At 39.0% G+C, this 72,089-nt stretch overlaps 4 protein-coding genes across 4 annotated transcripts; 2 read left to right on the top strand and 2 right to left on the bottom strand.

Moving 5' to 3' along the window:
* Window positions 1-12,087: 12,087 nt before the first annotated feature.
* On the top strand, window positions 12,088-17,358 carry LOC143550984 (uncharacterized). Its single transcript, XM_077041527.1, has 8 exons — window positions 12,088-12,388; window positions 13,075-13,275; window positions 13,388-13,510; window positions 13,609-13,637; window positions 13,711-13,813; window positions 13,884-15,713; window positions 15,963-16,100; window positions 17,034-17,358. Exons 1-8 carry the CDS (start codon window positions 12,311-12,313, stop codon window positions 17,274-17,276), a joined length of 2,745 nt encoding a protein of 914 aa, XP_076897642.1. The 5' UTR covers window positions 12,088-12,310; the 3' UTR covers window positions 17,277-17,358.
* A 1,163-nt stretch (window positions 17,359-18,521) lies between these two features.
* On the bottom strand, window positions 18,522-21,347 carry LOC143550963 (protein LURP-one-related 4-like). Its single transcript, XM_077041505.1, has 3 exons — window positions 21,099-21,347; window positions 20,684-20,911; window positions 18,522-18,656 (listed from the first exon to the last, which is right to left on the bottom strand). The coding sequence occupies exons 1-3, from the start codon at window positions 21,345-21,347 to the stop codon at window positions 18,522-18,524; spliced, it is 612 nt and encodes a 203-aa protein (XP_076897620.1).
* A 25,948-nt stretch (window positions 21,348-47,295) lies between these two features.
* Window positions 47,296-52,213, top strand: LOC143550991 (putative LRR receptor-like serine/threonine-protein kinase At1g63430). Its single transcript, XM_077041533.1, has 13 exons — window positions 47,296-47,480; window positions 48,164-48,296; window positions 48,388-48,459; window positions 48,547-48,690; window positions 48,772-48,921; window positions 49,010-49,126; window positions 49,409-49,473; window positions 49,567-49,821; window positions 49,902-50,107; window positions 50,187-50,319; window positions 50,819-50,976; window positions 51,062-51,277; window positions 51,886-52,213. Exons 1-13 carry the CDS (start codon window positions 47,396-47,398, stop codon window positions 52,129-52,131), a joined length of 1,980 nt encoding a protein of 659 aa, XP_076897648.1. The 5' UTR covers window positions 47,296-47,395; the 3' UTR covers window positions 52,132-52,213.
* Window positions 52,214-52,343: 130 nt separating this feature from the next.
* On the bottom strand, window positions 52,344-67,334 carry LOC143550982 (salutaridine reductase-like). Its single transcript, XM_077041525.1, has 5 exons — window positions 67,238-67,334; window positions 66,818-67,061; window positions 53,228-53,302; window positions 52,946-53,134; window positions 52,344-52,878 (listed from the first exon to the last, which is right to left on the bottom strand). The coding sequence occupies exons 1-5, from the start codon at window positions 67,282-67,284 to the stop codon at window positions 52,501-52,503; spliced, it is 933 nt and encodes a 310-aa protein (XP_076897640.1). The 5' UTR covers window positions 67,285-67,334; the 3' UTR covers window positions 52,344-52,500.
* Window positions 67,335-72,089: the final 4,755 nt, after the last annotated feature.

Raw genomic sequence — 72,089 nt, 5'->3', positions numbered from 1 at the left:
ATCTTGTTTTTTTCACAAAAAGATGTAACTTTTGTCAACATCTTGTCAAATCCGGTTTGTCTTAAATTATTCAGTGCTCGATTTATCCCGCTTATCAAATTAAACACTTCCAACAATCTTGACTCTTTTTTTGAAGATGTTCTGATAAAGCATTTGTGAGGCCTAAAATTTCGTCCAACAAGTATATATAAAACATAAATTCAAGAGTCTTAAAATATGATAAAATACATTTCGCATTAGATTTTTGTTGCACACTATCTCCATCTAATTTAATAAATTGAAGCACCTCAACAACTTCCAGGAATAATTTTAACAAACTTGTGATTGTTCTATGATGAGAACCCCATCGCGTGTCTCCGGCTCGTGCAAGGGAAACCTCTTGATCTAATCATTTTCCTGTTTTAATCTCACCAAGAAGAATTTCATTTTTTCACCCTCTCCTTTTCCTGTTTTCTTTTTTTGGTTGTAAATCAGTAAATGGGTTTTGTTGGGTTGGGTTTGGTTAATGGGTTTTTTCATTTGGGATTTGGTTTTTTATTGGGTTTAAAACATATATTGGTTGGACTTAAAATCTTAGTGGTAACGTTATTTATTTCTAACCATAACGAAACACAAAAATCGGCCAATTTTTTTTTTACACTACCCGTAAAAATTTGAGCCGTAGCGGAGGCTACGGCTGGCCTTGTGGTATGTCCGCCACTGAATACGAGCACGAATATTTGGAATAAAATGCTTATCCATAGTATGAAGTATGAATAAGACTATTATTAATAGTATTCACAAGTAAATAAAATATATATTTGTTTTATTTTTAGATACATGATATATAAGACCATGTGTAGTGGCAACGTTGCCACAACGCTTTGACCGAAAACGTGGGGGGTACACCGCCCCCCCTCCCCCCCCCCTCCCCGCGTTATGGGATATGTTATTTTGGCTGCGTTGTATACAAAACGCAAGAAATGGCACACAAATCCAAAAAAATAGTTGTTGGGGCCATTTGGAGCCGTTGGATTATATTAAAATTGATAATTACTGGGCGTCACGTGGCGCATAACCCCTGATAGTGGAGAGTTATGACTACAGCCTGTTTTTGTACAAAACCATAACTCTGACTGGGCGCCACGTGACGCATAACCCCTGGTAATGGAGCTTTATAACTACACATGGTCTAAGTGTCTAAGTAGGCTTGAGACTTGATAGTACCCCATGTGTACATGCATGAACTTTAATGAGAAGGGTACTTGTGACTCTGTCAGTTATTAACTACACACATATTTACCACAATATACGCACATAAAGTTGTATACATCATGTGTTAACACACCGTTATAACAAGGAAAAAATAATGACGTAATTAAAGTTCATTACAATACCAAATCAGTCACTAAAAAGCACAATATATTCATGTGTGTGTGGGTGATTTTCCTTTTGCGTGCATATGATAATTGAGTTGTCCCCATAACTTTAGTTGACCAGATATAATTGTATCAAACACTATGGTAATATATTTTAATACGACTATACAACCTCAAGTTTTAAAGTAAAGAGTTATATTATAACTAGAATCCGTGACAGGCACGATGATATTAAAAAAATTACACTCTTTTCACAACTTTAATATTATTCCTCTGCTTGTTGCGCAAGTTTTGGTAAATTATAATGTGTGAGAGACTTAATAACTTACTCTATGATACAATTATATTTTTTCACAACTTTTGATTATTGCGTCGGGTCGAGAAATAAGGAGTTGGGTTGTTACATCTAACTCGTTTGATAGATGGATGAAGAAACACTAACCGGACCCCAGACAGATTACTGGTAACCTGGGGGTTGGAGAGATGTTTCCCACGAGGGGTTAGACCCTTGGAAGATGGTTCTTCTGATAACCTGCAAAACAGACACCGTGAGCTCGTCACTGAGAAGGGGGGGGGGGGTTCCTCCTTGTGACCACCCTCCGGCGTGAGAATCAGACTAGATTGCTCTTTAAATATAAAAGTATATTAAGAGATTGCTAGAGCAGATATCAGGTATAATATGATGATAATGTGATAATGTAATGTTGTGTTGAGATGATCATACCATTTGGGGTATTTATAGCCGAAGGTAGGTTTCCAAGGAGGTATGGCCGGCTGCAACAGTGTTCCTGTTCATCAACAGTAGCCTACGCACGTGCCCTGCTGGTAGTTGGTGGGTAGGCAGCGGCTGATAGTGACCAGGCCTGCTGTATACTATTCCCTTTCCACCAACTGCCGGCTACGCACGTGGTATGACAGTAGTTGGTGAGTAGGCAGCGGCTAATAGTGATACAGTACAGGAGCAATGCTGCTCGCCATACTGTATCAGTGAGCTGTCGTATCTCTGATCAGATCTTTCGCCCATACCTCGTCAGGTACAGTAAAAGATCCTTCAGTATACAGACTGGCTTATTTGGGCGGGAGTATTCCCCCTCCCGCCTCTGTGCGGGATTGCTCCCGGCTTTGCTCATTCCTTCAGGTGACACTGAATGATCGAGAGCTAAGTACCTTGTGCGTGTAGCCATGCTGCGCGGGTGGCCTTCCCTCATGGCTTGTATCCGAGGCTGCGGGAACAGGCGGAGTCCTTCACCATGGGAGGCATTTCCTGCGGGAACAGCTTGCGTACTGCGCGTAAGGACGTCACGTCTCTGAGCATGGTTGGTCCTGCGGATCCAGTTGGTCTCTGCGCAGACGTCCCTGTTTAAGGTGAGTCTTGCGGGTCCAACTGGGCTCTGCTGGGACCTACCTCTTCAAGTCCCCCCAGTCCAATGTTCTTCTCATGCGTGTTTAATAAAGTGAGGTGAACTTTTGGACTTAAGCAAAGGGTTTTGAAAAGGGTTTTGTAAGGTTTTCCATGGGGATTCTTTCCGCGGAAGTCCTTGTCACTTGCAGAAATGCCCGAGTTTCCTGCTTGGTCTTTGGGTATGATGCGGGTAGGTCTGTAACCTCCTCGCAAGTCAGGAGCATTGAGTCCCAGTTGTATGGATTTTCCATGAGGTTTTGGTAGTTTTGAACATAGTGATCAATTATGTTAAGACCACCAATTCCATCCTGGAGCTTCAAACAACGTAGTTCTCGACGTTCCCGCTATGCGGGGATGTTATTTCCATTTCCGCAAGCATTGCCCAGAAGATCCTTCTTGGTTTCAATTCCCAGCGGAGCGCTAGGTATGTGAAGGGTTTTGCCTTGACACTGTACCTGCGCTCGTCTTACGGTTACTTTACTTCCAAGGTATTCCTGGCGTCAATTCCCTGCGGGTGCTAGGTATGTGAAGGGTTTTGCCTTTACACTGTACCCGCACCCGTCTTATAGTTACTTGGTTGCCGAGGAATACTTGGCTTCAATTCCCTGCGGGTGCTAGGTATGTGAAGGGTTTTCCCTTAACACTGTACCCGCGGCCGTCTTACGGGTGCTAGGTATGTGAAGAGGTAGGTCCCAGCAGAGCCCAGTTGGACCCGCAAGACTCACCTTAAATAGGGACGTCTGCGCAGAGACCAACTGGATCCGCAGGACCAACCATGCTCAGAGACGTGACGTCCTTACGCGCAGTACGCAAGCTGTTCCCGCAGGAAATGCCTCCCATGGTGAAGGACTCCGCCTGTTCCCGCAGCCTCGGATACAAGCCATGAGGGAAGGCCACCCGCGCAGCATGGCTACACGCACAAGGTACTTAGCTCTCGATCATTCAGTGTCACCTGAAGGAATGAGCAAAGCCGGGAGCAATCCCGCACAGAGGCGGGAGGGGGAATACTCCCGCCCAAATAAGCCAGTCTGTATACTGAAGGATCTTTTACTGTACCTGACGAGGTATGGGCGAAAGATCTGATCAGAGATACGACAGCTCACTGATACAGTATGGCGAGCAGCATTGCTCCTGTACTGTATCACTATTAGCCGCTGCCTACTCACCAACTACTGTCATACCACGTGCGTAGCCGGCAGTTGGTGGAAAGGGAATAGTATACAGCAGGCCTGGTCACTATCAGCCGCTGCCTACCCACCAACTACCAGCAGGGCACGTGCGTAGGCTACTGTTGATGAACAGGAACACTGTTGCAGCCGGCCATACCTCCTTGGAAACCTACCTTCGGCTATAAATACCCCAAATGGTATGATCATCTCAACACAACATTACATTATCACATTATCATCATATTATACCTGATATCTGCTCTAGCAATCTCTTAATATACTTTTATATTTAAAGAGCAATCTAGTCTGATTCTCACGCCGGAGGGTGGTCACAAGGAGAAACCCCCCCTTCTCAGTGACGAGCTCACGGTGTCTGTTTTGCAGGTTATCAGAAGAACCATCTTCCAAGGGTCTAACCCCTCGTGGGAAACATCTCTCCAACCCCCAGGTTACCAGTAATCTGTCTGGGGTCCGGTTAGTGTTTCTTCAATGGATCATGTTAGGACGTACTTAGGATTAAGTTATATAATTAAACGTGTTGTGTTGTGTCCATGTTGATATGTTAAACCAACTTTATTAAAACATGTGGGTGTAGTAGCTTGTTTAATCAAATAGATCGACTCATTTATGACTTTTTTAATCCATTATGTATAACCCACCAACCCGATTAACATGCTTACAACTTGATTACTACTCGTTAAACTCTTTGACATGTTTAGGAAAAACGAGTTAAGCAAAATGTGTTCGGTGTACACTGGTTTTAGTAGGGATGTTAATCAAACGCGTAATGTTGGGTGTGGTGAGCAAACCGATACACCACTGATCCGAAATCGTGTCACGTACATGACTTCAAACACGGCATATGTATTTGTTGGTTTATACGATCATGACACGTCTAACATGACTATATATTTAAATTCACATGTTACATTTATCTTTTTGAGCAGTTATGATTAGACTATACTAGTTTTTGAAAGTTTAAAATTTTGGCATAACAAAACTCAACTGGTATAAAACAAATTTTTAAAAACTAAAAAAAAGGGTAGGTCGGTTGATACGAACACAACTCGTATAATTAAACAAGACCACGGGTCGACTCGATTCTGGTCCTTTAGCCAATTGTGTCCATGGTTCAACCCGAAGCTGGCCAGGACCCATTTAGGCTAAATCCAAACTCGCGGTTTTCATATTAAGTTCGTATGATGCTCTCAAGTTATATCATAAATTCGCCTCCATAAGTTTTTAAGTGTGTATAGGCTAAAGCTGATATTTTAACATTAACTAAAACTTTAAGCGACTCTTCTTACAACACCTTAAAAAACCTAACACGTAATGTTGTAATATTTTTTTAACAACCAACAAATAGAGAATTGTCTAAGTACTTCATGAGTTCATACGTGGTGAATTAATAGCAAAAAAGCTACCGCTAGCTGGCCAACCCACCCGTACATATCCCTTAAGCACCTCCAAGTTATCTTCAGTTTCGTGGAAAACCCACTGATGGTAAAACTCGAACACCTTAGGATCAAACCCGAGATCACAAGAATCCTTGTCTTCCTTCATTGAGTCATTCATGCTCTTTCTAAATTGTTGTAAGTAAAGATCAAACACGAGTCTCTATTAAGAAACCTCAGCTTCCTTCATCACCCATAACATACTATTACTCTATGCAAATTTTATATTAAAAAAATATAGAATAAGGTTTAATACGGAGTATTAAAGAATAAATATTTGTCATTATTGTATTTATATGTAACCATAATTTACGTTTGTTATCTCCTCAATTATAGGAGTAAATTTTGTATTTATTCTTTATATAAAAAGATTGTAACAACCTCCTAATCATTGAGGTTGATTTTATCAAATTGTCATGGTATCAACCGCTTCTTTCTAACCCTAATCGCTTTCTTTTCTTTTTCTTGGGATCATATCCATGGCTTCATCCAGTTCTTCTTCCTCTCAAGAATCATCAATGAATACCATCCTACATATGATTAATATGAAACTATCCTCCACCAATTATCTCCTATGGAGAAACCACATGCTGCCAATTTTCACTTTCCACAAACTAAGTGGCCACATAGATGGTTCTCTTCCCAAACCTTCACCCACTGTTACTGTTGGACATAATTTCAGACTCCAAGTCACAAGTCGGTGAACTTGAGGGACCAATGTTGACAAGCTGGTCATAGTTGGTTATGTTTCCCGGTTATGATATGTTTCCTAATTGTATTGTGATTATAATAGGTATGTATTGGCTAGAAAGTTAGGTTAGTCTATATAAACATGTCATGGTTTGACATTATAGATTGTGTGTTGTGAGATGTAACCGAGTTAGGGTTCATCCAAGAGACACACACGAGATGTAACCGAGTTAGGGTTTGATAGAGTTGTAATCAGTTTTTAGAGTTATATTTTCTGATTAATATAAACGAGAGTTAGTCGTTTAATTCGTGTGTTGATTATCGATACGGGACTTGAATTGGTATCAGAGCCAAGTTCAAGAAATCGATAATCGGTCAGCGGCGAACGGTGACTTGAGGAGAAGCTATCAATCTACGCGTATCGGAACCGAGTTGGGTTTCCGAATAGTGGTCTGCTACGTATTGCGATAGAATTTAAAAAAAAAAAGAAATTGGGTTCTCGTGAAGAGAAGTAACAGCAAGCAATGAGAAAAAGAATTCTTGTTTTGATTGGCTCTTAGGTTTTGCAAAGTCAAAGGAATAAAAAGGGAAATTGTTTTGCAAAGAAAAGTAACGATTTTTTATTACGGACAAAGGAAAAGAATATTTTTGACTAATTAATTACCTTTGGAGTACAAGTTTCCAAGCGAACAAGTTTGGTTGAGCAAGTGTGGCTTGGCTGGTGTTTGTGTTTTATTTGGGTTGAACGAGTAGGTTCAATTCAGAGTTTGCTTTATACGGGTTAAACGAGTTAGGTTTTAACCAAAGTTTGAACAAGCGTGTTTGGTTCTGAAAAGAGGTTCAGGACGGATTGATTGGTTTGTTAATTGTTCCAACGAAGTGGAGCAAAGGGGGTTGTGCGAGGCAACTACGGGACATCAATCTGAGCGATTCAGATTGCGTGAAAAATTGATCACCTGTGAGAGGTGTGAAATTTACCTGAGCGATTCGGGGTGGTATAGTGTGATACCGGTGTTTACCTGAGTGACTCGGGTGGTGCGTTGTGATACCGGTGAAGAAAAAATTGTCAATCTGTGACATTAATCAGAAATTGAGTCGGTTGTGTGAAGCAATCAAGTTTGTAAGATTTTGATTTGAACGATGTGCTCGTGTGTTTGATTATGGAACAAAAGAAGATCAAGGAAGATTGTTGTTCGCTCGATTAGATGACCGGAATCATAGCCAAAGGAGTGGTTATGCGTTTTCATACGGCCGAGTGAATGGTCGGGGACAAGATCACAGAGGTAGTTGAGTTTGGGGGAACCGAATAACACACCTATGGATCAAGAAAAGTTCCGAGGAGATCAAGGGGAAGATGGTAGGTCATGGTTCGAATCAGACATGTGAAGAAGACAAGTTTGGAGACAAAGATCTGCATATTTCAAGTCAGAAATTAGGGGGTGATTGTTGGACATAATTTCAGACTCCAAGTCACAAGTCGGTGAACTTGAGAGACCAATGTTGACAAGCTGGTCATAGTTGGTTATGTTTCCCAGTTATGGTATGTTTCCTAATTGTATTGTGATTATAATAGTTATGTCTTGGCTAGAAAGTTAGATTAGTCTATATAAACATGTCATGGTTTGACAATATAGATTGTGTGTTGTGAGATGTAACCGAGTTAGGGTTCATCCAAGAGACACACACGAGATGTAACCGAGTTAGGGTTCATCTAGATGTAACCGAATTAGGGTTCATCAAGAGTCAAACCGAGTTAGGGTTTGATAGAGTTGTAATCAGTTTTTAGAGTTATATTTTCTGATTAATATAAACGAGAGTTAGTCGTTTAATTCGTGTGTTGATTATCGATACGGGACTTGAGTTACCATCAACGAAAAGGTTTTTCCAAATCCTGAAGCCGCTACTTGGGATGATAATGAACAACGTACAATCATCATCCTCAACTCATCGCTCACTGAAGAGTATGCCGCAGAGGTTCTTGGCATCACGAGTGCTCATCAAATCTGGTCCACACTCGAATCCACTTATAGCAATGCTTCGGTTGAACGTATTCATTCTTTACGTGATACGCTTCGCCAACTTACCAAAGGCTCCTCTACGGTCACTGAATTTGGCAGGCGTTTTAAGATAATCTGTGACCAACTTTCGGCCATTGGACAACCAGTTATTGATTTTGAAAGGAGTCATTGGTTTCTCTGTGGTCTCGGACCATCATTTGAGACTTTTTCCACTACCATTTGAGCCATCAAACCCGCACCTACATTCCGCGATTTACTCTCACAAGCGGAAAGCCATGAATTGTTTATTCAAACTCTTCTCCCGATTGGAATGTTGATTCAGGAGCTATAGATCACATGACTCCATCGTATGAATCTCTTGACAATGCGGCTCCTTATCAAGGTAACTCACATGTTGTTTTTGGTAATGGCAAATCTTTACCAGTTACCCAATCCACGGTCTCCAATAACATCCTCTTACTCATTCCTAATCTCACAAATATTTATTCTTTAATACGGAGTAAATAAATATGAGCTAGCTGTGTTATGTGTGGGCCCACTGAACTGTTAAGCTGTCCTTTTTATTGGTCACCAGCTTCTCGTCCTCAACCATCGTTTGATTCCTTCTATATCGCATTAACATGTGAAATGACCATTATGCCCTTCTCTTTAAACTTCACATATACTTATATAGTTATATAGTAGCATTGTAATGTCACTTTCAGATATATACGTGTGTGGTTTTCTCTTTTATTAGGCTGTCGCCTGTCTGTTGTGTAGGGCTGGCAAAGTGTGTTTTATCGTGTTTAACAGGTCACGCAATTAATGATTAATAAAAGTATTAAATATCAAAACGACTTGTTTAATACTTAGCTTTGACAGTTATAATATGTTTTATGTATCAAGAAGGTGAAAAATATAAAATTGCATAGTGCACTTTTTTTGCTAAACATGCTCATTCATGTACCAAATTGTTAGTCCTACTGTTGTGGGCTTCATGAAGGGGATCATATGGCTGATGTGGCGGGGTTTTTCCGCCCCAAACACTGCGCCGAGGCTGCATGGACGTGGGCTGCAAAATTTTAACAAGTGACAAATGCAATAATGTTGCCAAATGGCGGGCTAAATCTAAGGGGATGAGGTTTTAAGGGGATTTAAATCACAACGGGGCTTTAAGATTAAAGCTCTCACAACCTATGTGGCAGTGACGTGACACTTTAACTTCACTTTAACATTGAGCAAAATGGGTATTATTTCTATTCGACAATGCCTTTAGACAAATAAATAACATAACCTTTTATTTTTTGTCAAAACAGTTATAAATAGTTTACATGAATATTTGTTGTTAATAAAATCAGTCTCGAAGGCAATATGCCAATATTACATAACAAGAATTGTCGTCTCCAGGTATGGGAACCTCCATAAATTTTTGTATGAGTTGGCTATCATGAAAACCGAATTCGATTTTGGCTTAATTTCTGTATTAAACAGAAAAACCTGATTTTTCAAAAAAAAAATTCAGAATGTTTCAAGTTCTTTGGTTTTGATTTCAAATATGTAATTGCCTAATGCCGTTTGGTTTTAAGCCGAACTGAAAATCAATTATGTAACTCTATTCAGTTTTAAACGATTTTAATTTTGTTTAATCACTTTTTAAACCGATTATTCAAACACTTCTTCAATCTAATCTATATATATACATGAACATATGCGTAACACATTTGATAAGACATCAAACTCCCCGGAAACAAACATCGATATCACATTATTAACTAATTGGTGATTCAAAACATCTTTCTAGCCATGTTATGATTCCTTTGAAAAGCACATAATAACAAGATTTTCTCAAAGGTTGTTGAAGAGATTGAATCAACAACATTCGTATGAGTTAACAATTATGACTAACTTACCAACATTTAATAAATTTTAATTTTAATATTATCCATCTTATGGTGATGCTATAATTAAAATCAAAAGGGCCAATAGTACCAAGTCAACAATATATTTTATAACTTTTGTAAAATAAATAACATCACGTGTTATTCTGTAAATGTGTGTGGGGAGCAATGTTGTTGAAACCGGACTGGACCGGCCGGTCAAACCGGTCCGACCGGGATTCGGTCCACCGACCGGTCCGGTTCACATAGTTCGCTCGGCTGACAGGGAACCGGCCGGTCTGAACCGGTTCGGCCGGTCGGACCGGAAAACCGGACCGGTTGAACCGGTTTTTTAAGAAAAAAAATATTTTTTTTTGAAAAAAACATTTTTTTAAGCTTAATCAGTCATTTTTTGACCAAATTTGTTCGACCGGTTCGACCGGTTGAACCGGTAGGCCATCCGGTTCGATGTCCGGTTCAGTTATGAAAACATTGGTGGGGAGTAGATAGATGCCAACCTTTATATTTTATTTTATTGGTGGGTAACTAGATGCAAAGCTTTTCATTTAATTTACTGATAGCTAACATACAAACAAAAACATAAAACACACACATACAATCAAATGGGTAAAATTTTAATGCTAATTAAACTTTATATACTAAGACAGTTCGTTGTGAATTAACCGAAAGAAACTAAATTAAAGCGTCATATCACTGTCATGTAGACAATGGATTTTAACTAACACGCCCTTTAATAAACACGTTGTGATTAGATATTTAAAAAACGTGATTGTTTGAAATGAGATAAACCCGCCTTTTAAACCATCCAAGGCACCATTGTGATATCGAGTTATGTGGCTGAGATTTTATAACAAAGAACCTGATTGAAACTTGAGTCTTTTTACAATTAGAGATTTTATAAGTGAGGTATTATCTAGTTTTAATATGTCTATATACAATTTTTTTATAAAAAGTAAACATATAATACTTAAAAGCTAAATCACAAATGGATATACAATAATATAACTTTTTTTAAAAAAAATAAAAAAAAGAACTACTTGATTGTTCTTGACTTTGTTTCTTCTATCTTTAACTTGTTTACTCTTTCAATAAAATTGCACTTTAATGTTCTACATACCATTCAATGAGAATTTATTAGATTTAAATATTTAATTATACTTCAATAGAAAGAAATTAATGTTTTTTTTAATCATCTAAACCGAATTTTAGCCCATAAAATTTGACTTTTGATATTATTAATTTAACTTTAAAAAAAACTTAAAAAATTCATTAAGATTCTTGGGTATAAAAGTGTAGTCTATTTAAAAATGCAAACAATTACAAGTTACTAACTCTAAAAAAAATAAACAAACCAATTATAATTAAAGAATTACAAGTATAGCAGTAGAAGTGAGGTGACCATATGGTACCCGCGGGAACACTTTCTCGCCCATATGATACCGCTAAAATGAAAACCAATTCGATGTGTATGTCAAACAATACGCTACATGATGCAATATCTATTTATAGTTAACCAAAATAAAGTTATGGGACAAGAGAGATGAGAAAATATAACATTTTCATAATTAAAAGATAAGTTAGAGATTTAACGAGAAAAAAGAGAAAATGCTGATGTATCGTTGTGTGAAAGACGAGAACGACATGCAAAATAACATCTTACGTTAAGGTTTAAGAAAAAGTTCCAGTTACATATACAATCATTCAGTTACTTTTACTTATTATCGGCTAACAATATTAACTTTAAGACAATACTTTATCGAATATACATATTATAATCTTATATATTGAATTATTTATAAACTTTTGAATTCTATGTTATAACTTATAACTACAAAATGTAAATCATTATTTGTTATATAACAAAATATAAAAAAAACAATATGATTCTTTACATGACATAATAAAAATATAAAAGAGAAGCTTCCCTTTTTTTTCTTATTTTGTCTCCAAATGCTGCATTGGAGCAAACATTTAATAATAAACTTTTATTATTATTATTATTATTATTATTATTATTATTATTATTAATTTCCAACAAACTGTAGATGCACAATGTGTCAATGTCAATTGTCAAACACTCCAATTTATATTTATTTATTTATTAAAAATATATTTATTTATTATTTATTAATAAATAAATATATCAACCCAGAGAGAGAAACTGAAGATCTTTTATAGATCTACACCTTATGTTCTTGTGAGCTTTCAGGCTCTCATTCATAAATACATTCACAAGTTCTTCAATGTACAAATTCTCTTTCTTTAACTTAACACATAATCAAAATGTCAACTTTATATACTTAAAGAGTGATAGTGAGATATATCATATATAGAGATACAATATGTTCAAGTCTACTAGATGGAGGAGTGACAAGAACAAGATCAAAGCTGTGTTCAAGTTGCAGTTTCATGCAACTCTGGTGAGTATATGAACTTATATGGAGTATATGATTTGTCATCAAATTAGTACATATTAGTTGTGTTGATGAAATGACTAAGAGAGGAAGTTAGAGGTGTGCATAGTTCGGTTTGGGTCGGTTTTGGGTTAAAACTAAACCGAAAAGGCGAAACCGAAACTTGGGTCGGTTTCGGTTTTTCCATTTGAGTTTGAAAATTTGGACAAAAATAATGAATTTTGGCCTAAATCATTTTATTAATTAATTAATAAATAATTGATTGTTTTGCATTTGTGATAATATATTTAAGTTACACACTTGTTACTTTCTTATAAATCACTTAAATAAAAAAAATGCAAATCTGGAAATTCGGTTCGGTTTTTCTGTTTTTAGTATATGCAAAACCAAAGTTCGGTTTTTACAAAAATATGAAAAAATATAAAACCAGACCGTCGGTTTTTGTTTCGGTTCGATATAGTATGTATTAGTAGGCATTCTCCTTCTAAGAATTACTAATTTATGTATTTAATTTTTCATATTATTTCCAAAAAAAAAAAAAAATTAATATCTCTAAATGTGTTAATTTTCATATTGGTACTTTTATGAAAAATGGTCAAAATATTTAGATTTGTTATTCAGTATTGTAACATTGTATTATAAGGCTATAAGCCATAATAATGTAAATATGATTATTGTTTTTGTACATGTAGTTAGCATCAATTGGAGGTGATGCATTAACAATAGCTGTGATACCTAGTGATGTTGGAAAACCAACTGCAAGACTAGAGAAAACAAAAGTTAAAGATGGAAGTTGTTACTGGGAAAAACCACATTATGAAACTGTGAAACTCACACAAGATCACAAAACCGGAAAGATCAACGAGAAAATATATCGGTTTATTGTTGCAACGGTACAAATTATATTCATGCTTCCTAATAAAAAAAACTCTTGAATATTCTTGATTAGATATTAGTTATAATGTTATGCATTTTTTATTTTTTTATTTTTTTACATTTTTGCAGGGTACTTCGGTTTTTGGAGTTGTTGGCGAAGCGTCACTTGATTTTTCGAAGTATAGTGAGGCTGCAAAGGCTGCTTCTCTTTCTATGCCTCTCAAATATGCAAAATCCTCAAGTGTATTGCATGTGAGTTCTTTTATCATTTTGTTAATATTTGTCGGTGGATTGTTTCGTTTAGTCGTTCATGTTTAACGGATGTATATGTTTGTTTAACGTTAAACTAGGTATCGATTCAACGAGTGCAAGATCAAAGGTAAACATGGATTTTAAATTTTAAATTTTAATCATTTCATGATGTTTAACATATAACTGTAAAACTGTTGCAGTGAGGTTAACGAAAGTGAAAATGTGGATGAAGATAATAATAATAATAAGGTTCATTTAAGTAATGGTGATATAGAAGAAAGTATACAAAGTGATTCTATTGAAGTAAGTCTCATTTATACTAAATATTTATATTTAGAAAAAATATCTTATATGTGATTACATTGTTAATCAGGATCACGGGGTGTTAACCGATAACATTAGTAGAGATCATGGTGCATCGAGTGTATCCGACATCACGCTTTCAGGTTCCGATAGCAGCTCGGGACTCGACACACCGTGGGAACCCGAACGTAAGAGCACTAAACGGGATTGGTTAGACGGTTCGGTTCATGAGTTAAGTGTAGATGAAGAGGGGTCTCCAGAAGATGTCATAAAAAAACTCAAGGGCGAATTAGTCATTTTAGCTCGGCAGGCTGAGGTCTCGGAGATGGAGATTCAAACTCTTCGGAAACAGATTGTTAAAGAGGGCAAAAGAAGTCAAGATCTTTCGAAAGAGATAGTTTCACTTAAGGAAGAGAGAAATGAGTTGAAAGAAGAATGTGAAAAGATGAAAGTCAAAGTCAAAGTCAACCGTAATTTGTTGACCGAGGGAGGGGATTCGTTGGCTCTTGTGGACGAGCTTAGACAAGAACTGAAATATGAAAAGGATTTGAATTCCAATCTCCGGTTACAGCTTCAGAAAACACAAGAGTCGAACGCAGAGTTGATTCTTGCGGTTCGGGACTTAGACGAGATGCTCAAGTCAAAGTCAAAGTCAACGCCAAAGTCAAAATGTCAAGAAGTCAACGCTAAACCCGAGAGTGATGACGAAGATCAAAAGGCGTTAGAAGACATTGTTAAACAGCATAGTGGCATGAAAGATGCATATCTACAAGAGCAAAAGATAATCGATCTTTATAACGAAATAGAGTTATATAAACGAGATAAAGACGAGCTAGAAACGCAAATGGAGCATATCGCTCTCGACTACGAGATTTTGAAGCAAGAAAACCAGGATCTGTCTTATAAACTTGAACAAAGTCAACTTCAAGAACAGTTAAAGATGCAATATGAATGTTCGACGTCTTACGCCACTGTAAACGAGCTCGAATCCCGTATTGAAAACTTACACAACGAGCTCAAATCAAAATCTAGTTCAATTCAAGAAATGGAAACACAAGTCAAGAATTTGGAAGAAGAGTTAAGTAAACAAGCCGAGAGGTTTGAGGCGGACACGGAAGAGTTGATTCGTGCTAAAGTTGTACAAGAACAACGAGCCATTCAAGCGGAGGAGACTTTAAGAAAAGTCAAACTTCAAAACGCTAGTACGGCTGGCAAGCTTCAAGAAGAGTTCAGAAAGTTATCGATACAAATGACATCAGCTTTTCGTGGAAACGAAAACGCGGCTATGAAAGCGATGGACGAAGCCGTTCAACTCAGGATAGAGAAACAACACCTTGAGGAAATACTCAAGAAAGTCAAACAAGAGTTTGACCATCTCGGGCGCCAATACGAAGACAAAGTTGCTGATCTTTCAAACCAAATAGTACATCAAAAAGCGAGTTATAACACCATGATTGAGGATCTTGATGGTGAGTTAAGCGAGCGTGAAACCGAGATTCGTTTAGTGAAGGTGGAACTCGAGAGTTTGGAGAACGAGTTTCGAGATTTGAAAAAGGTTAAAACTGAGAAAGATAATGAAGTTGAGAGGCTGCAAATAGAGATAGAGAGGCTAAAGTCAAGATGTAATGACATGAAGCAGTTTTGTAAAGAAAACGAGTCAGCGAACGAAAATTTGAAAAAACAGTTATTTCAGTTAAAAAGTGATCTCAAGAAGAAAGATGAAGTTATTAGTAGTATGGAGAAAAGGGTCAAAGAGGGAAGCAAACCAATGCCAGGAAATAATAATAATAATAATAATAATAATAATAATAATAATAATAATAATAGTAATAAAACTGCTCCTGTTTATCGCAGCCCGAAAGAGGTCAACGGTTTGAAAGACAAAGTCAAACTGCTTGAGGTGCATTTTCTAACTCATGTCTCACAATCTGTATTCCATTGTTATACTAGTAGTTATAAAAGATATTATTACATGTATTAAAAATGTAGACTTTAGATAACTTTCGACCCTGTTTGACCGATTTGACCCGTACCCATTTTAGCTTTTCTTTTATTTTAAGGTAAAAGTAACTTAAAATTAACCTGTTCATAAGTAAATGAGTTGAAGTTGTGTATGTTTGTGCTAAATTTGGAATTTTGTTATAAACAGAATCAAATAAATCTCAAGGAAATTGCATTAGAACGCGCCGAAGCTTTATTCTTGGAGAAGGAAAAAGATCTTATGCGTAAAATCGAAGACTTGGAAAGGCGAGTAACGGATCTTGATCAAAACATTGAGAATCCACAGGTAACTATTTAACATAACATAGTTTATGATAGGGGTGTGCATGGGTTGGTTCGGTCTTGGGCTAAAACTGAACCAAAAAACGAAATGTCAGTTTTTGAGTTTTTGGTTTGGATTATGTTCGGTGTTCTAAAATTTTGGGCCGAAAAAAAAAGTTGTCCAATAATAATGAATTTGGGCCTAACTTTTTTTTATGTCACTCAATAACTAATTGATTATTACACATTTGGGCTAAAACATTTAGGTTAAAATATATATTAAGCTATTATAAATTACTTAAAAGAGTAAACTGCGGTTTTGGTCCTTGTGATTTGTCCAAATATGCGGTTTTAGTCCAATAGTTTTAAATTTTCGATTTTCGTCCTTGTGGTTTCATTTTACTTGCAATTAATCCCGACCCCACTAACCCCGTTAAGTCTGGTCGTTAATCCATCAACGTGGCACGTGAGGGGCAATTTTTTCCTTTTTTTTTCCTAAATGCACCCTAGCCCCTCACGTGAGGGGCTTGCGAATTAGAATTAAGGTTTATTTGGGGATAAAAGGGACAAACTGCCCCTCACGTGAGGGGCACACTGATTGGTTTAACGACTAGAGTTAACAGGGTTAGTGGGGTCGGGTTTAAATGCAAGTGAAATGAAACCACAGAGACGAAAATCGCATATATGAAACTATTGGATTAAAACTGCAGATTTGGACAAACCACAGGGACGAAAACCGCAGTTTACTCTACTTAAAATTTGAAATAAAAATAATAAAAATCTATTCGGTTCAGTCTTTACGGAAACATAAAGCCAAACCGTCAGTTTTTGTTTACACCCGTCTGGTTTTTTCAGTTTCATACTTTCATACACATCCCTAGTTTATAATAAAAAGTTCAAAATACGATTAACGGATCTTTATATGACATGCATGATTAATTATGTTTTTTAGTCACAGTTATCTTCATCTCAAAATCCAAACCCTGCCACTGGACCCGATGGAGATCAAGAAACGTTGAAGGCGTCACCAGACGTAACGGAACTATTAAATAAAAACAAGTGTATGGAAGTAGAGTTAAAGGAAATGCAAGAAAGATATTCAGAAATAAGCCTAAAGTTTGCAGAAGTAGAGGGTGAAAGACAACAACTTGTAATGAGTCTTAGAAACCTCAAGAATGCAAAGTTGATGGTACAAAGATAATCTGCATCATGCTAAATAATAATAATAATAATAATAATAATAATAATAATAATATGTAAATTGGTATAAATGGTTTTTTACCTTGTAGATTAAGATTAGCATGCTAATCTTCTCAATAATTATAAGTCACGTTTTTTGTTTTTTTTTTCCTACTTACATTAGATTGTTTAATGGGAGTGTTGTTGTACTTTATGCTTGAAAAGTGGTATGTTCTTGATTGAGTACAAGTTGTTAAAGGATTAAAAGGCATCTGAAAGTTGCAATAATACCTTGCTTGTTTGATAAGGTTGCAGTTGCAAGCTTGTAATTGTCCTTTGCTTTGTAAAGGGTATTTTAGTGATATGTGTTTGTTTTTCTTTATTATTATTATTTTTGAACTTTAGAAATTTGATGTAAAACTAGGAGTTTTTGTTTATTAATATATTAAAAACATTCCTATAGTTACAATAAAGTGGCATGTGAACGGACAACAAGTTGTGTCCTAATTAGTCAGTCACATTTTTAATAATAAAAACGATCCTACTAAAAATAAAGCTTTGGATTTTAGGGGTCAAAAATTACTATACACGACCCGCTGAACTCTGGGATATGTTATTAGTGCATGTGTTATAACTTGTGATAACTTGTTATAACTTGTTAGTAATATAATGTTAGGATGTCAACAAACAAGTTAGTGAAATATTATTATTATTATTATAATAAAATTTAGAGTATTGTTATAAACAACTATTTATCCAATAAAATATTAAATAACTTTTATTCAATAAAATAATAAATTATGGAACAAGAACACATTTAAAACAAACAACTTCATATATCCGTATAAGGGAGGTGCACCCACGTCATGCACACTTTTTTGTCTCTTAAAAAGTACTTATTATATAATCCATAATATAAAAATATAAATATAAACTTATTGCATGCAACTATTAACAATTTGAATGGATAACCGACGAACAAAATGGACTACGAATGAAACCAGAATGAGTTTCATCATTCATGTAGCAGCAAACTTTGATTTTGATATTTAAAAAAAAAATCTAGATAATACAATCAAGCCGTGTTGACAATATACGGAGAGGATAACAAATTATTAAAACAAGTATCAGATACTTTATAATACATTAAAGAATTTTTACCAGTATCACGCGACATGTTATTAGTAAGCGAGCCCTCCTTTGGTTAGTTTACACATACAAATGCATGTATTTATTTTTGTATAAACGCCAAAATTGAAACTATCATCTACATTTTGTGACAAATTAATCCAAGTATCGCTACTAAAGCCATTACGAATATATGATCTACGTGTGGCTCGATGGTCACACACAAAACGTCTTCACCTAAAGCAACACTTGAAAATGATAGTTTTCTTTGTATCTGCATCACGAAATGAAAAAAACAATCATTATTATTTATAATATAAATATAAAACATGACGCATGTTGATGTGCTCAAAACAGTCAATAAATATTAACTAAATTAAACAAGTAATAAAAATTAGACCTAAGACTCAACTAAACAAAACACCGGCAAGTGAACCGGTCAATTGTATTAAGCTAAGTAAGTCCGGAATATCGAACCCACATGACTCTATAAATTACGTTAATTAACTAATTAGACTCGACTTACGACACGACTATTTATTATTAATGTTTTAAGGGGGGTTTTAAAACTAATATTAAACTAATATTAAAATAAGAAAACAAATAAGCAAGTAAACGAGAAACAAGCAACCAAACACAAGATCAGAATCAAATAGAGAAGGAATCTACCTAGGTAAGAATCTCATGCATCAACAATCATCAAGCAATGGACAAATAACATGATTATGGAAACTGATTTCTAAACGTATTCATCTAACAAACCCTAAGGACATTTGACTGAATCAAATGAAATCCCAAAGAACAATTATTAGATTATTAAGCAATCAGTATTATTGATTTCCGCAAAGTCATCAATTAGGGTTAATTAATAGTATCTACAGCAAGCAATCTTACGAAACACTAAACCCTAGATAACTTGATAAGCTAACATGACATCATGAACATGGATCAACACAATAAGTAAGAATATTGTTACTAACTATCCTAGCATGCAATTGACCAAGACACATGAACAACTCCTCACCTTACAACTATTGGAATTTAGCAAAACATTTAAAACCCTAACCAACTATCAACAAGCTTCTATGATCTAATGGGCCCATTTAATCACAATAATCAAAACACCAAGTAATGATTTAAACATAAACCCTAAATCTAAAGAACACAATCAAAAGATAAAAGATCTATGTGAAGCAATAGTTAACAATCAATCAAGATAATAAATACTTATATGCATCATGAAAACAAAATTAAGTCTTTACTATTAAATAACGAAATCCATAATCAAACAATTATCCAAAGCAAGAATCAAGCGTCAAACATGTTCATCAAACCTAGGTAGACATGAAGTCTAGCCTAGAAACATTATTAAAAACAATCCTAAACAAGTATTAAAAACAAAGAGGAAAGCCATGACAAATAATGAATAAGGAACGAAAGTTAGAGCGATAAAACCCTTTGCGATTGATCCTTGAACACCCGGATGAAAGAACTCTTGATCCTCCTTGGTTTCTCCTCTAGAGCAGGTGTGGGATGTCTGGAAACTTGAATAATTTCGTTCATAGGATTTTAGGGTTTATATATATGTTTAAACACCTACTTCCTAATATAAAATAGGTTAAAACAAGCCCACTAGGCCCACTAGAAGACAAAATAGACATGGTAGCTGATTCTTGAACATTCTTGGCAGCCTTGGGACATGTTGGAATCTACCACATGCTTCTTGAATGGTATGACCTGGTCGAGTAGCCCGAACATGACATTTTCTGACGTTTTTCGACTTTCAGCTCGTTTGTCTTCGTTTTTGCGTACCGGCTTCATCCGATCTCCGTTTTAGCTGATTCTTTTTCCATTTGACTCGTTTTCTCGCTCTCTTCAACATGGGACCTATCACATACACAAACATGTAATTTAATGCAAGAATAACAAAATAATCGTTAACGTTTAAGCACAAAATAACATAAAAACTATTAGGAAAACATGTGTGTTTTACATCACATCAACATGAAAACAAATCGAAACGCTAAGTGGAACAATCATGTAATCATTAACGAGCAAAACGTACTTAAACTTCGCATGAAAAGATAGAAAGAATTAAGTAAAACATGCAAGACACCAAAAGAGTTAAAACACGATAAATATATAAAACTTGACTCAAAACCTAAATTAATAAAAGATAAACAAAACTCATACTTAAACGAACTTAAAACATTAAGAAAACACAACTTTACACGGGATTTGAGATGTATAAATATATGTATATCTCATGTACACTTAAAATTATAATTAATCAAGTCTCACCACGGCCATAATTTTTCCTTCACCACCATCTATCTTGAACTCAAAGTCCTGAATCGATCCTTCAATTCTATGATTCGTGCTACTTATACTTTGTGCTTCGTTAGTTCCAATCAAAACATCATAAACCGAGTCGTGATTGAAAAAACCTAGACTTTTTCCAACTTTAAACCATGGTTTGCATGAATCTTTATCATTATAGCAATCCCATAGCCCGGATCGCAATAGTTTCTACAACATGGGTTGAAAAACAAAGTCATCTGGTTTTAATATCACATAAATAAAACCCTAATTCGTATTAAATTAAAATTCTTTTTAATACATAATGAAAACAATATGTCGCAATTCTAAGTGATCATAATTCATATATAACATTTTGAAATTGAAATTAAGTTAATAATCATAAATTCGAATGTACCTTTCGAAGTATTGTGCACACGACGTTTCCACGAAGATCCATCAAATAAACTTCGCTTCTACACTTGCTATCGTAATTATCTATACGAAAAACGACTTCTCCATTGGAATCGTACACCGTATAGCCATTTGAGTTTAAAACAAGTGATTTCATCCATATGGTATATGTTTTCATCCATATGGTATATGTTTCTCTTTGGGTTGAACATGAAGAAGATGAGGAAGGTACACAAGGATGTATTTTAGCCATTTTAGGAAGAGAATTAGGTATTTCATGTAAGCATCAAGTAGCATCTATATAAATATAATTTCCAGAAACACATGGTGACGGGCTTCAACTATTAACAATATAAAATTGACAACATTTAACTTGCACTTTTTGGTTTAAAATAAAAATATAAAAGAGAATATTTAGAAAATTAAGTTTGAAATCAAACTTACTATTGTTTGATATTTTCTAGATATTTTAGTAATTAGTAGTCTAGCAGTATATCATTATATGATATGCTAAATTCAACTTTGTACTATATTTGATTTTATTTTTTTCTCACTAGAGAATAACTGAATAAAAACAATGTAACATTATTACACACGCACACACGTACATAAAGAGAAACTAACGACAAAGAAATAAAAACTTAATGTTGATTTTTGTGTATGTAATAAGAGTAAACTCCGGTTTTTGTCTAATAATTTCAAATTTCCGATTTTCGTCCATGTGGTTTTATTTCACTTGCAATTAAACCCGAATTCATTAACCCCGTTAAGTTCGGTCGTTAAAGCCCCTCACGTGAGGGGGCATGCAAATTAAGACTGGGATTTATTTGGGGAGAAAAAGGACAAAACTACCTCTCACGTGAGGGGCACATTGATGAGTTTAACGACCAGACTTAACAGGGTTAATGAATTAAGGTTTAATTGCAAGTGAAATGAAACCACAGGGACGAAAATCATAAATTTAAAACTATTGGACTAAAACCAAAGATTTAAACAAATAACAGGAACGAAAACCGCAGTTTACTCATGTAATAATGTAAAAACCAAAAGAAAAAAAAGAAAATAAATAAATAAAATTCCGAGCCCTTTACTAATTTTTTTTATTTGATTATGCAAATGCCAATATATAGCGAATAACATGCATTGCTCATTTATGTAATTAATTAGTGCATTTTGGAGATAACGACTATCTATAAGAAACAAACAAAATATATTAGTTTCGTATTTGTTTTATTTGAAGCTAGTAGTTTCTATTTGTTTTATTTGAAGCTAGTTGTTTATACATGACCATGTTTACATATTTTAATACCCTAGAGATAAAGGAGGTCTTAATCATCTATTTAATTGTGGAGAGTGAGTCTTTACATCATCTTATGTTTTAATTTATGTTAGGTGGGATGCTTATCCTTCCAAAAGGACTTGTTAGGACATGCCTAATGATATCATATTATAATTTTAATTAGTAATTTATATATCTAGGGTAAATTTACTGTACAATAATTGTTTAACGTACGATAGGTACGCGACATACTCAAAGGCAAAAAATAAAAACACTCAAAGGCAAAAATACTAAAACGCTCAAAACGCTCAGCCAAAAATCTAAAACGCTCAAAACGCTCAGCCAAAAATCTAAAACGCTCAAAAACGATTTCATGAATAAAAGTAAAAACTGATCGATTAATGATCCAAAATTGTTTATTTTGGTAAACCAATGATTAATTGGATATGTATTGATGATTTCGAGATCTTGTGATGTGATTTCGTGGATCGATTTCATGAATATAGGTATTCTTGTACCTAATGTACGTTAAGCAATTATTGTATTCTATCTTTTCTCTATATATCTAAACAATATATATCTATACATACATATCTTATATGTATTAATAAATTATTTAGTTTTATGTATAAACCTCTCAAAATTAGTTTATAACAATTATAATATGATCATTCTCAATATATTGATAATTGTACAAACGAAAGAACTAAAATTTTAAGGCCTAGTTAAAATAAATAAGATGGTATATATATAGCTTGATTTTAAATATACAAAATAAAGCATTTTTCAAAATATGCATGAATGCATCTCTCTTTAGATCGACAATATGACTTGTCATCACTTAATGTAAAGAGTAATATAATATCTAAATTTGACTATACGATTGCAAAGTTTTGGTTTCATATGTATGTACATAGAACATGAAGGACTTTTACTAGGTTTTCATGTCTTTTGATACAAGGGAACACCTCTGTTACAAGTGACCTTTCATGTAACACTTTAGCTAGGCATCAATGTTAAACAATGTCTACTGCATGGGCCATGCATGAATCATCCATCATATACACAAATAATACACTTTAGTAGTGGATATAAAAGAAAAGTTGATAGATAGCATAAGGTAAAAAAAATTTGTTGGAAAAGGTAAAATTTGCACTAAATATTTACTTCGTCAAGAAATTTGAGTAGCGTGGGCTACCCCTTAACCCTAAACTTATGTTAGATCTGTCCCTGATACACTTATTATCAAACTATGAATTACTATTTTTGTAAACTCGTTTTTATTATAACATAGATTTCATTTTTCAAACACAATGAACTCATATTGCATGGCATATAATTTCCATACCTAACCTCTTTCAATTTCTAGATGTTATATTTTGTGACATAATTCTATAAAACTTCGAAAATAATAATTCTTTTTTTAAATCCCAAGATAATCATATGTAGTGAAAGATACATGAAAATGAGTAACACATATATTATGTATACTATTTAAAGGAATAGATAAAAATATTCGTACAATTTTTTTTAAGTTCTCTTTCTAACCAAGTAAAAACACACACACATAAGAGTGGAATCTCGTACAAATACAATTTAATATGCGAAACGTAAGAAGCACTAGAATAACTATTATAATGATATAGTTTTGAACTAAAATAATTATAATTACTTTAGTTCAAAACTATAACGGAATAATTAATTACTCCAATTCTTTTTATACTTCTGACGTTAAAAGTTATTTGTATGTGATCATAACACTACATCACACACACATACATATATATATATATATACACACATACGCACACACATGATAATGAGAAGATTTAAAGATCAGCTATAGTCGGTAAGACATGCATATATCTTAAAAAAATCAAATGAAGAAAAGAACTTCATGACCTCTCTAGTTAGTAACATTTATTTATAGGAACACATGTTTTTGATGTTTTCGAGTTGTTCCAACACAAATTTTTTCAACGGCTCTCTTTGTTGGACCGAAACCAAATAATGCAGTTGACTTTCAAAAATGAATTTAATTAACATAATACTTATTATTAATATTATCATTAATATTATTGAAACTTAAAACAGTATAGACAGTGTTTTTACATACACTATAGAGAGGAGACTATTGTAATTTGTAAAACTACCATGTCTATTAAGAATGTAACTATTTAAAATTTACTTGTTTTAGGTGTGTTCCAGACTCTAAAGAACTGTAGATAACACCATATAATACATTTATGCGTAGTGCTTGATATGTATGTATATAATGATAGTTAAAAAGAAATCGTTCCATGCCCTTCACTAAGATATAAATTCCCGCCAACTGTCTAGCTCATGCAAGACGCTTGAACACTTCATATCATCTTCCACTTAATACCATCGCATCGAACCCATCTCACCGCCATAATTAAACTATTGCAAGACACATGTGTTCGAAGTCTAAGAACTTTACTAAGTTGTTTGACAATAAAGTTTCAATATGTGTATAAGAACTTGTTGAATCAAAATATACACCTAGGGATGAAGTGGTATGATGATTTTAATTAAAAATGAGATTTAATTATTTAAACATGTTAAAACCAAAGCTGGATGATTTAAACATGTTTTTAGGACTTAACCATGCTCGTACATACGCACATGATATGCAAGTATAAGATACTCAGTTTCATACCCCATCCAAAACCTGGGTATGATTTGTCAAGCCAACTAATATCCACTACCTGATTTCTTCATACCTGATCATACTCGAAATCAGGTATTGAAAAATCAGTTTTGTGCATCTCTAGATGCAAGTACTCAAATTTTTGTTCAAAAAATTTACTAATAATTAATTAACAACTTACATGTGTGGGCTTGTGGGCTTTTGTAGCTTAACTTAATGTTGCTACTTTGGACTACTGAGCCCATCTTGCTTAGGCACTCAATCTATCCATCACGATATGCGTCTGGCCGTTTGTAGAGTTGTACACTTGTTAAAAAAAACTGGTCTAGAACCGGTTAACCAAACCGGACCGCTTCATATCTAAAACCGGTTCCCAAACTAAACCGAAATGCTGGTTCATATGGCGGTTTAACCCTTTCACAAGCTAATGAACCATCACAAATTAACTGATTGGTTTTTAACGAACCAATCTAAATGGAAGAAACTTGAGTAAAACCGCACCTTCCCTTTGTCTGATTGACATGTTCTTTAAACGAGCTAGCTAGTTGAACCGATAAATTGTGAAGTTACATATTAAAAAAAAAACATTAATACGACTATGGACCTGTTGTGATCTAGATGAATCTCAAGTGATAATTGGAGCAAGTATAATTCAACGAGTTAGGTATTTTATTCATTTATTTATAACTATTTAATATTAAAAGTAATGATAATAGTATTAAGAAATTTAGTTTTTCAAGACTATAATTGGTTTTTAATATTCATAATTTAGGTATTGTGGTAATTAATTAATTAAATAAAATGTTATTAAAGTTAACCTATTGTCTAGAAAGCATATCTAACCACCGCACTCACGGGTTTCTGTCTACTATACAAAATAATATTTCTCTAAAAACTTTACAAATTACAAACTACTAAAATAAAAAATCACATTTTCATACTTGTTAATGTTATTTTTATGTCAATATTAGAAAATATAAATGAAAATCAAGATTGCATTTGAGATTTCACATGGGCATAAAATCTTATCATTTTGACTCCATCTAGTAGCAGCTTAAGTGATATTGGCGGCTTTAATGTATTTTTAACTTCATTTCAACTTAAAAGATTTTTATTTAGATGACATCACATGAAGTATGAAACTTTATGAAGATAGTTTAAGTGATATTAGCGGCTTTAATGTATTTTTTAACTTCATTTCAACTTAAAAATTTTTTATTTAGATGTGTAAGGCCCCGAACCCGGTAGCCCTACTTTAGCGTCGGATTTACTCATAAACACAGTCCTTCAAATCAGAGTTTATTAAAACTTTTTGCGGAATATAAAACATCAATCATTTGTTACAAAACATTGAATCTTTTCTTTGATATCATGACACAAAACTTTATATTTAAAACATCTTTACTTCTTTCTTCAGATGCCAGCCGTTCAATCCATGCCGTGTGTCATCCTCATGCTAACTCTGTAATCAGCTCACCTGCGTGCATACTAAAAGTCAGCTACACTGAGTGAGTTCTAGTTAATCAAGCAACTCATCATACAACCACTACATACATCATATGCGTATCCGAAGACACGTAGTCCACTATCTGACCCGCTACTGTTTAACCACTTAATTACCACTACAGCTTAGCCACTTAATTACAAAGGCACGTATAGGCTTTCCCTATCACGCACTCACGCTATGCCACTTAATAACGAAAGCACGTATAGGCTTTCCCTATCACGCACTCACGCTATGCCACTTAATAATGAAGGCACGTATAGGCTTTCCCTATCACGCACTCACACTATGCCACTTAATAACGAAGGCATGTATAGGCTTTCCCTATCACGCACTCACGCTATGCCACTTAATAACGAAGGCACGTATAGGCTTTCCCTACCACGCACTCACGCTATGCCACTTAATAACGAAGGCACGTATAGGCTTTCCCTATCACGCACTCACGCTATGCCACTAACACTCTTACTAGACTCTTGCCACTTCTAACACGCTCTACCTCTACTTGTCTACAACACGCTTCATATCATTTACATAATAAGCAAGTCACATCAACAATCATACACACATAATAACGATGGCACGTACAGGCTTTCCCTATCACGCGCTCACGTTATGCCACTAACACCCTTACTAGACTCTTGCCACTTCTAACACACTCTACCTCTACCTGCCTATATCACACTTCATATCAGTTCGGTAATTACGTAATAAACATGTTACATCATAACATTCATACACACTATCAACCACTTGGAATTTACTATCCTTGGCGATACGTGCAATATCCGAAGATCGTTCACGTACCGACAAGCATTACAAAATATATACCTCGTATAACATCTATAGCATACACTTACCACTTAAGGTAAGTGTATTCACACTTCACATCGAGTATGCACACAGCCCCGAAAACATAACAAGGAAATGGGGCTAGAAACTCACCTGAACTCTGCTTCTTTTTCTGATAGCTGTAAATCCCTTCTCTATTTGAGCTCGGCTGACTGTACAAGTTACACGTATCAATACTCGCCTGATCTAATCTGGTGGCCTAGTATTAGCTTACTTTAACTTATCGCTTTATAATTTATTTTCTAATCAAACTTGGCTTTAGGCGAAGTTAACCCTCGGGCGAACTTGGCTTCAGGCGAAGTTAAACCTTAGGCGAACTTGGCTTCAGGCGAAGTTATCCTTAGGCGAACTTGGCTTCAGGCGAAGTTATCCTTAGGCGAACTTGGCCGTAGGCGAAGTTATCCTTAGGCGAAGTTACGCTTGAAGGCGAAGTTACGCTTGAAGGCGAAGTTCATCAGGCGAACTTAATCTTGCAGGCGAAGTTATCGCGCTGCAGATCTGTTTGCCCATAACTCCTTCGTTTCTTAGCCAAATAACTCGATTTTGGTACCCACGGAATCGTATGATCGGCGCCTACAAATCCCAACCATCAAATCGACCTAAAATCGACGTTTTAGGGGTCCGATTTGGGCAGTTTGGGTTTCGGGTCCGGTTAACCCATCCAATCCTAACCATTTTCAGTAATATCAGCTTTGGAGGATTTGTTCTTACCTTACCAACTCAGATCTATCAACAAAATCTCGGGTCTCGGCTTCGAATCTTGATCGGTTAGAATGTGTGTGTATGTGTGTTAGGAGTTTTAGGGTGTAGGGTGAGAATGAAGATATTTTGGGTTTAGGGGATATTTATATCCCTTAAATCCCATTCTCATTTAACCCATCTCAAATAATCCAAGTCCACAACCCGCATCCATTACCCAACACTAGCCCGATTCATACCAACTCCTATTCTGTTATTTATTTCCTGATAACCCGAGTAAACTTTCTCTCTAATATTAAGTAATATAATTAATATTATCTTGAAATTTCGGGATGTTACAAGTCTTCCCTCCTTAAAGAGGTTTCGTCCCCGAAACCTAACTTATTCCCTATAAAAAGGAAAACTTCTTACATTTACACGCTATATTGAATCGCCTTCGTTTTCTGAGTTATCCTTCTTACTCCTGACTTGTAGTCATCGAGCGGTGATCATGTGTTTTAGCTATTACGGTAGCTTGTCCATGAAGCCCTCGATGTACCAAGTCTCGTATCGCCTTCCCGAGGAACCTTGTTTTATATAATAACGCTAACTCCTAAGGCGTCGCTTTACCATCACACAACTATTTATCATAACCAACATGCATTTAAGATAAATTCATAGATTGTTCATACAAAAGTACATGAAGTCACGAGTACTTCGTAACATAAAAGGAAATCATTTAAGTTTGCTAAACAAACGTAGGTTCAACTGTAACATAAAACACTCTTTAACTACTAAACGTAAAACAACTGTGACATGCCACTTACTTCCCTGCTACCTCCTTAGCAGTTAATAGACCATCCTTTCACGCGTTTCCTCTTCCTTCCCTCACTGCTACGGCTTCTCCACACTCCCTAGCTATGTGACCTGACTTACCACACCTGTAACACTTCTGGTCCTCGGTGCATTCTCGGGAGAGGTGCCCCTTCCTCCCACATCGGTAGCACTGGTTTGGGCCAGCCTTGCATTCCCCCAAGTGCATCTTTCCACACACCTTACATGCTCCATTCCTTGCCATCTTCTGTGTCCTTCTCCCTGCATGCTCCACGATATCCCCAGCTCTTTTAGTTCCTTTCCCTTTTTCCTCATCTTCCACTCCCACATCATCCGCCGCCAGATCATCATAGACCATCTCCGCCAACTCGACCGCAGACTCAAAGGTGACAGGTTTGCTTGTCCTGACTAACATGCGGACTCTCTGTGGTAATCCCCTCACGTAACACTTGATTCTCTTAGCCTCAGTGTTCACCATGTCAGGTACCAACCTAGACATGCGGTTGAACTCAGTAGTATACTCACGATGTGTCAAAGTCCCAGCTTTCAAGTTTAGGAACTTCATCTCCGCCCTTTCAACCTCGGCGTCAGCACAAAACTTCTTCATCACCATGTCCTTTAGGTCATTCCATCCCATTGCCTTGATCTCTTCACGGGTCTTCCTCTGCTCCACACTCTCCCACCAATACATAGCCTCATCTTCAAATGATTGAGTGGCATAACCGACAGCTTGGTCAGGACGGCACTCGCTAATGCGGATAACCTTATCCATGGCGGTTATCCACTGAAGAGTAGCGATTGCGTCTCCTAAACCAGTCAACTTAGGCGGGTCACAACCTTTGAAGGACTTATAGTTGCAACCGCCTCGGCCCCTCTTCCTATCATCGTCTTTCACAGACTTTACCTCACTCGAGTCACCCCTTTCCCTCTCGTCATCCTTTCTATTATTACCACCTGCCCCTCCAACAGTTCGTTCACGGCTTCCAGCAGATCCTTCGGGATTCAGGTTCTTCACAGCAGCAACTACAGCTTGAACAATGGCTGCTTGAACTGCAGGGCTAAGTTGAACTTCTTCGTTGTTGTTCTGGTCTCCTCCAGCGGCGCTCCCTTCATCTTCGGTGTGGGAAGCTTCTTCTACCGAGGGTTGCCGGACAAGACGAGGCCTGCCACGACGTCCAGTGCGACCCCCAGTTTCAACAAATTCTCCAGCTCCAGCCATCCGTATTCTTAAAGGGACAACACAAACATCATCACTCAAGGAACTATTTAGTACAAGGATAGCAAGGCTAACAGGTAATAACAGTGGCCAGCTGTGACTAGCTGATCACATTGCTTTCCGTGTCCTATACACTTCCCTTTATGAGTCTATTTGTGCTGGTTCTACTTAAGCAATTAGTCAAATCAACAATCAATTATTCCTATCCCTTTTGTTCACATATATTTTCTTTCTCATTAACATATATCATTTATTGATACAATTTACCTTTACTGATCTTGCTTGAGCGACACATGGCATTCTTGGACTGGCATCTTCTTTCATTTCTTACTTATATCCCATACTCTGTTCGAGTCTAAGCATGTAGGATGCTTAAATCTCTCGAACTTTGCTCTGATACCAACTTGTAAGGCCCCGAACCCGGTAGCCCTACTTTAGCGTCGGATTTACTCATAAACACAGTCCTTCAAATCAGAGTTTATTAAAACTTTTTGCGGAATATAAAACATCAATCATTTGTTACAAAACATTGAATCTTTTCTTTGATATCATGACACAAAACTTTATATTTAAAACATCTTTACTTCTTTCTTCAGATGCCAGCCGTTCAATCCATGCCGTGTGTCATCCTCATGCTAACTCTGTAATCAGCTCACCTGCGTGCATACTAAAAGTCAGCTACGCTGAGTGAGTTCTAGTTAATCAAGCAACTCATCATACAACCACTACATACATCATATGCGTATCCGAAGACACGTATTCCACTATCTGACCCGCTACTGTTTAACCACTTAATTACCCCTACAGCTTAGCCACTTAATTACAAAGGCACGTATAGGCTTTCCCTATCACGCACTCACGCTATGCCACTTAATAACGAAAGCACGTATAGGCTTTCCCTATCACGCACTCACGCTATGCCACTAACACTCTTACTAGACTCTTGACACTTCTAACACGCTCTACCTCTACTTGTCTACAACACGCTTCATATCATTTACATAATAAGCAAGTCACATCAACAATCATACACACATAATAACGATGGCACGTACAGGCTTTCCCTATCACGCGCTCACGTTATGCCACTAACACCCTTACTAGACTCTTGCCACTTCTAACACACTCTACCTCTACCTGCCTATATCACACTTCATATCAGTTCGGTAATTACGTAATAAACATGTTACATCATAACATTCATACACACTATCAACCACTTGGAATTTACTATCCTTGGCGATACGTGCAATATCCGAAGATCGTTCACGTACCGACAAGCATTACAAAATATATACCTCGTATAACATCTATAGCATACACTTACCACTTAAGGTAAGTGTATTCACACTTCACATCGAGTATGCACACAGCCCCGAAAACATAACAAGGAAATGGGGCTAGAAACTCACCTGAACTCTGCTTCTTTTTCTGATAGCTGTAAATCCCTTCTCTATTTGAGCTCGGCTGACTGTACAAGTTACACGTATCAATACTCGCCTGATCTAATCTGGTGGCCTAGTATTAGCTTACTTTATCTTATCGCTTTATAATTTATTTTCTAATAAAACTTGGCTTTAGGCGAAGTTAACCCTCGGGCGAACTTGGCTTCAGGCGAAGTTAAACCTTAGGCGAACTTGGCTTCAGGCGAAGTTAAACCTTAGGCGAACTTGGCTTCAGGCGAAGTTATCCTTAGGCGAACTTGGCTTCAGGCGAAGTTATCCTTAGGCGAACTTGGCCGTAGGCGAAGTTATCCTTAGGCGAAGTTACGCTTGAAGGCGAAGTTACGCTTGAAGGCGAAGTTCATCAGGCGAACTTAATCTTGCAGGCGAAGTTATCGCGCTGCAGATCTGTTTGCCCATAACTCCTTCGTTTCTTAGCCAAATAACTCGATTTTGGTACCCACGGAATCGTATGATCGGCGCCTACAAATCCCAACCATCAAATCGACCTAAAATCGACGTTTTAGGGGTCCGATTTGGGCAGTTTGGGTTTCGGGTCCGGTTAACCCATCCAATCCTAACCATTTTCAGTAATATCAGCTTTGGAGGATTTGTTCTTACCTTACCAACTCAGATCTATCAACAAAATCTCGGGTCTCGGCTTCGAATCTTGATCGGTTAGAATGTGTGTGTATGTGTGTGTTAGGAGTTTTAGGGTGTAGGGTGAGAATGAAGATATTTTGGGTTTAGGGGATATTTATATCCCTTAAATCCCATTCTCATTTAACCCATCTCAAATAATCCAAGTCCACAACCCGCATCCATTACCCAACACTAGCCCGATTTGTGACACCCGGTAATCTCCCAACCCCTTAAACCAAGTAATCAACCTAATTATTAGGTAATTATGTTATATGCGCCCTGCGCGAGCGCGCTATGTTAATCAGCGCGGGCATTTGTTATATGCGCCCTGCGCGAACGCGCTATGAGAATCAGCGCGGGTATTTGTTATGTGCACCCTGCGCGAGCGCGCCACGTTAAGAACCAGCATGGGCATATGTTATATGCGCCATGCGCGAGTGTTTTCTCTATGTTTTCATGTAACTTAACTTTATGATGGGTTGACCGTCCCGCATGATGCTAAGGCGGGTGCATCCCAAATTGTTTATGCACGTGCGGAAGGGGAACTAACCTCCCCGCATGGCGGGAACATTGAGAGTTAGTTTGTCTAAAGCTCCAAGATGGAATTGACTTCAACATAACTGATCACTATGTTGAAATACCAAGACCACCTGGAGAATCTACAAATGAAACTCAATGTCCCTAACTGCGAGAAGGTTACGTACCTACCCGCAGCAAAGAAATGTCCTTCACGCAGAAAGCTATGCGCACAAAGTTATACGCGCAGAACACTTAGTCTATTCTCCAGATGTAAGGAGATTATTCCCGCCCAAAAGGAAACAGTTGCGTGTTTCAGAAATTTCTACTTTTTAACTGTACACTGACAAAAGCACCTGAAAAAGCATACTGTAGCATGAAAAGTCAACTGTCAGCCACCCTACTCTCACCAACCACTGACCTGCATGTCCTGTCCAAATCAAATCAAAATCTTTTATCCACTTCTCCACTTTTAAATAAATAATAATAATTTCCATACTTTAGCATCATTACACCTAGATATGAAAAGATTACAATCCCCTAAAGCAAGGGATTGTGTTCCCTTGAGTTTGCCTATAAATATGTAACCTAAACTGTCACCCAAAACACACTTCAAACTTCTCTCTTAAAATTACAAATTGCACTAATCATCGCCCAAGCATCCGTTTGATATTAAAATCCCGTTCCTGTTACTAGGTAAGCCGAGATTATAACCTTGAGATCTACTTTCCAACCCTTATATTCTTCTATTTCTTACATACATCTTGTTATTTAATCGTATTCTAGACCTTCAATTCCGAGGCCAACACCCAGAAAACCCGAATCTCGATTAATCCCTTAACAAGAGCCACAGGTGAGTCTCACAGCCCCTATTTTCACTGTTTTCACTATTTTTAAACTGTTTTCGGGGCGAGGGACACGTACTTAAATTATGTTTTATCATGGTATACTTACAAGTAATGCAAGCGATTATGTGTTTAAATTATGTTTCATGATGAGCAAATGTGAACGGTTATCTATGGTTTTCGATGTTAGTGCACCAGATTCGAGTAAGTGATCACTTTACCATTGGAACTCTAAGGGTAGGGACTGCTGGTTTGATCCACCCACTCGTAGGGGTCGCACCTCTTTGCATGGACGAGTGCCTAGAATGGGGCAGTACTATGGGATTGAGCCCGCTCGTAGGGGTCGCGCCTCTTTGCATGGACGAGCGCCTTGTTTTCCGGCACAACGTCCGCGCGTAACCCGCGGGACGGAATTATTGATTAGCTCGTAGGGGCAGCGCCTCTTTGCATAGACGGGCACGGTTTTTCAGAAATGTCCACGCGTAACCCGCGGGACGGCATTACATTATTTAGCTCGTAGTGGCAGCGCCACTTTGCATGGACGAGCACGTTTTTCCAGAAACGTTCGCGCGTAACCCGCGGAACGGACCTATCAGAAATATGTTGTCAGATCTATGTTTTCATACGGATTATCAAGCATATGTTTAGACATGAAATCAGAAATGTGTTTCAATATGATTTTTATCAAGACTATGATGCAATGTGATTTATCAAGTTACTAAAACTTGTGAACTCACTCAGTTTATACTGATTCAAATGTTTTACGTGTCTTTCAGGAGATAACTAGGTAGCGCATGGAGTCACACTTAGAGCACCTCACGCTGAACATCTAAAACTAGCTTTTTGGAAGATTTTAGTTCTATCCCTTCGATGCGCGTGGTTGTTCCCGCCGCGCAAGGGGATATGGCGTGGAAATCTTCAACAGATTTTATACTTGGATGTTTTTATGTAATTTTTAAACAATGTAATGCATTTGTATTAAACATTTCATGCGCAATGAAAATCTTACTTTGAATGTTTGCAATGGCCCGTGCTTAATTATCAATCCCCACTCGCGCGCGCCCGGCTGTTTCCGCCGCTCAGGGCCGGGTGTGACAGATTGGTATCAGAGCACTGGTTATAGCGAACTAGGAAAAGAAGTTTTAACCTAGACTATAACCGTTGGGGAATCGCATGAAATATTTTTCAAAGAAAATATTTTCAAAAGAAACTATACACACACTTAGGAACACGGGTCACACAGTATCTAGTGAATAAAGATAAGAACATTACGTGCTCAGAGTACATGCGCTAAGTTTGTTATATTTTCTCTTTTTAAGAACGAGAATGCCTCCAACCAGAGCCAAGGGAATTACCATGATACCCGAGGAACTCGCGAAAATAATCGCGCAAGCGATCGCAACACATGAGGCCAGCAAGGCCGAATCTAGTCAGGGTCGTCAGGAGAACGAGACCCCAGAACCCGAATCAGGAGCTTTGGACAAAGGATGCTCCTACAAGACATTTATGGCCTGTAAGCCTTGGCCATTCAAGGGTACCGAAGGGGCCATTGGGCTCTACAACTGGATTGACAAGATGGAGACAGTTCTCTCCATTAGCGGATGTAGTGAGAACCAGAAGGTCCTTTACGCGACCTGCATGTTCCAAGAAGCAGCTTCGTCTTGGTGGAAGCTTCAAGTGAAGACTATGGGGCGAGAAGTTGCTCTTCACAAGACCTGGGAGGAGCTAAAGGAAATGATGATGAGAAAGTTTTGCTCTCGCGCAGAAATTCAGAGCCTGCAACAGGAATTCTGGAACCACACCATGGTAGGAACGGATATCGACGCCTACAACAACCGGTTCAATGAGCTTTGCCAGTTGGTGCCAGACATGGCAAACACGGAGGAAAAGAAGATCGAGAGGTATATCTTTGGGTTACCTCATGTTGTTAGGGTTCCGCTCAACGCCGCAGCGCCTCCAACCTTTGATGAGGCGGTAGCGCGGGCCACCACCCTTACAAGGGATACGGTCCGTGCGGGTATGTTGACTACGCGCGGAAACGAGAAGCGAACCTCTGACTCCAAGAGGAAATGGAACTCTCACCACCGAGGGTCCGACTCCAAGCAGCCACCGTTCAAGAAGCAGGAGAGCGCAAGGGTTTACGCGATCCAAGCCGCGGAACCATCAAGGAAAGGATACAGCGGGCCTCGCCCATGGTGCAACAAGTGCAAGTATCACCACGAGGGTGAATGCGTAAGAATCGAATGCGCCAAATGTGGCAGACCAGGGCACAAGGCGATGAATTGCCGTATCAGAGAAGCTGGAGCGAGCGACAACTGCTACGCATGCGGGAAGCCAGGGCATTTTAGTCGGGATTGCCCGCAAAAGGGAAACCAAGCTCGCGGGAGAGCTTTTGTGATCGGCGCAGGCGAAGCTAAAGAAGAGCCGAATGTGGTAACCGGTACGTTTTTGCTTAACGGCCATTTTGCATCTGTCTTATTTGATACTGGAGCTGACCTAAGTTTTATATCCGCTGAATTTAAAGACTCCCTAGGCTTAGCAACCAGTAGGCTAGACACACCTTATACTATAGAACTAGCCAATGGTAGGCAGTTATGCGCGAATGAAAGAACGGAACAATGTGTAATAGTCATGGGAGGTCACGGGTTCAATATTAACTTGTTGCCAATAGACTTGGGAAGTTTTGACATTGTGGTAGGTATGGATTGGTTAGTCGAGAACCACGCGGAGGTTATTTGCCATGAGAAGCAGGTTCGGATCCCACTGTTGAACGGAGAAATCTTGGTGATTCAAGGGGAAAGAAGGGGAGTTGCGACGAAACTGATTTCGTGCCTAAAGGCGCGCAAGTGCCTAAGGAAAGGGTGCTACGCCTTCCTGGCGCATGTAGTAGAGAAGAAAGAAGATGAGCGAAGAATTGAAGACTTACCAGTAGTGCGCGAATTTCCAGAAGTTTTTCCTGAAGATTTGCCCGGATTACCGCCGCCGCGACAAGTCGAATTTCGTATTGATTTAGTCCCAGGAGCTGCGTCAGTAGCTCGAGCGCCTTATCGATTAGCTCCATCTGAGATGCAAGAGCTATCCAATCAGCTACAGGAACTATTGGATAAGGGTTTCATACGCCCAAGCTTCTCACCTTGGGGAGCTCCAGTGCTGTTTGTTAAAAAGAAGGATGGTTCGTTCAGAATGTGTATTGACTACAGGGAGCTGAACAAGCTGACAGTCAAGAATCGGTACCCCTTACCAAGGATTGACGACTTATTTGACCAGTTGCAGGGATCCAGTTATTATTCGAAGATAGATCTACGGTCAGGATACCACCAACTTAGGGTCCATGAGGAAGATGTGCCGAAAACAGCCTTCCGAACTAGATACGGCCATCATGAGTTCTTAGTGATGCCTTTCGGGCTAACTAATGCGCCGGCTGTATTCATGGATCTGATGAACCGCGTGTGCAAACCGTACTTGGACAAGTTTGTGATTGTATTTATAGATGATATTCTGATTTACTCTCGGACCAAGGCCGAGCATGAGCAACACCTGAGATTGATTTTGGAATTGTTAAGGAAAGAAAAGTTGTATGCGAAGTTTTCCAAGTGTGAGTTTTGGCTTAGAGAAGTTCACTTTCTCGGTCATGTTGTAAACGAGAAAGGAATACACGTTGATCCTTCCAAAGTCAAGGCCATCGAAAACTGGGAAGCGCCAAAAACCCCAACTGAGGTGAGGCAATTCCTAGGATTAGCTGGCTACTACCGACGCTTCATTGAGAACTTCTCCAAGATAGCTCTACCTCTGACCGCGCTAACTCAGAAAGACAAGAAGTTTGTTTGGGGCGAAAATCAGGAAACGGCGTTTCAAATGTTGAAACAGAAGTTGTGTAGTGCGCCAATTTTGTCTCTGCCTGAGGGGACGGATGACATCGTCGTTTACTGCGACGCTTCACATCAGGGACTCGGATGTGTCCTTATGCAGCGAGACAAAGTCATAGCGTATGCCTCGCGCCAACTCAAGACCAATGAAAAGAACTACACAACGCATGATCTGGAACTTGGAGCGGTTGTCTTCGCGCTAAAGATTTGGCGCCATTATCTCTATGGTACGAAGTGTATAATCTTTACGGATCACAAGAGCCTTCAACATATATTTGATCAAAAGGATTTAAACATGAGGCAACGAAGATGGGTTGACTTATTGAATGATTATGATTGTGAAATTAAGTACCACCCTGGAAAGGCGAATGTGGTAGCAGACGCGCTAAGTAGGAAGGAGCGAATAAAAACGTTACGAGTCAAGGCTTTAAGGTTGACCATTCGCGCAGATCTCTCTACCCGCATCCGAGACGCTCAGCAAGAAGCCTTGAAACCAGAGTTTGTTAAAAACGAATCCCTTGGAGGTATGATTAAGAATTTGGAGATCAAGGAAAACGACACTCGATATTTCGCTAACCGCATATGGGTCCCTCTCAGGGGAGGATTGCGCGAGCAAGTATTAAACGAAGCTCACAAGACGCGGTATTCCGTACATCCTGGCGCAGACAAGATGTACCAAGATGTTAAAGCGCTGTATTGGTGGCCCAATCTTAAAGGCGCCATCGCGACGTATGACAGTAAGTGCCTAACGTGTTCGAAGGTAAAGGCTGAATACCAGAAGCCGTCGGGGTTACTTCAGCAGCCAGAAATTCCCATGTGGAAGTGGGAGCAAATCTCTATGGACTTCATCACCAAACTGCCAAGGACACCTGGGGGTTATGACACGATCTGGGTTATTGTAGATCGGCTAACTAAGTCAGCACACTTCCTGCCGATCAAGGAAACCGATAAGATGGAAAAGTTAGCCCGATTGTATATTCGAGAAGTAGTTTCAAAACATGGAGTCCCAGTGTCCATCATTTCTGATAGAGATAGTCGGTTCACCTCAAGATTTTGGAGATCGTTACAAGGGGCTTTAGGTACTCGTCTTGACATGAGTAGGGCTTATCATCCCCAAACGGATGGGCAAAGCGAGCGAACAATCCAGACATTGGAAGATATGCTGCGCGCATGCGCAATCGATTTCGGAGGTAGTTGGGATACTCATCTTCCATTGGTTGAATTTTCTTACAACAACAGTTATCACACAAGCCTCAAGGCTGCGCCGTTTGAAGCTTTGTATGGGCGCAAGTGTAGATCCCCACTATGCTGGGCTGAAGTGGGTGACAAGCAAATGACTGGTCCAGAATTGATCCAAGAAACAACAGACAAGATTTTTCAGATACGGGATCGCCTTAAGACAGCGCGTGACAGACAGAAGAGCTACGCAGATGTGCGAAGGAAACCGTTGGAGTTTCAAGTAGGGGATAAAGTACTTTTGAAAGTCTCTCCATGGAAAGGAGTCCCCCGTTTCGGCAAGCGAGGAAAGTTAAATCCGCGCTATGTTGGACCGTTTGAGATCCTGGAAAGGATCGGTCCGGTTGCTTATAAACTCTGTCTACCCGCCGAACTCAGTGGAGTTCATGATACGTTTCATGTGTCAAACCTCAAAAAGTGTTTATCTGACGAAACATTGATTTTGCCGTTGGACGAGATTCACATCGACAAACAACTGCACTTCGTAGAAGAACCTATAGCAGTAACCGATTGGAAAGAACAAAAGTTACGCAGAAGCAGAATCAAGTTAGTAAAGGTTCAATGGAACTCAAGGCGTGGGCCTGAATTCACTTGGGAAAGAGAAGACCAAATGCGCAAGAAATACCCACACCTCTTTAAGAGCATGGCTTCTGCCAGCGACGTCTCCTAAATTTCGGGACGAAATTCCTTTAACAGGGGGAAAATGTGACACCCGGTAATCTCCCAACCCCTTAAACCAAGTAATCAACCTAATTATTAGGTAATTATGTTATATGCGCCATGCGCGAGCGCGCTATGTTAATCAGCGCGGGCATTTGTTATATGCGCCCTGCGCGAACGCGCTATGAGAATCAGCGCGGGTATTTGTTATGTGCACCCTGCGCGAGCGCGCCACGTTAAGAACCAGCGTGGGCATATGTTATATGCGCCATGCGCGAGTGTTTTCTCTATGTTTTCATGTAACTTAACTTTATGATGGGTTGACCGTCCCGCATGATGCTAAGGCGGGTGCATCCCAAATTGTTTATGCGCGTGCGGAAGGGGAACTAACCTCCCCGCATGGCGGGAACATTGAGAGTTAGTTTGTCTGAAGCTCCAAGATGGAATTGACTTCAACATAACTGATCACTATGTTGAAATACCAAGACCACCTGGAGAATCTACAAATGAAACTCAATGTCCCTAACTGCGAGAAGGTTAGGTACCTACCCGCAGCAAAGAAATGTCCTTCACGCAGAAAGCTATGCGCACAAAGTTATACGCGCAGAACACTTAGTCTATTCTCCAGATGTAAGGAGATTATTCCCGCCCAAAAGGAAACAGTTGCGTGTTTCAGAAATTTCTACTTTTTAACTGTACACTGACAAAAGCACCTGAAAAAACATACTGTAGCATGAAAAGTCAACTGTCAGCCACCCTACTCTCACCAACCACAGACCTGCATGTCCTGTCCAAATCAAATCAAAATCTTTTATCCACTTCTCCACTTTTAAATAAATAATAATAATTTCCATACTTTAGCATCATTACACCTAGATATGAAAAGATTACAATCCCCTAAAGCAAGGGATTGTGTTCCCTTGAGTTTGCCTATAAATATGTAACCTAAACTGTCACCCAAAACACACTTCAAACTTCTCTCTTAAAATTACAAATTGCACTAATCATCGCCCAAGCATCCGTTTGATATTAAAATCCCGTTCCTGTTACTAGGTAAGCCGAGATTATAACATTGAGATCTACTTTCCAACCCTTATATTCTTCTATTTCTTACATACATCTTGTTATTTAATCGTATTCTAGACCTTCAATTCCGAGGCCAACACCCAGAAAACCCGAATCTCGATTAATCCCTTAACAAGAGCCACAGGTGAGTCTCACAGCCCCTATTTTCACTGTTTTCACTATTTTTAAACTGTTTTCGGGGCGAGGGACACGTACTTAAATTATGTTTTATCATGGTATACTTACAAGTAATGCAAGCGATTATGTGTTTAAATTATGTTTCATGATGAGCAAATGTGAACGGTTATCTATGGTTTTCGATGTTAGTGCACCAGATTCGAGTAAGTGATCACTTTACCATTGGAACTCTAAGGGTAGGGACTGCTGGTTTGATCCACCCACTCGTAGGGGTCGCACCTCTTTGCATGGACGAGTGCCTAGAATGGGGCAGTACTATGGGATTGAGCCCGCTCGTAGGGGTCGCGCCTCTTTGCATGGACGAGCGCCTTGTTTTCCGGCACAACGTCCGCGCGTAACCCGCGGGACGGAATTATTGATTAGCTCGTAGGGGCAGCGCCTCTTTGCATAGACGGGCACGGTTTTTCAGAAATGTCCACGCGTAACCCGCGGGACGGCATTACATTATTTAGCTCGTAGTGGCAGCGCCACTTTGCATGGACGAGCACGTTTTTCCAGAAACGTTCGCTCGTAACCCGCGGAACGGACCTATCAGAAATATGTTGTCAGATCTATGTTTTCATACGGATTATCAAGCATATGTTTAGACATGAAATCAGAAATGTGTTTCAATATGATTTTTATCAAGACTATGATGCAATGTGATTTATCAAGTTACTAAAACTTGTGAACTCACTCAGTTTATACTGATTCAAATGTTTTACGTGTCTTTCAGGAGATAACTAGGTAGCGCATGGAGTCACACTTAGAGCACCTCACGCTGAACATCTAAAACTAGCTTTTTGGAAGATTTTAGTTCTATCCCTTCGATGCGCGTGGTTGTTCCCGCCGCGCAAGGGGATATGGCGTGGAAATCTTCAACAGATTTTATACTTGGATGTTTTTATGTAATTTTTAAACAATGTAATGCATTTGTATTAAACATTTCATGCGCAATGAAAATCTTACTTTGAATGTTTGCAATGGCCCGTGCTTAATTATCAATCCCCACTCGCGCGCGCCCGGCTGTTTCCGCCGCTCAGGGCCGGGTGTGACACGATTCATACCAACTCCTATTCTGTTATTTATTTCCTGATAACCCGAGTAAACTTTCTCTCTAATATTAAGTAATATAATTAATATTATCTTGAAATTTCGGGATGTTACAAGTCTTCCCTCCTTAAAGAGGTTTCGTCCCCGAAACCTAACTTATTCCCTATAAAAAGGAAAACTTCTTACATTTACACGCTATATTGAATCGCCTTCGTTTTCTGAGTTATCCTTCTTACTCCTGACTTGTAGTCATCGAGCGGTGATCATGTGTTTTAGCTATTACGGTAGCTTGTCCATGAAGCCCTCGATGTACCAAGTCTCGTATCGCCTTCCCGAGGAACCTTGTTTTATATAATAACGCTAACTCCTAAGGCGTCGCTTTACCATCACACAACTATTTATCATAACCAACATGCATTTAAGATAAATTCATAGATTGTTCATACAAAAGTACATGAAGTCACGAGTACTTCGTAACATAAAAGGAAATCATTTAAGTTTGCTAAACAAACGTAGGTTCAACTGTAACATAAAACACTCTTTAACTACTAAACGTAAAACAACTGTGACATGCCACTTACTTCCCTGCTACCTCCTTAGCAGTTAATAGACCATCCTTTCACGCGTTTCCTCTTCCTTCCCTCACTGCTACGGCTTCTCCACACTCCCTAGCTATGTGACCTGACTTACCACACCTGTAACACTTCTGGTCCTCGGTGCATTCTCGGGAGAGGTGCCCCTTCCTCCCACATCGGTAGCACTGGTTTGGGCCAGCCTTGCATTCCCCCAAGTGCATCTTTCCACACACCTTACATGCTCCATTCCTTGCCATCTTCTGTGTCCTTCTCCCTGCATGCTCCACGATATCCCCAGCTCTTTTAGTTCCTTTCCCTTTTTCCTCATCTTCCACTCCCACATCATCCGCCGCCAGATCATCATAGACCATCTCCGCCAACTCGACCGCAGACTCAAAGGTGACAGGTTTGCTTGTCCTGACTAACATGCGGACTCTCTGTGGTAATCCCCTCACGTAACACTTGATTCTCTTAGCCTCAGTGTTCACCATGTCAGGTACCAACCTAGACATGCGGTTGAACTCAGTAGTATACTCACGATGTGTCAAAGTCCCAGCTTTCAAGTTTAGGAACTTCATCTCCGCCCTTTCAACCTCGGCGTCAGCACAAAACTTCTTCATCACCATGTCCTTTAGGTCATTCCATCCCATTGCCTTGATCTCTTCACGGGTCTTCCTCTGCTCCACACTCTCCCACCAATACATAGCCTCATCTTCAAATGATTGAGTGGCATAACCGACAGCTTGGTCAGGACGGCACTCGCTAATGCGGATAACCTTATCCATGGCGGTTATCCACTGAAGAGTAGCGATTGCGTCTCCTAAACCAGTCAACTTAGGCGGGTCACAACCTTTGAAGGACTTATAGTTGCAACCGCCTCGGCCCCTCTTCCTATCATCGTCTTTCACAGACTTTACCTCACTCGAGTCAACCCTTTCCCTCTCGTCATCCTTTCTATTATTACCACCTGCCCCTCCAACAGTTCGTTCACGGCTTCCAGCAGATCCTTCGGGATTCAGGTTCTTCACAGCAGCAACTACAGCTTGAACAATGGCTGCTTGAACTGCAGGGCTAAGTTGAACTTCTTCGTTGTTGTTCTGGTCTCCTCCAGCGGCGCTCCCTTCATCTTCGGTGTGGGAAGCTTCTTCTACCGAGGGTTGCCGGACAAGACGAGGCCTGCCACGACGTCCAGTGCGACCCCCAGTTTCAACAAATTCTCCAGCTCCAGCCATCCGTATTCTTAAAGGGACAACACAAACATCATCACTCAAGGAACTATTTAGTACAAGGATAGCAAGGCTAACAGGTAATAACAGTGGCCAGCTGTGACTAGCTGATCACATTGCTTTCCGTGTCCTATACACTTCCCTTTATGAGTCTATTTGTGCTGGTTCTACTTAAGCAATTAGTCAAATCAACAATCAATTATTCCTATCCCTTTTGTTCACATATATTTTCTTTCTCATTAACATATATCATTTATTCATACAATTTACCTTTACTGATCTTGCTTGAGCGACACATGGCATTCTTGGACTGGCATCTTCTTTCATTTCTTACTTATATCCCATACTCTGTTCGAGTCTAAGCATGTAGGATGCTTAAATCTCTCGAACTTTGCTCTGATACCAACTTGTAAGGCCCCGAACCCGGTAGCCCTACTTTAGCGTCGGATTTACTCATAAACACAGTCCTTCAAATCAGAGTTTATTAAAACTTTTTGCGGAATATAAAACATCAATCATTTGTTACAAAACATTGAATCTTTTCTTTGATATCATGACACAAAACTTTATATTTAAAACATCTTTACTTCTTTCTTCAGATGCCAGCCGTTCAATCCATGCCGTGTGTCATCCTCATGCTAACTCTGTAATCAGCTCACCTGCGTGCATACTAAAAGTCAGCTACGCTGAGTGAGTTCTAGTTAATCAAGCAACTCATCATACAACCACTACATACATCATATGCGTATCCGAAGACACGTAGTCCACTATCTGACCCGCTACTGTTTAACCACTTAATTACCCCTACAGCTTAGCCACTTAATTACAAAGGCAGGTATAGGCTTTCCCTATCACGCACTCACGCTATGCCACTTAATAACGAAAGCACGTATAGGCTTTCCCTATCACGCACTCCCGCTATGCCACTTAATAACGAAGGCACGTATAGGCTTTCCCTATCACGCACTCACGCTATGCCACTTAATAACGAAGGCACGTATAGGCTTTCCCTATCACGCACTCACGCTATGCCACTTAATAACGAAGGCACGTATAGGCTTTCCCTACCACGCACTCACGCTATGCCACTTAATAACGAAGGCACGTATAGGCTTTCCCTACCACGCACTCACGCTATGCCACTTAATAACGAAGGCACGTATAGGCTTTCCCTATCACGCACTCACGCTATGCCACTTAATAACGAAGGCACGTATAGGCTTTCCCTACCACGCACTCACGCTATGCCACTTAATAACGAAGGCACGTATAGGCTTTCCCTATCACGCACTCACGCTATGCCACTAACACTCTTACTAGACTCTTGCCACTTCTAACACGCTCTACCTCTACTTGTCTACAACACGCTTCATATCATTTACATAATAAGCAAGTCACATCAACAATCATACACACATAATAACGATGGCACGTACAGGCTTTCCCTATCACGCGCTCACGTTATGCCACTAACACCCTTACTAGACTCTTGCCACTTCTAACACACTCTACCTCTACCTGCCTATATCACACTTCATATCAGTTCGGTAATTACGTAATAAACATGTTACATCATAACATTCATACACACTATCAACCACTTGGAATTTACTATCCTTGGCGATACGTGCAATATCCGAAGATCGTTCACGTACCGATAAGCATTACAAAATATATACCTCGTATAACATCTATAGCATACACTTACCACTTAAGGTAAGTGTATTCACACTTCACATCGAGTATGCACACAGCCCCGAAAACATAACAAGGAAATGGGGCTAGAAACTCACCTGAACTCTGCTTCTTTTTCTGATAGCTGTAAATCCCTTCTCTATTTGAGCTCGGCTGACTGTACAAGTTACACGTATCAATACTCGCCTGATTTAATCTGGTGGCCTAGTATTAGCTTACTTTAACTTATCGCTTTATAATTTATTTTCTAATCAAACTTGGCTTTAGGCGAAGTTAACCCTCGGGCGAACTTGGCTTCAGGCGAAGTTAAACCTTAGGCGAACTTGGCTTCAGGCGAAGTTAAACCTTAGGCGAACTTGGCTTCAGGCGAAGTTATCCTTAGGCGAACTTGGCTTCAGGCGAAGTTATCCTTAGGCGAACTTGGCCGTAGGCGAAGTTATCCTTAGGCGAAGTTACGCTTGAAGGCGAAGTTCATCAGGCGAACTTAATCTTGCAGGCGAAGTTATCGCGCTGCAGATCTGTTTGCCCATAACTCCTTCGTTTCTTAGCCAAATAACTCGATTTTGGTACCCACGGAATCGTATGATCGGCGCCTACAAATCCCAACCATCAAATCGGCCTAAAATCGACGTTTTAGGGGTCCGATTTGGGCAGTTTGGGTTTCGGGTCCGGTTAACCCATCCAATCCTAACCATTTTCAGTAACATCAGCTTTGGAGGATTTGTTCTTACCTTACCAACTCAGATCTATCAACAAAATCTTGGGTCTCGGTTTCGAATCTTGATCGGTTAGAATGTGTGTGTATGTGTGTGTTAGGAGTTTTAGGGTGTAGGGTGAGAATGAAGATATTTTGGGTTTAGGGGATATTTATATCCCTTAAATCCCATTCTCATTTAACCCATCTCAAATAATCCAAGTCCACAACCCGCATCCATTACCCAACACTAGGCCGATTCATACCAACTCCTATTCTGTTATTTATTTCCTGATAACCCGAGTAAACTTTCTCTCTAATATTAAGTAATATAATTAATATTATCTTGAAATTTCGGGATGTTACAAGACGCATTACAAGAAGTATGAAACTTTATGATGGTATAACCTGTGTATCGATGAAATATAATGTCGTGAAGAATTTCCTAGTACTTGAGTGTGTCAATGAGCATGTAGGCAAGGTCCTTACTATTTTCACGCGTGACATGCGATTATCTACCTCGCTAGTACCAATATATTGTTGTGAGTCCATTATGAATTGAAGGTTAAAAATAATACAAAGGTGATGAAGAATGGGTTGAACGAAGAAAGAGAGAAAACCGTTTGAATTGAAAACATAAGATTAAAAATTAGTAAGTGGGTAGGGAGTTTTAGGGATGCAAGTTATGGGTGTTTAAATTCGGATATCCAAAACTTTTGGATATTTAATTTTAATATCGAAATCCATATATGAAATTCGGATACCAAAATTTCGGATACGGATATCCAAATACAAAAAACAAAGGTGTATTTCATGCTTTATATGTCCCTTTTATTTATTTATATATCCGCTTCATGTATTTATATGTTCACATCATATATTTATACCTTCATTTTAGGTATTTTTAAATAAACTTTTAGCCCTCGTTAGTTTTGCTTATTAACTGAACCAAACTAAAAATCGACAAAATTACCAAATAAATCAAACCGATTAAAATTAAACTAAAACCGATCGGCTAATAAAATAGATCAACCAATAACTTCGGTAACGACTTCGGTTTACGATAGTAACCGAACCAGACCGTGTACACCTATGTAATAGCAAACGAGCCAAACCAAGTAACAATAGCGTAGTAGGTGGGGTCCAAAGGTCAAAAGCATTTAGGCAATACGCGTGTAACTTAAATAAACAAACACGGTTAAATTAAATGGAATTTAGGTAAATTTCTCATTTCTCAATATTATTATTAATATAAATATTAATATTAATAATATTCAAAAGATCCAAAACACCGCCAATTTAATAATATCTTTTCCTTCATCAATCACAAAACAAAACAGAATTCAAACATTCCAATTTTACTGTGTTTTCAATTCTATATTCCTCTGTAACAATAATAATAATAAAAATAATAATAATTTTCTTGAAACCCTTAATCAAGTTTTGGTCAACTGGGTGTTGATTAAATTTAATCTCACTTTTCAACTATCATTTTTACATTTTTACACTGAAAGATTCTTACTTTCAGTAAATCCTCTGTTTCTTGATTCTTGGTATTTGTGGGGTTTCTTGAAAATGAAACAATTGATTCAATTTCAAGTGATTTGGGTTACTTTGGGATTGCTTCTTGCTGCCATTGATGCTATTCAACCAACTGAAGGTATGCAATTTTGGTTTAATTTTGTGTTTTTTTAAAGATTTTGAATGGGTTTTTGAGGTAATTGAAACAGGGGTTGATCTTGATTTTGTAGGGTTTAGTGAGAAATTAATAATTGTAAATAAATATTAGATATTTATATTAAAAACCCTTAAATTTAACATTTTCTTGATGCCTTTTGCGCTTTTCTTATTTATTTATTTATTTTTAAATATTGAATGGTTTTTGAAGAAGTTGAAACAGGGGATGATCTTGATTTTGTAGGGTTTAGTGAGAAATTAATAATTGTAAATAAATATTAGATATTTTTATTAAAAACCCCTTAAATTAATATTTTCTTGATGCCTTTTTATTTTGTGTATTTTAAAAATCTTGAATGGTTTATGAAGAAATTGAAACAGGGGAAGGTTTAATTATTGTAGGGTTTAGTAAGAAATTAATAATTTGTAAATAAATATTACATATTTATATTGAAACCCTTAAAAGTTATAAACTTTCTTGATATCTTTAACCTGTTAAGTTTTTTTTTTTCAAAGATATTGAATGGTTTTTGATGAATTTGAAACAAGGGATGATGTTGATTTTATAGGGTTTAGTAAGAAACTAATAATTTGTAAATAAATATTACACATTTATATTAAAACCCCTTAAAGTTAAACACTTTCTTGATATTCTTTATATTGCAGTTCATGCATTAACAGTGTTTAAAGAAGGTATCTTTGATGATCCGAAACTGGTTTTATCGAGCTGGAATGATCTGGATTCAGATCCTTGTCATTGGGTTGGTGTTTCTTGTTCTGAGGATCATGTTACAAAAATGTAAGGATTTTTGTTTTTTTTTTAATTTGAATATACGTTTAAAAATGATGTATGTAATGAAAGTAATATGGTTTTTAATCTTGTTTTGCAGTAACATTTCTGGCTGCTTGATAAAGGGATTCATTTCCGAAGAACTGTTTTCGTTATCGTTCTTACGCGAATTGTATGTTTTCGTTTTATATCATACTTTACTTTCAAGAACATAATATAAAATTAGTAGAATTTTAACATGAAATGTTCATGATTGCAGGATTTTACATGGGAACAATCTTCTTGGTCCAATACCGAAAGATATCGGATTGCTAAAGCACTTAAAAGTCTTGGATTTAGGGGGAAACCAGTTATCCGGGCCGATTCCACATGAAATCAGTAATCTTGTTAGCATTGTTAAAATGTAAGTCTTGAATTTCATCGTTTCAAGATTTTTTTTAAATAATCTTTTTATAGTTTTTTAAATCTTGTTTTGTATTGACAGAAACTTGCAATCTAATGCGTTGACCGGAAATTTGCCTCCGGAGCTTGGAAATCTTAAGAACCTTCAAGAGCTTCGGTTGGACCGAAATAAACTTCGAGGAATTGTTCCCGGTGCTAATATTACAGATTATGCTTCTGCCATGTCTGGAACGTAAGTTAGAAATATTTTAACTGTTTTCTGTTATGTAAGTTATAGATTTTTAATTTTTTTAATAAATATTTTGATTGTTTTGGTCCAGGTATGTACCAAATACAAATGTTCTAGGTTTCTGTCACGCGTCACCTTTAAAAGTTGCTGATTTTTCGTTCAACTACCTTGTTGGGAGTATACCTAAATGCTTGGAATATCTTCCGAGGTACATTTCTTTATGCGTTTATCTCTAACGGGCCAAACAAAAATATTTAGCTAAATGGGAAATAGGGGTTCAATGGGTTGATGAAAACTGTTTGAAACATATTTTTACTGCTTGCAAACTTTAAATATAAAAAATGGAAAAAAAATGTTTACGGGTCAACCCGAACAGACCCGTTTTAATGAAGCCAAACCTGTTCTGAACCGTTACTCAACTCATTAAAACGGCCCGTTTTGCGACCCCAGCTTGTGTTTATGTTCATTTTCTTATTGTTAATTCTTTCAGGGCCAGCTTTCAAGGAAACTGCATAAAGCACAAAGATATCACACCGCGGGCTCCTGAACAATGTGGTATGCTTTAGTAACTACATGACGGGCCATTATATTGTATGATATTAAGCGGTGTCATGCCACGATAAACTAAAAAGAGTTACTTGAATGTAGGTGTTGCTTCACCAGCTAAGCCTCTAAAGTCAGAAGATTTGAAACACCATCCTGCTGAAGATAAACAAAAGCCCGTCACGCATGCATCAAAGCCCGCATGGATTTTAACTCTTGAAGTAGTGACTGGAGTGATGGTGGGATCCGTCGTCCTTGCAGCTCTTGCCACAGCCGCTTACAGGTTGAAATTCAACTCACCGAGTATCATTACTTGGAAGAAGCCGAAAACCGAAAAAGATCATATGGAAATCTTTGTTGGTAAGGAAGCTTGGTTTATAAAACAAACATCATTTTATATTAACTTAATATAAAGTTGAATTCTTTATTCCGGTATGCAGACACTGATATGCTAAAGGATGTGACGAGATACAGCCGACAGTTACTCGAAGTTGCATGTGAAGATTTTAGCAACATTATCGGGTCATCACAGGATAGTGTAGTTTACAAAGGAAACATGAAAGGTGGGCCCGAAATCGCGGTTATTTCTCTTTGCAACCGAGAAGAACACTGGATGAGTTATCTTGAGCCATATTTTCAACAAGAGGTGATGCAAACAATCTTGAATTTTTATAGGTGTTTTCAAGATTTCGTCTTTTTGATCAAGTTTGTATTTTTTTTATCAGGTGGCTGATTTGGCTAGGCTAAATCATGAAAACGTAGGGAAATTGCTCGGATATTGTATTGAAGGCGTCCCATTTACGAGAATGTTGGTCTTTGAATATGCATCTAATGGGACACTATCTGATCACCTGCATTGTAAGTCTATCTCTTTATTAGTCGTGGCAAATTTGTTGGTGAAACGGTTGATGATGCGTCGTTATTTCAAAAGTTGTAACACATTACGTTCTTTTCATTAGTGTTAAAAATTCGGTTGACTTTTTTTTATAAATTGACTATTTTACCCTTATAACTAAAGGACAAAATGTGTTACAACTTGTGGAAATCTCGCATTTCGTTTTTAGTTAAAGGGCAAAATAGTCATTTTGTAAAAAGTTAACAGAAGCTTTAACACCAGTGAGCGATAAGGAAGTAATTTGTTACAACTTTTGAAATAAAGGATGATTTTTTGTAATTTATATAATTTAACGATGGAATTCCGAACTTACAAGATGGTATAAACATAAAGGACGAAAATTAAAAAATAATGTCGTTTGACTTGTTAACTATTTTTTTTCATCTAATCCATTTGACCCGTTAAAGATAAAACATAACCTCATATATGATTGTAACATCAAATGTGTTTGCTTTATTGTAGGCGAAGAAGAGTGTCAACTAAGCTGGACACGACGAATGATGATTGTTTTAGGAATCGCTAAAGGTTTAAAATATCTTCACACGGAAATCGACCCTCCATTTACTATATCCGAGTTAAACTCTAGCTCGGTATATCTCACAGAAGATTTCTCACCAAAGGTACCAGCTTTAAACCTTTTTCAAGAATAAAATTTGCATAATACTTAAAATGTGTGTTACATTTATATTTTCTTGATTTTTGCAGCTAGTTGACTTTGAAAGCTGTAAAAGTATTCTTACAAGATCAGAGAACAACTCTAGCTCTTTTAACAGTGAAGGCGTGATATCTGTTCAACCTAGCTCGTTAGCAGCCCGCCAGTTGGATATTCAGGGTAGCATATATGCATTTGGTGTTCTGCTATTGGAAATCGTTAGCGGGCGGCCTCCAATATGCAAAGACAAAGTATTCTTGGTGGACTGGGTAAGAAATAATAATTATGTTTTAGCGAGTAGCGTGCAGAGGTGGCAAAATGGACGGGTAATGCAAGTTGTGTAACGGGTCGAAACACTGTTGTTTTTTAAAAAAATCATATCTTTGCCACATTCATAATAAAAATAAGATCTTTGCTATTTTTTAAAAAAATGAGTTATTTTCTTGATATAATAAAATGATTTAAAAATAATAATTACATTTTAGCGAGTAGTGTGTGGAGGTGGAAAAATGGGCGGGTCATGCAAGTTGGGTAATGGGTCGAAACACTTTGTTTTATAAATAAAATCTCATATCTTTGCCACATTTATAATAAAAATAAGATCTTTGCTGTTTAAAAAAAAACAGTTATTTCTTGATATAATGAAATGATCTAAGAAATAAAATTATATTTTTAGCGAGTAACGTTTGGAGGTGGAAAAATGGGCGGGTAATGCAAGTTGGGTAACGGGTCAAAACACTATTGTTTAATAAATAAAATCATATTTTTGCCACTTTAACAATAAAAATCATATCTTTGCTGTTTTCTTTAAATCAGTTATTTTCTTGATATAATGAAATAATCCATTTTTTTAATATTTTTTTTAAATTATAAACAGGCAAAAGAGTATCTTGAAGACTCGGAGAACATGGCATCGGTTGTGGATCCTGCACTTAAACATATCAGAGACGAAGATCTTGAAGTAATACGCGAAGTTGTCAAAAGTTGCATTGAAGTAAGGGATGGAGGTGAAGTAAACATGCAAGAACTGTGTGCAATGTTGGAGAGCAAACTAGACACCACGGTCTCGTCAGATCTCAAGGCCTCGTCGTTAGCCTGGGCTGAACTTGTGCTTTCATCTTGACCCACCCGAGTCATAGTCTCTTAACAAAAACTGTAAATTTTTACTGATTAGTATATACTATGTGATTAGCATTGGATTAAAGATTCTTGCTTTTTTTATATTTTGATGAGTTCTTGTAAAATCTTGCTTTGTAACCGATATATGATTCTTGAAATGAATGATTTGATTTAATCCATATGCTTTTTAGTGTTATGTAGATTTGTAATAGTAAATAACTTATGCATAAAATCTTTATTAGCTGATGAGATGACATACATGCAACCAATGCTAGATACATATAATGATATAAAAGTCGATTTCACAAAGAAACATTCCGAGGCAAGCGAATCCAAACACGAGTAGCATGACATCATATATAGTAACTATAGATTAAAACGATGCGATTTCCGTTTGACTGAAGTAGACCCCAGAAGGACCATCGTCAGGTAACAAGGAAACCATTACAGGAGCTTTAGCGCCTTCTTCCGTAGTCAAGTGTCCCGTGTGACCTGTGATGTCGGTTTTGACATAGCCTGGATGCACAGAGTTCACAAGAATATGCTTAAACTTTTTTGCCAAAAGTCTTGTGTAGGCATTAACCGAAGCTTTTGAAACCGAATAAGCAGAGAGCAGGAAAGGCCAACCGTTCTCTGACAACTTATTAGACTTGAAGTCCTTCAAAAACCATTTAATGATCCCATCAATCTTTTCTTCAGTAAGGTTATCAATATCTGACAAGTCAGCTTTCACCGTCTCATTGCTAATCCACTAAAAAAAAGAGGATATAGTGAAAAAAAATTTCATTTAAGTTGCTGAACGAGTTCGAAAGACTTACGCGTAGCTCTCCACAATTCGAAGAAATGTTAACGATTCTTGGTGAGTTCGAGAGTTGAAGAAGCGGGAGAAATGCTTCTATTACCGCTTTAAGTCCGTAATAATTTATCTCAATACACTCTTCTCCTAAATCATAAGGTTGATCCATCATCTTATTTATAACATCAGGAGTTTCATCAAACACTTCCTTCTATAAAACCATATATATGATACTAATAAATATATTAAAAATCACATATAACTAAAAATAAATAAAAAGTTATGAAAGTATATATGTACTTACATTTCCTCCTCCATCTTTGTAGATTTTATATTCATCAAAATTTAAACTTACTCCATTTTCTCCAGCATTATTCACCTGCATGTTATAAAAATATATCTTATACACAGAGCTGGCTCAACGAATGTCGAGGCCTAAATCGATATAAGATTTGGAGGCCTTTTCATGCCAATTGATAAGAAAAAAATATATCATTTTAATTTTTTATGCCACATATACACCCACCACCGTCCGCCACCGTCGCTAACCTTTCACCACTGTAGCCGACCACCACGAACCACCCATCACCACCAACCATCACCCTCGCCCATCATCACCATTTCCCGACACACACCACCACCGACCACCATTACCTCCCGCGCCCCATAACCACTGTTACTAACTACCATTTTTTTTATTTTATTCCATCTTTTTTTACCACTTTATTGGATTTCTAGTTTTGGTTTCTATTCAAATTATCTATTTTGGTGGTTAATACGTGTTGCACGCTAGGTGTCCGACGAAATTACGACTTAGGTTCGGATAAGTTAAAGGTTGTTTACTTGCATTTGGGTGCTTAAGGGGGTATTTTGAGTTGGAGTTCTACCCAATTTACTTTATTTTGGAGGTATACATTCCTCCTCTTATGCCTTAGCGGTTGTTGTGGGGTGCTAGATGGGGGGTGAGCAACCCGTGGTTGCTCCCCTCCTTCGAGTGTGAGGGGTTTGGTCTTTGATTCTTGCTCTAACTCATCTCGAGTCGGGGTCTTTAGGGGTCCGTTGTCTTTTGTGATTTGTTTGTTTTCTGTTCTCGTGTGTACATGGCTACCACAAAAAGAATTCGACACGTTAATATAGGAGGGCTTGGTCCTAGCTCCACTAACGGTTTAAGGCCATGCCCCTTTACGCATTTCCACGAGTGTAAGGATGGTAGACCTGGGTCCTCGGGGTTTTTCCGCCTACTTGAGCACATGCAAAGTACCCATTTCAAAACGGATACTCGAAAGAACCTTTTAAAAGATGCTATCTCCAAGGATTTGGACCTTTTTATAGATGTTGGGGAAGCCCTTCGGGCGGGGGATAAATGGTTATGTGGGAGGTGCATGACGTTGCATGCCCTTAGCAGGGGGTGCAAGCATGTTGATGGTGTCTATTCTTTTTCTGTGGATTCTGGAGATGTTGGAGAATTCATCGTTGGGATCCAGAAACCTAATCGTGTTTCTATGGAAGGGACCCAGGTCCATCTGTAGGAGTGGTTGGGGATGTATCCCTTTTGGAACGGGTTTTCTCCCTTCCCATTAAGAGCATCCCCCTAAGTTGTCGTTTGGCGTTTGCTCAGACTTTGGCATGCGCTTTACGCAAGGTAGTGGATTCACCAGGCTCGATTGAGAATTGGGTCAAATTACTATTGTTGCCGCGTGGTACTTTACGGGTGGTGAAACCTTCCACTAGGCAGGAACGCAGGTCAGGGAATCGAAAGTCTTTGCAATGTAGTAGCATTCAGCAAGCACTTGCGGTGTGAAAAGATGGATCTGGTTTTGCTGACTTGGTTCTTTCTCTCTTTGATAACGTGAGGGGAAGCACTTTTTCTAAAAGAGAGGTGGGAGGGGAGGAGGGTTCTGAAAAAAGCCTCAATATTAAACAATGTCTCAGGAAAGTCAGGGATGGTCATTTCACAGCTGCAGTCAAGGTATTATGCTCAAGTGGGGTTGCCCCTCTTGGAGATTCAACCATGAAAGCCCTCATTGATAAACACCCAGTGGTGCCGCCTCCGTCCTTGCCTTCAAGCTCTGTCATCCTTCCTACTCTCTCTGTGGATGGGGACTGTGTGCTTAGATCTATCCGATCATTTCCTAAAGGGACCTCATGCAGGAGAGACGGGATGCGGGCGCAACACTTGTTGGACGCTCTTAGTGGTGAGAGATCAGTGACTTCCATGTGTCTGCTCTCTGCCATCACTGAAGTCGTCAACTTATGGTTAGGGGGTCTGTGCCCCAAGGTGCTCGCTGAGTTTATTGCTTCGGCCCCCCTTACCCCTTTATTAAAGCCGGATAATGGAATTCGGCCCATTGCTGTGGGGGCTATCTGGCGTAGGTTGGTTTCTAAAGCGGCTCTGAAGATGGCTGGGAAGGAAATGACTCAGTATTTAAGGGACTTTCAGTTTGGGGTAGGGACCCCTAATGGGGCAGAGGCGGTGCTTCACAGCGCGAATCGGTTTCTTAACTCCTTTCACGCGGACGGTTCTTTAGCTATGCTTACCGTGGACTTCTCCAACGCCTTCAATATAGTCGACCGCACAGCCCTTCTCCGAGAGGTTCATCATCATTGCCCTTCTATCTATCTATGGGTCCGGTTCCTTTATGCCCAGCCGGCTAGGTTGTACGTTGGTGATGACTGTATAGGGGCTACTACTGGGGTTCAGCAGGGAGACACCCTTGGGCCCCTCATCTTTGCCTTAGCCTTACACCCTCTTGTTCTCCGGGTACAAAATGACTGTAACCTCCCATTTCATGCTCGGTACTTGGATGATGGGACTATTATTGTGACATCTGCCCCGATCCGACCCGACCCAGGTACCCGTTTCTCTGACCCGATCTCTCTTTTATTATTTAATATTTATACTTATATTTTACTTTTAATAATATATATTTTCCTTCCCGCCTCTTTCTCTCTCTTTCTTTCCGCCGTCCCGCCCTTACGCCTTGTTTCCCTCTCCTCTTTGCTTGTCCTTTGTTCCTTCCCGCCTAAGGTTGTCTGCGCAGCTCCACGCGCCAGACTCCCTTACAAGGAATCCTGCGTGAAGACCACCTGTTTCAGCGATACGCGAGACGAACTCTTCTCGCAGCGCGCTAAGAATTGTAATTCTTCTCGCAGCGCGCTAAGAACGGAAGTTCTTCCCGCGACGCGCTAAGGATTTGTAGTTCTTCTCGCAGCGCGCTAAGAATCGTAATTCATCCCTCGACGCGCGAAGAATTATAGTTCTTCCCGCGGCGCGCTAGGAATTTTAGTTCCTCCCGCGGCGCGCTAAGAAATGTGATTCTTCCCGCGGCGCGCTTAGAAATGTAGTTCTTTCCGCGACGCGTTAAGGATAGTTCTGTCTGCCTTCGCGCTCGCGCTCTCTTGACCTTCTGTGTCTGCCTTCGCGCCTTAGCCTTCTCGCGCTGAACCCTTTGAGTTTCTTCTCGCCGTTTGCTTTTGTGTTGTCTTATCTTTTGAGCTGTTGACCTAATCTGCTTTATGTCTGAAAAGTTGCTTTCGGCGCAGCATGCGCACCAACCCCATTGGTTGGCAGATAAAGTGACTGACATAATCTTTTGAGAATCTGCTTTTGCCATGCTTGACCAGTACTTTATCTGTCCTCTCCCATGCCTTTTTCTGAATCCTGTCAGCCTTTTTCTCTTTTTCCCTGCTACCATATCTTTTGATATCTTTACTTTTCAGAACTTTTTACTGTTGATATCTTTTCTTTTACTTTTGGAGATCTTTTCTAGGGTTTGTGTCCCCTTGGGTTTGCCTATAAATAATAGTAGTATTTTCTTAACACTTCACACACAACACTTATTATCTCTTCCTCCCTTTTTGCTCTCTGCCGTTGTCCTCCTGCCGCCCCCCTCTCTGTCTCCGTCTTCCTCCTTGTTCTTCCTGCTTTTCCGGTAATATATATATTATATATAATAGTTTACTTATTAATTATGCTAACTTATAATCAAGACTTAAAACCAATCGTTAAAACAATAATCTTTAATTATAGGTTAACTTTGCTTGTTTAAGAGTTGATTCTTGCATATCTATCACCGCATCGTTTATCAAGTGAGTTATCTCGTATCTAATCCCTTTTTAGTTTTAATGTTTCGGGATGTTCATGTGTTTGTACAAAACTTGAGTCTTAAACTGTTTATGAACTTTAGTCGCGCAGTATCCCATGTGTTGAGGACGTTTACTTGGCTGTTTATTTGTATGTGTGTATCATTAACCGCTTTGTTCGGCCTATTCCGCAGTTCCGTTGGTACCATTAGTTGAACACGGGAGACCTATCGTTTACGGTTTTCTTTGTTTACACTTGCACAGATGTTTTCTCGTTTTTATGCTCAATTGGGAGCATGGATTGAACTATGATCTATGAACTATCTTAGGCTTGATCACAATCTGATTACACCCTTGTTAAACTCTAGACATACACGTGTTGCGCGCAGATTTACTATGATTATCTATGATTATCTATTAAACTTGATTTCTCACCAACACGCAAGTGTTTGACGTTTATTTTAACACATGTTCAGGTTTGCAGTAGCTGTTTTGGAGCTTGTGGACACGTAGGACGTTTTTACTTTTGGACCTAGAATTAAAATGTATCAAGACAAGTTAATGTTGTTTGAATGTTATAATTTATAATATATTGATTTATGTTTGATTTATGTTCTTTATTTTCCCCGCTGCGCGTGCGCGATAAAATGTGTATTAATAAATATTGACACCAATAGTGTCGCGAGTAATGAAGCAATATGTGGCGCCCCGATGTATAATCCGCCTTTGGTCGGGGTGTTACAGATTGGTATCAGAGCTCGTTGACTTTAGGATAGGTGGTTAGACGTAACGGCCTAGAATACCTAAGAGTCCCTTCTCGCGCATGAGAGAAATCTCATGTTTGCGCGCTTATTGTTAATTACTCGTTATTTATGAATATGCTCGCGCTTGCGCAGTATATGATTTTATGTTTTATTTCGCGATATTTCGATTTTTGTTGAATTTCGATTTTTATTGATTTTACTTACATATTCGTTTGTTGGGATTGAAAATCCGAAAAGTCATGGTGATACATGAATAGTTGATTTTCAATTTCCATTTACGATTATGTTCTGAGGTTGGAGACTTGAAAAGTCATGGTGATACATGAATTGTCAACCTCCAATACTCATTTTCTTGTATGTTTTATATTGAGGATTGAAAAGTCATGGTGATACATGAATCGTCAATCTCCAATACTCGTTTGCCCGTATATTTTAAATTGGGAATTCGGAAAGTCATGGTGATACATGAATTGTCGATTCTTGATTCGAATTTGTTACCTTTATTAAGTCTGCATTTAGGATCATTTATTTTACTTTAACTTTTGATAGTATCTAACTCCGTGAAACCAAGCTTTATAAGATTAAAACTTTGCGCTAAAACCAAGATATTAACTAAAATTAAAACTTTTATAGAATGCCTCCGCTATCTCGCCGATTTCAGAGAAGAGAAGCCTCACGCATGCGTAGACAGCAACGTTCCCAGGAAATGGCCGCCGCAATAGCCCAAGCTTTGAGCCAAAACAATGCTAATACCACCAGTTATAACATTAAGTCCTTTAATGCGGGTAACCCTCCGAAGTTCACAGGTCTTGAAGGAGCCACCGTGATGCTCCAATGGCTTGAGAAGATTGAAAACGCTTTCCTCCATACCCAATGCCCCTCAGAAAGACGAACCCTATATGCTTCCAGTGTCCTGGAATCCAGAGCGCTTACATGGTGGAATGGAGTAGCTCATGCGCGTGGCGCAGAGGCTGCTTCTAGCATGACATGGGAGGAATTCAAGGAAATTCTTACGCGAGAATTCTGCCCTCCCAACGAAGTTAAGCGCCTGGAGGAAGAATTTTGGAATCTTAAGCAGTACAGCGGAGAAGCGCGCGAATACGCGACGCGCTTCCACGAGCTAAGCTTACTGGTCCCTCACCTTGTTACCCCTTCACGCCGAGCAATCGAGAAATTCCTTGGGGGTCTCCCCATGGAAATTCAAGATTCTGTATGGGCCAGAAACCCAGTTACCCTCTCTGACGCCATCGAGTTGGCCGCTGTGCTCAGCGACAACCATGTCAGAGCAGGAACCCTGTTCCTGCGGGGAACTGAGAAGACCAAACTCACCAAGACTGCCCCTGAACCAACAGAAACCAAACCAGAACCCTCAAACCGTAACAACCTCAAGCGCAGGCGCAAGGCCTATGCGCTTACCAACCCGCCCATTGTCCAGCAACCCGCTTACCAACCTCCAGTTTACGCGCCTAACCCACTGACAGCCTACCCAACACCTCCTGTAGTCCACAACTATGCCTTAACCAATCCAGCACTCCCTGCCCCGCCACTTAAGAAACCTTACACAGGAAACCAACCCCTTTGCCCAACCTGTAGACTTCACCACCCAACTCAGACCCCGTGTCGACAATGTAACCGATGTGGCCGCGTAGGTCACTCCGTTGAGTACTGTAGAACCCCTCCCTCCAATCCGATTGCGCCAACACCACCAGCCTACCCGCAGAACCCACAGCCAACTTACCAAAACCCACGACCCAGATCGTGCTTTAACTGCGGTGATCCAAGTCATTTCCGGAACGCGTGCCCAAGGCTACAAGTTCAGATTACTCAAGCGAATCCGGTGAACCAAATTTCGAACCAAGTGACGCGTGGCCGAGCTTTTAACATAACCGCGCACCAAGCGCAAGCGAATAACGACGTAGTTAATGGTACATTTTTGCTTAACGGATTTTATGCATCTATGCTTTTTGATACTGGCGCCGATCGAAGTTTTATCTCTCGCGCCTTCGAGCAGAAGCTTGCGCGACCGCGCGATGACTTAAAAGAAGATTTTTCAGTTGAATTGGCTAATGGCGAAACTGTTTTAATAAACTCGGTAATTAAAGATTGCACGCTTAACCTTAACGAAAACGATTTTCTGATTGACCTCATCCCCATGCCTCTTGGAAGCTTTGATGTTATTATTGGTATGGACTGGCTCTCGCATAATCGCGCCGAAGTTATTTGCGCCAAGAAGATGATTCGCATACCTCGAGAAAATGGTGATCTTCATATTTACGGCGAAAAACCCTCCAGTGGTCTTAAGCTTATGTCTTGCGCCGAAGCCCAAAGACTCATGCGGAAGAAGTGTGTTGCCTTCTTAGCCCATGTGGTTAAACCTGCTGAAGAGAAGAAGCTTCGCGATATCCCTGTTGTGCGTGATTTCCCTGAAGTTTTTCCTGATGATCTTCCTAGTATCCCTCCCGCTCGTGAAGTCGAGTTCCGTATTGATCTTGTCCCTGGTGCTTCCCCCGTAGCTAAATCTCCTTATCGTCTTGCACCCGCTGAGATGCAAGAATTGGCCAGCCAACTTCAAGAGTTGACTGCTAAAGGATTCATTCGCCCTAGCTCTTCGCCCTGGGGTGCTCCGGTGTTGTTCGTTAAAAAGAAAGATGGATCGTTTCGCATGTGTATTGATTACCGCGAGTTGAACAAACTCACCATTAAAAACCGGTATCCCTTACCGCGTATTGACGACCTCTTTGATCAACTCCAAGGTGCCTCTTGTTTCTCGAAGATTGATCTCCGCTCTGGCTATCACCAGTTGCGCATCCGCGATGAAGATGTTCCGAAGACTGCTTTTCGAACTCGTTATGGCCATTTTGAATTCTTGGTCATGTCCTTCGGTTTAACCAACGCACCCGCCGTTTTCATGGATCTTATGAATCGGGTGTGTAGGCCTTTCTTGGATAAATTCGTGATCGTGTTTATCGATGATGTTCTGGTGTATTCTAAGACCAAGGCCGAGCATGAGCAACATCTCCGATTGGTATTGCAAAAGCTTAGAGCCGAGCAACTCTATGCTAAGCTTTCCAAGTGTGAATTTTGGTCTGATGAAGTACAGTTTCTTGGTCATGTTGTAAACAAGATGGGTATTCATGACGACCCATCCAAGATTGAAGCAATCAAGAACTGGATTACGCCATCCTCTCCTTCTGAGATCCGTTCCTTTCTGGGCTTAGCTGGTTATTACCGGCGTTTCATTTCGAACTTCTCAAAGATCGCTTTGCCTTTAACAGCTCTAACGCACAAAGGTAAACCGTATATTTGGGGCTCGAAGCAAGAAGAAGCCTTCCTATCGCTCAAGCGATTGTTGTGTGAAGCTCCTGTTCTTGCGCTACCTGAGGGTAATGATGATTTTGTCGTGTATTGCGATGCATCCAACCAAGGTCTTGGTTGTGTTCTTATGCAACGAGGCAAGGTTATCGCTTACGCATCGAGGCAACTTAAGGTTCATGAAAAGAATTATACAACTCACGACCTCGAACTTGGTGCAGTTGTTTTTGCCTTGAAGATCTGGAGACACTACCTTTATGGTACTAAGTGTATCCTTTACACTGACCATAAAAGCCTTCGGCATATCTTTGATCAAAAGGAACTTAACATGAGGCAACGCCGATGGAACGAACTCATCAGCGATTACGATTGTGAGATCCGGTATCATCCTGGTAAGGCTAATGTGGTAGCCGATGCGCTCAGCCGAAAACCCTGCCAACTTAACTGTATCTTGCCGCGCACCCAGCTTCACTTCGCGCCGATTCAAAGCAACCTTGAATCGCGTATTCGTGACGCGCAGCGCGCATCCATCAGTAATGGTAACCTTCGCGCCGAGTTAGCGTGTGGCGCGGAAGCACTCTTTGTCCCTAATCTGAGTGGAATTCTCTGCTATCTCAATCGCATCTGGATCCCTTGTGATGAGAATCTTCGCGCTGATATCCTGAGTGAAGCGCACAAATCTCGATATTCTATTCATCCTGGCGCTGATAAGATGTACAAGGATTTGCGCATTACTTATTGGTGGCCCGGTATGAAGAAGGATATTGCTGTGTTCGTAGCTAGATGTCTGACTTGTTCTAAAGTGAAAGCTGAACACCAACGCCCATCTGGTTTGCTCGAACAACCAGAAATTCCTACGTGGAAATGGGAAGGTATAGCGATGGACTTTATTACCAAGTTACCTTTGACAGCAAGCAAACATGATAGCATTTGGGTAATAGTGGATCGATTGACTAAGTCTGCTCACTTCCTGCCCATTCGTGAAAACTACCGTGTTGAGCATCTCGCGCAGCTTTATGTCAAGGAAATCGTCTGCCGCCATGGTACTCCTTTGAGCATCATATCCGATCGCGATGGCCGTTTTATATCTCGCTTTTGGAAATCTCTCCAATCTGCACTAGGAACTCGCTTGGACATGAGTACGGCATATCATCCTCAGACTGACGGTCAGTCTGAGCGAACTATTCAAACTCTTGAGGATATGCTTCGATCTTGTGTTCTTGATTTTGGAGGTAATTGGGATTCACACCTGCCTTTGATCGAGTTTTCTTATAATAACAGCTATCATTCCAGTATCGGTATGGCCCCATTTGAAGCACTTTACGGTCGTAAGTGCCGCTCCCCGATTTGTTGGAGCGAAGTGGGTGAAACTCAAATCACAGGACCCGAACTTGTTCAAGAGACAACCGATAAAATCGCCAAGATCCGTGATCATCTGCTGACTGCCAGAAGCCGACAGAAGAGTTACGCAGATCGCAGGCGAAAGCCTCTCGAATTTCAAGTTGGTGATCTTGTTCTCCTCAAAGTGTCGCCTTGGAAAGGTGTTGTCCGCTTTGGGAAGAAAGGTAAGCTTGCTCCTCGATATGTTGGACCATTTAAGATTCTCGCGCGTGTAGGAAAAGTTGCCTACAGACTTGACCTGCCGCCCGCGCTCAGTAATGTGCATCCAACGTTCCATGTATCCAATCTCAAGAAGTGTTTAGCTGACGAGAACCTTCACATTCCACTTGATGAAGTTCAAGTTGATGAAACTATGCATTTCATTGAGAAGCCTGTTGAGATTATGGATCGCGAGGTTAAGCAAACCAAGCGCAGTCGTAACCCTATCGTGAAAGTTCGCTGGGAGTCCAAGCGCGGAGCCGAGTTTACATGGGAAAGGGAAGATCAAATGAAGATCAAGTACCCGCACCTGTTCTCTGCGCAACCTACTTCGAGATAAATTTCGGGACGAAATTTCTTAAAGTAGGGGAGACTGTGACATCTGCCCCGATCCGACCCGACCCAGGTACCCGTTTCTCTGACCCGATCTCTCTTTTATTATTTAATATTTATACTTATATTTTACTTTTAATAATATATATTTTCCTTCCCGCCTCTTTCTCTCTCTTTCTTTCCGCCGTCCCGCCCTTACGCCTTGTTTCCCTCTCCTCTTTGCTTGTCCTTTGTTCCTTCCCGCCTAAGGTTGTCTGCGCAGCTCCACGCGCCAGACTCCCTTACAAGGAATCCTGCGTGAAGACCACCTGTTTCAGCGATACGCGAGACGAACTCTTCTCGCAGCGCGCTAAGAATTGTAATTCTTCTCGCAGCGCGCTAAGAACGGAAGTTCTTCCCGCGACGCGCTAAGGATTTGTAGTTCTTCTCGCAGCGCGCTAAGAATCGTAATTCATCCCTCGACGCGCGAAGAATTATAGTTCTTCCCGCGGCGCGCTAGGAATTTTAGTTCCTCCCGCGGCGCGCTAAGAAATGTGATTCTTCCCGCGGCGCGCTTAGAAATGTAGTTCTTTCCGCGACGCGTTAAGGATAGTTCTGTCTGCCTTCGCGCTCGCGCTCTCTTGACCTTCTGTGTCTGCCTTCGCGCCTTAGCCTTCTCGCGCTGAACCCTTTGAGTTTCTTCTCGCCGTTTGCTTTTGTGTTGTCTTATCTTTTGAGCTGTTGACCTAATCTGCTTTATGTCTGAAAAGTTGCTTTCGGCGCAGCATGCGCACCAACCCCATTGGTTGGCAGATAAAGTGACTGACATAATCTTTTGAGAATCTGCTTTTGCCATGCTTGACCAGTACTTTATCTGTCCTCTCCCATGCCTTTTTCTGAATCCTGTCAGCCTTTTTCTCTTTTTCCCTGCTACCATATCTTTTGATATCTTTACTTTTCAGAACTTTTTACTGTTGATATCTTTTCTTTTACTTTTGGAGATCTTTTCTAGGGTTTGTGTCCCCTTGGGTTTGCCTATAAATAATAGTAGTATTTTCTTAACACTTCACACACAACACTTATTATCTCTTCCTCCCTTTTTGCTCTCTGCCGTTGTCCTCCTGCCGCCCCCCTCTCTGTCTCCGTCTTCCTCCTTGTTCTTCCTGCTTTTCCGGTAATATATATATTATATATAATAGTTTACTTATTAATTATGCTAACTTATAATCAAGACTTAAAACCAATCGTTAAAACAATAATCTTTAATTATAGGTTAACTTTGCTTGTTTAAGAGTTGATTCTTGCATATCTATCACCGCATCGTTTATCAAGTGAGTTATCTCGTATCTAATCCCTTTTTAGTTTTAATGTTTCGGGATGTTCATGTGTTTGTACAAAACTTGAGTCTTAAACTGTTTATGAACTTTAGTCGCGCAGTATCCCATGTGTTGAGGACGTTTACTTGGCTGTTTATTTGTATGTGTGTATCATTAACCGCTTTGTTCGGCCTATTCCGCAGTTCCGTTGGTACCATTAGTTGAACACGGGAGACCTATCGTTTACGGTTTTCTTTGTTTACACTTGCACAGATGTTTTCTCGTTTTTATGCTCAATTGGGAGCATGGATTGAACTATGATCTATGAACTATCTTAGGCTTGATCACAATCTGATTACACCCTTGTTAAACTCTAGACATACACGTGTTGCGCGCAGATTTACTATGATTATCTATGATTATCTATTAAACTTGATTTCTCACCAACACGCAAGTGTTTGACGTTTATTTTAACACATGTTCAGGTTTGCAGTAGCTGTTTTGGAGCTTGTGGACACGTAGGACGTTTTTACTTTTGGACCTAGAATTAAAATGTATCAAGACAAGTTAATGTTGTTTGAATGTTATAATTTATAATATATTGATTTATGTTTGATTTATGTTCTTTATTTTCCCCGCTGCGCGTGCGCGATAAAATGTGTATTAATAAATATTGACACCAATAGTGTCGCGAGTAATGAAGCAATATGTGGCGCCCCGATGTATAATCCGCCTTTGGTCGGGGTGTTACAATTATTGGTGGTGCCAACGAAGTCGCTAAAGCCCTAGACATTATCAGCTCGGAAGGGCCATCATTGGGGCTTCAACTTAATATTAAGAAAACCGAGGTTTTTTGGCCAACGTGTAATGGAGTGAAAGTTATAGATGGGCTTTTCCCTAGTGAAATTGGTAGACCAGAGAGAGGAGTAAAGCTCCTTGGAGGGGCTGTTAGTCGAGATCCCTACTTTATTAAGGAGTTGGCGAGGCGGAGAGCATCTCGTGCGGTTGATCTTATGAAATTTTTACCTTGCCTTAGGGATTCCCAGAGCGAACTCCTCCTGCTTAGGTCTTGCATGGGGGTTGCTAAGTTGCTTTTTGGGTTACGAACATGCCACCCCCATATGATGGATGATGCGGTATCCTGTTTTGATAAGGGGCTTCGAGAAGCCATCGAAGACATAGTTGTATGTGGAGGCCCGTTCTTTGGTGATCTTCAGTGGCGACTTGCATCTTTACCAATGCGCTTGGGGGGTTTAGGCCTTCTTTCGGCTCTTGATGTTGGTGTTTACATTTTTGTAGCGTCGAGGGCTCAGTCTTGGAAGCTACAGAATCACATCTTAAGGAATAGCGGAGTTGTCGACCTGGACTCAGACTACGTGCAGGCCCTGGAGCGCCTAAATGGCGCTCTCCCAGACTTTGACATTGGCGGTTTCTCTAATAAGGACACCGCCCCACCAAAGCCTCAAAAAACTTTGGCGAATGCCCTTTTTGGCAAAATCGCTCAAGGCGTGGGAGAAGTTTTTGGATTGTCCCCCCGACAGAAGGCGGTTATTGAATGCTTACAAGATCCTCATGCCCAAGATTTTCTGACCGTTATCCCGATTGATGGCTTGGGCCAAAGTATGTCTGCGGTCGAGTATAGGGCCATTCTTAAGTACCGTTTGATGGTCCCAATGTACCCAGAAGACGAAACATGTTCGATCTGCCGTAAGGCTTGCCTGGATAAATTCGGAGAGCTTGCGGTTCATTGAAAGGAGATGCCTGGGTTTAAATACCGACATGATTGGGTGCGGGACGTTCTTTGGGACATCTTAAGGCGTGTTGGGATATCAGCTAAAAAGGAAGCCCCTGTAAACTTCCTTACAGTCCCCACGGAAGGGAGATCCACTTTATGACCGACAGATTTGCTCGTCTTTGGTTGGGCCGGGGGGAAACACGCTTGTGTTGACCTCACATGGGTATCTCCTTTAGCTGGTTTGAGGGATAATGGCTTTGTAGTTGGCCAAGCAATGAAATGGGCTGAAACGAAGAAGGTGGAGAAACATGCTAACGCCTGCGAAGAGAACCAACATGTTTTTGTCCCTCTGGCTTTTGATACCTTTGGCTCCTTGGCACCAGAAGCTATCCGTTTCTTAACCAGGGTCCAACGGGTTATGCGTAACAATGTGTCGACTCCAAAGGGGCAGTGGTATAGCAGGTTAGGGTTTGCAATTCAGAAAGGGGTGGCGGCGCAGCTTGTTGCCCGCCTACCTGCTATGTTGATGTAATATCTATGTTTCTATATAATGAGAAGTATTGATATAAAAAAAATTTAAATTTGCTTTACCAATTATAATATATCTATATATAGTGTTTTTTTTACTTAGATGGCTTAATTAAGTGTGGGCCTAAACCCTAAGTTGTTTTTAATGGCCATGGGCCGGCCCTGCTTACACAATATCACAAGATCACACATTACTCAATAGTGTGTGCAAGTGTGCTTGTTGTTACAATGACAAAACACATTACCAAGATATCGAGTTTCTTGAATTGAGAGTCGACGAACTTGGTCAATCTATCGATACTCGTTGGATCTTTAACATCGAGTTGATGAAAAACGACATCCACGAGCCCAGACTCGTTGAGCTTTTTGGTAGCTTCTAAACCACGACTCTCATTTCTAGCAGTTAGTACAACTTTGATGCCGTTTGAGGCCAACTGACGACATATCTCTAGCCCAATACCTTTGTTTCCGCCGGTCACAACTACCACCCTGAAATCAAAACAAAAAGAAAGAAAGATCATGCATGTAACAAAGATAATCATAAATGGGATTTTTGTTTATTATTATTTTTTTAAATTTATATGTTTAAACATCAGCATTACATATGAAAGTTAACGCGCAACAAGTTGCGCTGCTAGCTTTTAAATCAACACTAGTCGGTGTACCTTTGTTCGGTTGAAGCAACACTAGTCTTGTCAACTACTGATGCCATAAACAAATTGATTTTTCTGGAAGAGGAAAAGAAATATAAGTTGAAGATGAAGTGAGCAACATCATGCCTCTTTTAAATCAATTATTGGTGGGTTTTTTTAATTAATAATTGATTTAAATGTAAAAAAAATCAAAAATGTCAATATAATAAATATGTTCCTGTTATTTATTTTTGTATGGAACCAATTAATAATTTCACTATTAAATATTTTAATATCACCTTACTGCATTTTTTATTTTTTTCTAAAAAAATGATGGTTTCTTGTAAGAAAATCAGTAACTTAAAAAAGATGATTTCTTACTTTTTTTTTCTTTTGTTTTGTTTTTTTTTTTTTTTTGCATTTTTCAGATTTTTTTTTTCAATTTTTAAAAAAAATTTCTTCAATTTTTTTCTAATTTTTTCAGTTGTTTAAAATATATTTTGCAATGTCAAACTATTTAAATATAAGAAAAAATCCACATAACATGTTATCCAAGTAAATTATATAAGATTGGAACAAAATGAAAAATTAGTGACCTGATTGGAACAATTTTAAAATTTAGTTAATATTTTATAGAGTAATCCCAATTTTATATAAACCCAACTTTCAACTAAAAAATAGCCTAAAAGTACATGATTTAATAATAAAGATAATTCAAAAGTTAATTCATAATATAAATTACTTGATTTTCAAACAAAGTTTTTCTAAAAATAAAAGTGTGCAATAGGTTTATGACATCATTTACTGGTTTACTCATTTTAATTTAATTATATACTAGGTTAAAAGTTTTTTTTTATAAAATATGGGTTGCAAAAATTTATTAGGCTTAAAACTGGTATGTCGGTTCAAACCGGTGTTTAAAAAATGGTAGTTCGATGCTCTAGCAAACCATATACAAATATTGAGCTTTAAATATCGGTCACTTATTCGAAACCCGGTATAACGGTTCAACCAGCCGGTACAAACCATTATTAAATCATTGATCTAGAGTGAATTATTAGGTTGTCCTTTCGACTAACGAGACTAGATTTGTCTAATATAAACTTAGTCATGTGCACTACACATAAAGACAAATTTCCGTAATACATAAAGATACACGAATCTTGAAAAGTGATGCATAAAACTAATGACGACTAGTGAAAGGGACGTTAAGTGTGACAAATCATAAAGATACACGAATCTTGAAAGTGAATTACGTTTGTACCATCAAATCATTTCATTTTGAAAGCGAATTATGATTCTCAGACAAGTCACGGATTGTCAAATTACGAAAACATAACATATATACGTTCTACTCGTGATTATTATATTTTTCTTTCGTACAAATTTTGTTAGTTTAGCCCTGCTTGCGGTGCGCACATATGATGTATATATGTGTGAACCCTCGGGTGGGCAAAAGTGAAATTGCACTAATTTTGACGTTATTTTACTAATCTCGTGAAAATAACGTTAAAAGTGACGGATGGTTAATCAGGCATCATGTAGTGGCGTTGATAGCTGAAAGATAAGGGTACATGCACCGATCAGCCGGTGTCCCGATGATTGAGTGTTATGTGCCTTATGTCCAAGGCTTGATGCAAAACTACTATCGAGCCGGGGGTCTCTCCGGAAGCAGCCTCTCTATCCCTATGGGGTAGAGGTAAGGCTGCCTACATCTTACCCTCCTCAGACCCTACCATAGTTTTGCTATTGGTGGGATATACTGAGTACGATGATGATGATGATGACAAATTTTGTTAGTTGGAACTCAAAAGACAACAAAATGCTACTTGTTAAGGCTGAGGGGTGTGGAGCGCGAGAAAGGGCGCAAGAGGACAGCCGCTCGCGCCCCGGGGCGCGAGCACCACACCACCGAGGCGCGAGAGGGGCGCGAGCGCGGAAAAAGAGGCAGGCGCGGATGGGCTAGCGGCTGAGAATGGCGTGAAGGTTTCTTGGGTTGCGTGAATAGAGCCGTTTGGGCTCGTTTTTTATTAAAAAAAAAAATTTTTTCCATACAATTTTTCTCTATATATTAACCTATATCCAACACAAACCCACAACAATATTAACATACAATCTTTTCTCTCTATTAACCTATATCAAACCCAAACCAACACCAATATCACATACCAATATCACATACCATACCCAAAACCCAAAATCACCCCATCTTCCAAACCTTTTTTTTAAAAACATGGCTGGAAATTGGTACCCAAACCTAGATTCAGATTACAGTTACGACGATTTATGGTCGGCACCGGACCAAGCGATGTTTTATTCGGGGTCGCAACAACCATCCGGCTTTCAACCATCCAACATACAACCGTCTCCTAACTTTGTAGTTCCGGAGACACAAGAAGCAGAAGGTGAAGCTGCGGGACAAAGAAGACGCGTCCACCGGAAAAAACAAGTTGCAACGGACGGGTCGGGTTCGGCTTCGACTGGAAGGACGAAACGGAAAACCACTCCGTGGTCATCGGATGAGAAGGAAGCCCTGTGTCGGGCTTGGATAGTCATTTCTGAGGATCGGCGTTGCGGTAATTGTTTTAACGTTTTTAAAAATGATTTTTAATAAAAAAGTTAAATAAACAAGTTAAATGACTTACAAATTTATTTATGCATTATGCAGCGGACTACCAAAAGAGCAAGGTCTTTTGGACAAAGGTTAGGGAGACGTTCTATTCGCTCGTTGGGAGTACAGAGCGGAACGCCGATATGATTTCGGGTCGGTGGACCGAAATCAGAAAATTTGTCGGCTTGTTTACTAATCTGTTCAACAGGAACGCCGGTCGTATGAGACCAAGTGGCAGTGACGATTTGGCGGTTTATAATTTCACTGTCGAAGAGTGGAGGCAGGAGTGCCTGCGGAGGTATGGGACGGTGAAGACGTGGGACGATGTAAAGGTGTGGGAGCGGTTGAGAAGGTGTTCTAAGTGGGTTGAGCTGGTGGCGCCGGACGTTGATGCGGAAGTAGGGCCGAAACGGACTAAAACTAGTTCGTCTGGAGCGTACAGCACTTTCGCCGGGTCGGATTGCCGGGTTGGATTCGACCTAAACGTTGCGGGGGAGGAAACGTCTTCACCGCCGAGGAGGCGGCCATTGGGAAGGGACGCCAGGGGCAAAAAACCGGCTGAGGGGGAAGCCGTAAACATCAACGATCTTGTTGAATCCCTCAATAAATTCAACAAAACCATGGAGGTGGTCTCTAATGACAAAAAGGAAAAAAAAAAGAATGAGAGATTTGGAATTCCTTACAAGAGACTTCAGTAACCTAAATCCGGTCGACCAAATGCTGATGGAAAAACAAAAGGAACGTATCCGGAAGAGGTTGATCGAAGAAGACCAAGCCGAAGAATAAGAATAATGTTTTTTTTTAGTACTTTAATTTTTTTTTTAGATATTAATGTGTTTTTTTAATTAATGTGTGTTTTTTTAAATAATTTATGAGTTTTTTTAATAATACGTTTTTTTAATACATTTATAAAAAAATAAAAAAAAAAACCGCTCGCGCCCCCTCTCGCGCCCCTCCACACCATGTCCCGGGGCGCGAGCACCACAACCAATACCCATCTTATCAAGTTTCTCTCTCTGCCACACGTCACAATATTATTGGCTGGCGCCCCCACTCGCGCCCCCTCTCGCGCCCCCCACACCCCTCAGCCTTAACCATTAAGTTTTGATGGTTTCTCGTGATGCTCGTCCTTCCCATGAGGTGACAACATTAGTATAGTACTACTAGCAGCCTTATGTTTCATTGAGCTCACATGTGACAAATCTACTCATAACCCTATTGATACTTTGCTTTCATGTTGGCTTTAATAATTGAATTAAATTTTAAATATAATAACTAATGACTTAAGTATATTTCTCATTTCTCTTGATATAACTATACCTCTAATATCCATCAAGAATATATATTTTCTATGTATATGTATATGTATATGTATATGTATATGTATATGTATATGTATATGTATATGTATGTTTGTGCATGTATGTATGTTCCGGATCACATTTACAAATTTGGCATAAGCTCATTTGGCATGAAAGATTGTGTTAACAAATTATACCCAATATTAATTAAGATTAATATAAAGAATTATGTATAATTTATATGAGATGTTATATTACGGTCCATCCGCTTTTATACGATCATTGTTGTCATAAACTGGGTATCAAATCGTTCATTATAGTTTGAAAATTCCGAAACCGATCAACCAAAAGTTAAAAAATAGAACAGTAAACGCCCCAACTAAAAAACAGAGGCTACCTAATATCAATTTGGTTATATTGTATATAACAATGATTTTTTTTCATGTGAATGATTTATTTATTTGAATAAAGTTATAATAAATGAATAGATTAGACACACAAGATTGAAGAATGTATCACATGGATTAATTGTTTACTAAAGTGATTAATTTTTATTTACCAACTTTATATTCTTATCGTTTTCTGATTTTAAAATATTGGATATTTTTAATTAATAATGAGTTTTCTCTTTTATGATATTAGTCAGACATAAAACGTCAAAATCAATATGAACGGCTGACATCTCATTCAAGAATACTTACTTGGTATTTGAGGTAGTTCAAAGTAAAAAGTTTACTCATGTGATGGTATCCTAGTTTTCTTTCCATGCATATGCTAACGCTGATTGGCTTGGTTGTCTAGTTGTTGGCATATTTGTGGTTTTTGTGTCGAACACTAGCTTTGGTTTCCTTACATGTGGCTACCAATTTTATGGGGTGACAATAATAATGCTCCTTTGCCAATGTTTCATCAAAGAAGAAACACACGGAACTTTGACTTGCCAAATGTATGCCTTGCGTTTGTTGTTGTTGTC

This window comes from Bidens hawaiensis, unplaced genomic scaffold, assembly GCF_021521415.1.
Source record: "Bidens hawaiensis isolate Kalapana, Puna unplaced genomic scaffold, B.hawaiensis_p1.1 tig00016205_1, whole genome shotgun sequence".
In the NCBI taxonomy this organism is placed as follows: Eukaryota; Viridiplantae; Streptophyta; class Magnoliopsida; order Asterales; family Asteraceae; genus Bidens; species Bidens hawaiensis.
The sequence above is the reverse complement of the archived record's forward strand: the minus strand, read 5'-3'. Positions and strand labels throughout refer to the sequence as shown.

What these genes read in the sequence shown, in the direction of transcription:
- LOC143550984 (XM_077041527.1), top strand. Translation starts at nt 12,311, where the DNA reads ATGTTCAAGTCTACTAGATGGAGGAGTGACAAGAACAAGATCAAAGCT. An exon ending in TGCAGTTTCATGCAACTCTG is followed by an intron (nt 12,389 to 13,074) that starts GTGAGTATATGA and finishes TTGTACATGTAG; the next exon opens with TTAGCATCAATTGGAGGTGA. An exon ending in TACAAAGTGATTCTATTGAA is followed by an intron (nt 13,814 to 13,883) that starts GTAAGTCTCATT and finishes ATTGTTAATCAG; the next exon opens with GATCACGGGGTGTTAACCGA.
- LOC143550963 (XM_077041505.1), bottom strand. Translation starts at nt 21,347, where the DNA reads ATGGCTAAAATACATCCTTGTGTACCTTCCTCATCTTCTTCATGTTCA. An exon ending in TGTGCACAATACTTCGAAAG is followed by an intron (nt 20,912 to 21,098) that starts GTACATTCGAAT and finishes CCCATGTTGTAG; the next exon opens with AAACTATTGCGATCCGGGCT. An exon ending in AAGGAAAAATTATGGCCGTG is followed by an intron (nt 18,657 to 20,683) that starts GTGAGACTTGAT and finishes TTCGTGATGCAG; the next exon opens with ATACAAAGAAAACTATCATT.
- LOC143550991 (XM_077041533.1), top strand. Translation starts at nt 47,396, where the DNA reads ATGAAACAATTGATTCAATTTCAAGTGATTTGGGTTACTTTGGGATTG. An exon ending in TGCTATTCAACCAACTGAAG is followed by an intron (nt 47,481 to 48,163) that starts GTATGCAATTTT and finishes TTTATATTGCAG; the next exon opens with TTCATGCATTAACAGTGTTT. An exon ending in GCGGGCTCCTGAACAATGTG is followed by an intron (nt 49,474 to 49,566) that starts GTATGCTTTAGT and finishes ACTTGAATGTAG; the next exon opens with GTGTTGCTTCACCAGCTAAG.
- LOC143550982 (XM_077041525.1), bottom strand. Translation starts at nt 67,284, where the DNA reads ATGGCATCAGTAGTTGACAAGACTAGTGTTGCTTCAACCGAACAAAG. An exon ending in GTTGCTTCAACCGAACAAAG is followed by an intron (nt 67,062 to 67,237) that starts GTACACCGACTA and finishes TTTTGATTTCAG; the next exon opens with GGTGGTAGTTGTGACCGGCG. An exon ending in ACAAAGATGGAGGAGGAAAT is followed by an intron (nt 53,135 to 53,227) that starts GTAAGTACATAT and finishes ATGGTTTTATAG; the next exon opens with AAGGAAGTGTTTGATGAAAC.